The sequence below is a fragment of the Triticum aestivum genome, chromosome 4B, assembly GCF_018294505.1.
Source record: "Triticum aestivum cultivar Chinese Spring chromosome 4B, IWGSC CS RefSeq v2.1, whole genome shotgun sequence".
NCBI lineage: Eukaryota > Viridiplantae > Streptophyta > Magnoliopsida > Poales > Poaceae > Triticum > Triticum aestivum.
Window position 1 is genome coordinate 6,317,721 of NC_057804.1, and position 71,213 is coordinate 6,388,933.

Genomic DNA, 71,213 nt, shown 5'->3' on the forward strand with positions numbered 1-71,213 from the left:
GCCCGAAGTAGACGGCAACGCAGCTCTTTGCCGTCCCCTACTTTGCCGTCACCTTTTGCCGTCCGCGGCTGACGGCAAAGGTCTTTGCCGTCCGCCATCCATGCCTTTGTCGTCCGCCGTGGCAGATGGCAAAGTAGCAGATTCCTGTAGTGATGTTAGTTTCCCTGACTCCCGCTTAGCCCTCCCATTCCAGTCACATGTAACTGTTTAGCTCTGGTTAGCCATCGTTAGAGCATCTCCAACAGGCGCGCTAAAAGACGCGCCCGTGCGGTAAAATTGCTTTTTAGCGCACGCCAATCAATTTCGCGCGCTCCAGCAGGGCTCTTTGCCATCAGCATCAGCAGCGGACGGCAAAGGCCTGCCGTTAACCACCTAACTGAGTAACAACGCATTTATTACCGTTCGTCTTCTTTGCCGTCCGCTGCTGATGGCAAAGGCCCCATTGCCGTCAGCTGCCCGAAGCAGATGGCAACGCAGCTCTTTGCCGTCCCCTACTTTGTCATCACCTTTTGCCGTCCGCCATCCATGCCTTTGCCGTCCGCCGTGGCAGATGGCAAAGTAGCAGATTCCTGTAGTGATGTTAGTTTCCGTGACTCCCGCTTACCCCTCGCATTCCAGTCACACGTAACTGTTTAGCTCTGGTTAGCCATCGTTAGAGCATCTCCAACAGGCGCGCTAAAAGACGCGCCTGTGCGGTAAAATTGCTTTTTAGCGCACGCCGATCAATTTCGCGCGCTCCAGCAGGGCTCTTTGCCATCAGCATCAGCAGTGGACGGCAAAGGCCTGCCGTTAACCACCTAACGGAGTAACACCGCATTTATTACCGTCCGTCTTCTTTGCCGTCCGCTGCTGATGGCAAAGGCCCCTTTGCCGTCAGCTGCCCGAAGCAGACGGCAACGCAGCTCTTTGCGGTCCCCTACTTTGCCGTCACCTTTTGCCGTCCACGGCTGACGGCAAAGGTCTTTGCCGTCCGCCATCCATGCCTTTGCCGTCCGCCGTGGCAGATGGCAAAGTAGCAGATTCCTGTAGTGATGTTAGTTTCCCTGACTCCCGCTTAGCCCTCCCATTCCAGTCACACGTAACTGTTTAGCTCTGGTTATCCATCGTTAGAGCATCTCCAACAGGCGCGCTAAAAGACGCGCCCGTGCGGTAAAATTGCTTTTTAGCGCACGCTGATCAATTTCGCGCGCTCCAGCAGGGCTCTTTGCCATCAGCATCAGCAGCGGACGGCAAAGGCCTGCCGTTAACCACCTAACGGAGTAACAACGCATTTATTACCGTCCGTCTTCTTTGCCGTCCGCTGCTGATGGCAAAGGCCCCTTTGCCGTCAGCTGCCCGAAGCAGACGGCAACGCAGCTCTTTGCCGTCCCCTACTTTGCCGTCACCTTTTGTTGTCTGCGCCTGACGGCAAAGGTCTTTACCGTCCGCCATCCATGCCTTTGCCGTCCGCCGTGGCAGATGGCAAAGTAGCAGATTCCTGTAGTGATGTTAGTTTCCCTGACTCCCGCTTAGCCCTCCCATTCCAGTCACACGTAACTGTTTAGCTCTGGTTATCCATCGTTAGAGCATCTCCAACAGGCGCGCTAAAATACGCGCCCGTGCGGTAAAATTGCTTTTTAGCGCACGCCGATCAATTTCGCGCGCTCCAGCAGGGCTCTTTGCCATCAGCATCAGCAGCGGACGGCAAAGGCCTGCCGTTAACCACCTAACGGAGTAACAACGCATTTATTACCGTCCGTCTTCTTTGCCGTCCGCTGCTGATGGCAAAGGCCCCTTTGCCGTCAGCTGCCCGAAGCAGACGGCAACGCAGCTCTTTGCCGTCCCCTACTTTGCCGTCACCTTTTGCCGTCCGCGGCTGACGGCAAAGGTCTTTGCCGTCCGCCATCCATGCCTTTGCCGTCCGCCGTGGCAGATGGCAAAGTAGCAGATTCCTGTAGTGATGTTAGTTTCCCTGACTCCCGCTTAGCCCTCCCATTCCAGTCACACGTAACTGTTTAGCTCTGGTTAGCCATCGTTAGAGCATCTCCAACAGGCGCGCTAAAAGACGCGCTCGTGCGGTAAAATTGCTTTTTAGCGCACGCCAATCAATTTCGCGCGCTCCAGCAGGGCTCTTTGTCATCAGCATCAGCAGCGGACGGCAAAGGCCTGCCGTTAACCACCTAACGGAGTAACAACGCATTTATTACCGTCCGTCTTCTTTGCCGTCCGCTGCTGATGGCAAAGGCCCCTTTGCCGTCAGCTGCCCGAAGCAGATGGCAACGCAGCTCTTTGCCGTCCCCTACTTTGTCGTCACCTTTTGCCGTCCGCGGCTGACGGCAAAGGTCTTTGCCGTCCGCCATCCATGCCTTTGCCGTCCGCCGTGGCAGATGGCAAAGTAGCAGATTCCTGTAGTGATGTTAGTTTCCCTGACTCCCGCTTAGCCCTCCCATTCCAGTCACACGTAACTGTTTAGCTCTGGTTAGCCATCGTTAGAGCATCTCCAACAGGCGCGCTAAAAGACGTGCCCGTGCGGTAAAATTGCTTTTTAGCGCACGCCGATCAATTTCGCGCGCTCCAGCAGGGCTCTTTGCCATCAGCATCAGCAGCGGACGGCAAAGGCCTGCCGTTAACCACCTAACGGAGTAACAACGCATTTATTACCGTCCGTCTTCTTTGCCGTCCGCTGCTGATGGCAAAGGCCCCTTTGCCGTCAGCTGCCCGAAGCAGACGGCAACGCAGCTCTTTGCCGTCCCCTACTTTGTCGTCACCTTTTGCCGTCCGCGGCTGACGGCAAAGGTCTTTGCCGTCCGACATCCATGCCTTTGCCGTCCGCCGTGGCAGATGGCAAAGTAGCAGATTCCTGTAGTGATGTTAGTTTCCCTGACTCCCGCTTAGCCCTCCCATTCCAGTCACACGTAATTGTTTAGCTCTGGTTAGCCATCGTTAGAGCATCTCCAACAGGCGCGCTAAAAGACGCGCCCGCGCGGTAAATTGCTTTTTAGCGCACGCCGATTGATTTCGCGCGCTCCAGCGGTGTCGAGAAACAAGCGCGCGCGGGAAAAGGCGGCAGCTCGCGCGCTAGATTTGGCGCGCCGCTTCGCGCGCGTCTATAAAATTGCAGTGCCCTCTGCCGCTCTCGCTCGCTCTCTCCACTACTTTCTCTCCTCATCGGCGACACGCCACCATGCCGCCTCGCCGCCGGGGAGGTTTGGGCTACCGCGGCGCCCGTCCGGCACCTACTCCGCCTCGATTCAGTCGGGCGGAAGCGTGCGCCTCGGCCTCGGAACCTTTGACACCGCCCAGGATGGCGCCCGCGCGTACGACGCTGCGGCGTGGCGCCTCCGGCGGTCCCGTTGGGACATGAACTTCACCGACGTGTCGACGCGGGAGCAGGCACAGGAGTTGGCGTCTTTCCCGCGGCTTAACACTAACGAGGATCATCGCAAACACCGGAGGCGGGAGCGCCGTCTTAGCCTGGCCGAGATGGACGAGGAAGCCATGGCGCTGTGGAGGCAACGCTTCCCGCAAGACATCATCAATGAAGAACAGTTCTTCGCCGAGAGGAGGGCGGAAAGGGAGGAGAGGAGTAAGGAGCGAGCCGCCTATCGCGAGGACAAGCGAACGCGGAAGGCGGTCGCTAAATACAACATGGCGCTAGGAGATGCGTCGTCCTGTGACTCCCGTGATGAGCGGTTCCTTGACGCCTATGCTCAGACGTCGGAGGAGGACATCACTGAGGCAGAGTCCGAGTCGAAGAACGAGTAGTAGTAGTTTTGTTTTTATTTTGTATCGCAGAAGCAGGCTATGTGGACGTAGTAGAACTATATATCGTTGGAGAAGCCTAGATGTACGCATTTTGTATTGTAGAAGCAGGCTATGTAGACGCAATTTATATGTCATGTTCATTGCATTTTGAATGTTTGAAATCCATTTGTGTCCAAAATGCAATATATGCAATACCCCAGCGAGTCGCGCGTGCTGCATTTGTTGCGCGCTGCTGGAACGGCGCGCGCTGCATTTTAGCGCGGTTGTTTGAGCCAGCGCTGCAGGCCGCGCAAAACCAGGCGAAGCGCGCGCTGTTGGGAAACGTAGTAATTTCAAAAAAATTCCTACGCACACGCAAGATCATGGTGATGGCATAGCAACGAGAGGGGAGAGTGTTGTCCACGTACCCTCGTAGACCGTAAGCGGAAGCGTTAGCACAACGCGGTTGATGTAGTCGTACGTCTTCACGATCCGACCGATCCAAGCACCGAACGTACGGCACCTCCGAGTTCAGCACACGTTCAGCTCGATGACGATCCCCGGGCTCCGATCCAGCAAAGCTTCAGGGATGAGTTCCGTCAGCACGACGGTATGGTGACGATGATGATGTTCTACCGGCGCAGGGCTTCGCCTAAACTCCGCGACGATATGACCGAGGTGGAATATGGTGGAGGGGGCACCGCACACGGCTAAGGAACGATCCGTAGATCAACTTGTGTGTCTATGGGGTGCCCCCTTGCCCCCGTATATAAAGGAGCCAGGGGGGAGGAGGCGGCCGGCCAAGGAGGGCGCGCCAAGGGGGGAGTCCTACTCCCACCGGGAGTAGGACTCCCTTCTTTCCTAGTTGGAATAGGAGAAGGGGGGAAAGAGGAGGAAGAGGGGAAGGAAAGGGGGGGCGCCGCCCCCCTTCCCTTGTCCTATTCGGACTAGGAAGGGGAGGGCCGTGCGGCCCCCTCCTGCCTCCTTCCCTCTTCTCCCTCGAGGCCCATGTAGGCCCAATAACCCCTCGGGGGGGTTCCGGTAACCTCCCGGTGCTCCGGTAAAATGCCGATTTCACCCGGAACGATTCCGATGTCCAAATATAGGCTTCTAATATATCAATCTTTATGTCTCGACCATTTTGAGACTCCTTGTTACGTCCGTGATCACATCCGGGACTCCGAACAAACTTTGGTACATCAAAACTTATAAACTCATAATAAAACTGTCATCGTAACGTTAAGCGTGCGGACCCTACGGGTTCGAGAACTATGTAGACATGACCTAGAACTATTCTCGGTCAATAACCAATAGCGGAACCTGAATGCTCATATTGGTTCCTACATATTCTACGAAGATCTTTATCGGTCAAACCGCATAACAACATACGTTGTTCCCTTTGTCATCGGTATGTTACTTGCCCGAGATTTGATCGTCGGTATCCAATACCTAGTTCAATCGCATTACCGGCAAGTCTCTTTACTCGTTCCGTAATGCATCATCCCGTAACCAACTCATTTGGTCACATTGCTTGCAAGGCTTATAATGATGTGCATTACCGAGAGGGCCCAGAGATACCTCTCCGACAATCGGAGTGACAAAACCTAATCTCGAAATATGCCAACTCAACATGTACCTTCGGAGACACCTGTAGTACTCCTTTATAATCACCCAGTTACGTTGTGACATTTGGTAGTACCCAAAGTGTTCCTCCGGTAAACGGGAGTTGCATAATTCTCATAGTTACAGGAACATGTATAAGTCATGAAGAAAGCAATAGCAATATACTAAACGATCAAGTGCTAGGCTAATGGAATGGGTCATGTCAATCACATCATTCTCCTAATGATGTGATCCCATTAATCAAATGACAACACATGTCTATGGTTAGGAAACATAACCATCTTTGATTAACGAGCTATTCTAGTAGAGGCATACTAGTGACTATATGTTTGTCTATGTATTCACACATGTATCATGTTTTCGGTTAATACAATTCTAGCATGAATAATAAACATTTATCATGATATGAGGAAATAAATAATAACTTTATTATTGCCTCTAGGGCATATTTCCTTCAGTCTCCCACTTGCACTAGAGTCAATAATCTAGATTACATAGTAATGATTCTAACATCCATGGAGTCTTGGTGTTGATCATATTTTGCTCGTGAGAGTGGCTTAGTCAACGGGTCTGCAACATTCAGATCCGTATGTATCTTACAAATCTCTATGTCTCCCACTTGGACTTGGTCCCGAATGGAATTGAAGCGTCTCTTGATGTGCTTGGTCCTCTTGTGAAATCTGGATTCCTTTGCCAAGTTAATTGCACCAGTATTGTCACAGAAGATTTTCATTGGTCCCGATGCACTAGGTATGACACCTAGATCGGAAATGAACTCCTTCATCCAGACTCCTTCATTTGCTGCTTCCGAAGCAGCTATGTACTCTGCTTCACATGTAGATCCCGCCACGACGCTTTGTTTAGAACTGCACCAACTTACAGCTCCACCGTTTAATAAAAACACGTATCCGGTTTGCGATTTAGAATTTTCCGGATCAGTGTCAAAGCTTGCATCGACGTAACCATTTACAACTAGCTCTTTGTTACCTCCATATACGAGAAACATATCCTTAGTCCTTTTCAGGTATTTCAGGATGTTCTTGACCGCTGTCCAGTGATCCACTCCTGGATTACTTTGGTACCTTCCTGCCAAGCTTATTGCTAAGCATACCTCAGGTCTGGTACACAGCATTGCATACATGATAGAGCCTATGGCTGAAGCATAGGGAACATCTTTCATTTTCTCTCTATCTTCTGTTGTGGTCGGGCATTGAGTTTGACTCAACTTCACACCTTGTAGTACGGGCAAGAACCCTTTCTTTGCCTGATCCATTTTGAACTTTTTCAAAATTTTATCAAGGTATGTGCTTTGTGAAAGTCCTATTAAGCGTCTTGATCTATCTCTATAGATCTTGATGCCCAATATGTAGGCAGCTTCACCGAGGTCTTTCATTGAAAAACTTTTATTCAAGTATCCCTTTATGCTATCCAGAAATTCTATATCATTTCCAATTAATAATATGCCATCTACATATAATATCAGAAATGCTACAGAGCTCCCACTCACTTTCTTGTAAGTACAGGCTTCTCCAAAAGTATGTATAAAACCATATGCTTTGATCACACTATCAAAGTGTTTATTCCAACTCCGAGATGCTTGCACCAGTCCATAAATGGAACGCTGGAGCTTGCACGCTTTGTTAGCACCTTTTGGATCTACAAAACCTTCTGGCTGCATCATATACAACTCTTCTTCCAGAAATCCATTCAAGAATGCAGTTTTGACATCCATTTGCCAAATTTCATAATTATGAAATGCAGCAATAGCTAACATGATTCGGACAGACTTAAGCATCGCTACGGGTGAGAAAGTCTCATCATAGTCAACCCCTTGAACTTGTCGAAAACCTTTCGCAACAAGTCGAGCTTTATAGACAGTTATATTACCATCAACGTCAGTCTTCTTCTTAAAAATCCATTTATTCTCAATGGCTTGCCGATCATCGGGCAAGTCAACCAAAGTCCATACTTTGTTTTCATACATGGATCCCATCTCAGATTTCATGGCCTCTAGCCATTTTGCGGAATCTGGGCTCATCATCGCTTCCTCATAGTTCGTAGGTTCATCATGGTCAAGCAACATGACTTCCAGAATTGGATTACCGTACCATTCTGGTGCGGATCTTATTCTGGTAGACCTACGAGGTTCAGTAGAAACTTGATCTGAAGTTTCATGATCAATATCATTAGCTTCCTCACTAATTGGAGTAGTTGTCACAGGAACTAGTTCTTGTGATGAACTACTTTCCAATAAGGGAGTAGATACAGTTATCTCATCAAGTTCTATTTTCTTCCCACTCACTTCTTTCGAGAGAAACTCCTTCTCTAGAAAGGATCCGATTTTAGCAACGAAAATCTTGCCCTCAGATCTGTGATAGAAGGTGTACCCAATAGTCTCTTTTGGGTATCCTATGAAGACACATTTCTCCGATTTGGGTTCGAGCTTATCTGGTTGAAGTTTCTTCACATAAGCATCACAGCCCCAAACTTTAAGAAACGACAACTTTGGTTTCTTGCCAAACCATAGTTCATAAGGCGTCGTCTTAACGGATTTTGATGGTGCCCTATTTAACGTGAATGCGGCCGTCTCTAGAGCATAACCCCAAAACGATAGCGGTAAATCAGTAAGAGACATCATAGATCGCACCATATCTAGTAAAGTACGATTACGACGTTCGGACACACCATTTCGTTGTGGTGTTCCAGGTGGCGTGAGTTGCGAAACTATTCCGTGTTGTTTCAAGTGTAGACCAAACTCGTAACTCAAATATTCTCCTCCATGATCAGATCGTAGAAATTTTATTTTCCTGTTACGATGATTTTCTACTTCACTCTGAAATTCTTTGAACTTTTCAAATGTTTCAGACTTGTGTTTCATCAAGTAGATATACCCATATCTGCTCAAATCATCTGTGAAGGTGAGAAAATAACGATATCCGCCGCGAGCCTCAACATTCATTGGACCACAAACATCAGTATGTATGATTTCCAACAAGTCAGTTGCTCGCTCCATAGTTCCGGAGAACGGCGTTTTAGTCATCTTGCCCATGAGGCACGGTTCGCAAGTACCAAGTGATTCATAATCAAGTGATTCCAAAATCCCATCAGTATGGAGTTTCTTCATGCGCTTTACACCGATATGACCTAAACGGCAGTGCCACAAATAAGTTGCACTATCATTATTAACTCTGCATCTTTTGGTTTCAACACTATGAATATGTGTATCACTACTATCGAGATTTGATAAAAATAGACCACTCTTCAAGGGTGCATGACCATAAAAGATATTACTCATATAAATAGAACAACCATTATTCTCTGATTTAAATGAATAACTGTCTCGCATCAAACAAGATCCAGATATAATGTTCATGCTTAACGCTGGCACCAAATAACAATTATTTAGGTCTAAAACTAATCCTAATGGTAGATGTAGAGGTAGCGTGCCGATCGCGATCACATGGACTTTGGAACCATTTCCCACGCGCATCGTCACCTCGTCCTTAGCCAATCTTCGCTTAATCCGTAGCCCCTGTTTCGAGTTGCAAATATTAGCAACAGAACCAGTATCAAATACCCAGGTGCTACTGCGAGCATTAGTAAGGTACACATCAATAACATGTATATCACATATACCTTTGTTCACTTTGTCATCCTTCTTGTCTGCCAAATACTTGGGGCAGTTCCGCTTCCAGTGTCCAGTCTGCTTGCAGTAGAAGCACTCAGTTTCAGGCTTAGGTCCAGACTTGGGTTTCTTCTCTTGAGTAGCAACTTGCTTGATGTTCTTTTTGAAGTTCCCCTTCTTCTTCCCTTTGCCCTTTTTCTTGAAACTGGTGGTTTTGTTAACCATCAACACTTAATGCTCCTTCTTGATTTCTACCTCCACGGCTTTTAGCATTGCGAAGAGCTCGGGAATAGTCTTGTTCATCCCTTGCATATTATAGTTCATCACGAAGTTCTTGTAGCTTGGTGGCAGTGATTGAAGAATTCTGTCAATGACACTATCATCAGGAAGATTAACTCCCAGTTGAATCAAGTGATTATTATACCGAGACATTTTGAGTATGTGTTCACTGACAGAACTATTCTCCTCCATCTTGCAGCTGTAGAACTTATTGGAGACTTCATATCTCTCAATCCGGGCATTTGCTTGAAATATTAACTTCAACTCCTGGAACATCTCATATGCCCCATGACGTTCAAAATGTTGTTGAAGACCCGGTTCTAAGCCGTAAAGCATGGCACACTGAACTATCGAGTAGTCATCAGCTTTGCTCTGCCAGACGTTCTTAACGTCGTCAGTTGCATCAGCAGCAGGCCTGGCACCTAGCGGTGCTTCCAGGACGTAACTTTTTTGTGCAGCAATGAGGATAATCCTCAGGTTACGGACCCAGTCCGTGTAATTGCTACCATCATCTTTCAACTTTGCTTTCTCAAGGAACACATTAAAATTTAACGGAACAACAACACGAGTCATCTATCTACAAACAAACATAGACAAGCAAAATACTATCAAGTACTAAGTTTCATGATAAATTTAAGTTCAATTAATCATATTACTTAAGAACTCCCACTTAGACAGACATTTCTCTAGTCATCTAAGTGATCACGTGATCCAAATCAACTAAACTATGTCCGATCATCACGTGAGATGGAGTAGTTTCAATGGTGAACATCACTATGTTGATCATATCTACTATATGATTCACGCTCGACCTTTCGGTCTCCGTGTTCCGAGGCCATATATGTATATGCTAGGCTCGTCAAGTATGACCTGAGTATTCTGCGTGTGCAACTGTTTTGCACCCGTTGTATTTTAACGTAGAGCCTATCACACCCGATCATCACGTGGTGTCTCAGCACGAAGAACTTTCGCAACGGTGCATACTCAGGGAGAACACTTCTTGATTATTAGTGAGAGATCATCTTAAAATGCTACTGTCAATCAAAGCAAGATAAGATGCATAAAGGATAAACATCACATGCAATCAATATAAGTGATATGATATGGCCATCATCATCTTGTGCTTGTGATCTCCATCTTCGAAGCACCGTCGTGATCACCATCTTCACCGGCGCGACACCTTGATCTTCATCGTAGCATCGTTGTCGTTACGCCATCTATTGCTTCTACGACTATCACTACCGCTTAGAGATAAAGTAAAGCAATTACAGGGCGTTTGCATTTCATACAATAAAGCGACAACCATATGGCTCCTGCCAGTTGCCAATAACTTCGGTTACAAAACATGATCATCTCATACAATAAAATATAGCATCACGTCTTGACCATATCACATCACAACATGCCCTGCAAAAACAAGTTAGACGTCCTCTACTTTGTTGTTGCAAATTTTACGTGGCTGCTATGGGCTTTAGCAAGAACCGTTCTTACCTACGCATAAAAACCACAACGATAGTTCGTCAAGTTGGTGTTGTTTTAACCTTCGCAAGGACTGGGCGTAGCCACACTCGATTCAGCTAAAGTGAGAGAGACAGACACCCGCCAGCCACCTTTAAGCACGAGTGCTCGCAACGGTGAAACCAGTCTCGCGTAAGCGTACGCGTAATGTCGGTCCGGGCCGCTTCATCTCACAATACCGCTGAACCAAAGTATGACATGCTGGTAAGCAGTATGACTTGTATCGCCCACAACTCACTTGTGTTCTACTCGTGCATATAACATCAACGCATAAAACCTAGGCTCGGATGCCACTGTTGGGAAACGTAGTAATTTCAAAAAAATTCCTATGCACACGCAAGATCATGGTGATGGCATAGCAACGAGAGGGGAGAGTGTTGTCCACGTACCCTCGTAGACCGTAAGCGGAAGCGTTAGCACAACGCGGTTGATGTAGTCGTACGTCTTCACGATCCGACCGATCCAAGCACCGAACGTACGGCACCTCCGAGTTCAGCACACGTTCAGCTCGATGACGATCCCCGGGCTCCGATCCAGCAAAGCTTCGGGGATGAGTTCCGTCAGCACGACGGCGTGGTGACAATGATGATGTTCTACCGGTGCAGGGCTTCGCCTAAACTCCGCGACGATATGACCGAGGTGGAATATGGTGGAGGGGGGCACCGCACACGGCTAAGGAACGATCCGTAGATCAACTTGTGTGTCTATGGGGTGCCCCCTTGCCCCCGTATATAAAGGAGCCAGGGGGGAGGAGGCGGCCGGCCAAGGAGGGCGCGCCAAGGGGGGAGTCCTACTCCCACCGGGAGTAGGACTCCCTTCTTTCCTAGTTGGAATAGGTGAAGGGGGGAAAGAGGAGGAAGAGGGGAAGGAAAGGGGGGGCGCCGCCCCCCTTCCCTTGTCCTATTCGGACTAGGAAGGGGAGGGGCACGCGGCTCCCTCCTGCCTCCTTCCCTCTTCTCCCTCGAGGCCCATGTAGGCCCAATAACCCCCGGGGGGGTTCCGGTAACCTCCCGGTGCTCCGGTAAAATGCCTATTTCACCCGGAATGATTCCGATGTCCAAATATAGGCTTCCAATATATCAATCTTTATGTCTCGACCATTTCGAGACTCCTCGTTACGTTCGTGATCACATCCTGGACTCCGAACAAACTTCGGTACATCAAAACTTATAAACTCATAATAAAACTGTCATCGTAACGTTAAGCGTGCGGACCCTACGGGTTCGAGAAGTATGTAGACATGACCTAGAACTATTCTCGGTCAATAACCAATAGCGGAACCTAGATGCTCATATTGGTTCCTACATATTCTACGAAGATCTTTATCGGTCAAACCGCATAACAACATACGTTGTTCCCTTTGTCATCGACTGGACTCCTCCGGTGTCGGTTCAATTCTGAGCGGCATGTGTCGGTCTTCGATTCCTCTCCCCATCATTCGGGCTCTACCTTCGTCGAAGGGCTGGCCTGCTCCCAGCTGCGGTCCATTGCTCATCTCGCGCCCAATGCTGCAGGACCGAGCTCGCCACGCGCCGGTGGTAGGACCGAGGTTGTCTCGCGCCCGGCAGCAAGACCAAGCTCGTCTCGCACCCGGTGCAGCAGGACGGGTCGATGGAGGCCAATTTTGGCTGATCTTTTGGGTCTCGGTGTTGGGGGGCGCCCAGGGGTGCGAAAGGCGAGGCCTTTCCGCTCGTCTCTTTGATTGGGGTAGCGACGGGTCTCAGGTGAGGTGGTGTCAAGGTCTTGGACGTTGAGGCAGTGGCATTGATGGTGGTAGTGTGGTGCTCATGGGCAGAGCCCGTGGCTTGGTGCTGCCCGGTGACCATGGCCATGTGGGAGGCATGGTAGCTGGGGTGTGGCGTTCGGTGGCAAGGAGTGTTGGCCGAGATGAAAACTTGCTCTATCTTCGGACGGACCGACGGCAGCGAAGCTTGTTCCCTTCTTGAAGGCATCGTCGTGTCTCTCTCTGCCCATCGTCCGGCTCCATGGTGAACTCCGATCCTCGGATCTGGTGGTGGCGGCGCTCCCGTGCCGTATTCTTCCTGAAGGCGCCTCCTTGGAGCCCACGGTTCGTCGTATGCGGCTTCATCTCTTCATAGTGCTAGGGGTGGTGTTGCTACGCTCAACGTCTATGTATCCTGCCTTAGGTGTGTGCATGTGTGGTGATGACGTGCGTTTGTACCGGGTGATGTTGATATTTGCTTTATATATAAAGCGTGACGGAAGCCTTATTGGTAACATAGTGGTAAAAATCCTGTAGTGATCTTATTAACTTTGTTCTTGACAACTTGTGTAATTAGTGAAGTTTTTGACACATGTTCTCAATGTCGCCAAGCCTTCAATTTGGTGGGGAATTTAACAAAAAAAACGATGAGTGCATGAGCTATGATGCAGAGGTCGGGGGTTGTATTCTCCTTTTCTAGAGAAACAACTATGTAAGAGGGATTTGTTGTGATATCAGAATGCCACTTCTAGGCGACAATCGGCGTCAACCACTTGCAATATCATCGCTTGGGTTTGCAGCATTGCCACCACCCGGCCGTAGCATTGCTGGTTGCCACTTGCATCTCGTCATGTATGGCGTCGCTATTGGTTGATGCACCGACAGTTGTCGATTCAAGCACCCAGCACTCATCACGCCTAGCCTAACAGCTAGCATCACCTGGCACCGCTAATCGCCAAACCAACGACTGTCGTTCCATCACCCAACGTTGTCGGTCGTAGCACCAGCCTCTCGTCACGCCGGGCATTGGCACTGTCTGTTTGTGCTTGCATTGTTTCATTTTGTCAGAGTTGGCGAGTGGCTTTCTTTTGTAGCAAGGTTGTTTATTTAAGAGATTGAGCTAGCCGTCACTCATATAGTATCTTTTTGTCGTGTAGCAAGTATCTTAGAGGATCTTCATCCTTTTGTTGTGTCCGGTTGAAACTTTGAATCCATAAAAATATTATTGTTGACATTACCTTGAGCTAAAAGGTTGGCAGGCGAAACCATAAGCCCTTATCTTTCTTTGTCTCCGATTGGAACTTTGAATCCATAAGTATGCGTGAGTATTAGCAACTGTGAAAGACTACAAGTTGAGTATGTGAGATTTGCTAAAGCAGAAGCTCTTACATAGACCCTTCCTGAAAATAAGATGAATTACAATTGTTTGATGACTAAGAGCATAGTTTGTTAGTTTCCAAGAAAGTTTATGATCTATACTTTAACATGTGAATAGATTGTTACTTGATCATGAGAAGTTTTATGAGTTAAGCTATTGTTATGAGATATAATGATGCTAGAAAAAGTGATTGAAATTATCATTGATCAAACTTGTGCACTTGCCAGCATTCACACTTCATAAATTATTATTTTTATCATTTACCTACTCGAGGACGAGCATGAATTAAGATTGGGGATGTTGATACGTCTCCATCATATCTATAATTTATTAAGTATTCATGCCATGTTTATAATATTTTTACATGATTTTGGTATGATTTGATTAGAACTAACCCGGATTGACGATGTTTTCAGCAAAACTACCATGGTGTTGTTTTTGTGTAGAAATAAAAGTTCTCGGAACGCGCTGAAAATCAACGGAGAATATTTTTGGAAAATATAAAAAATACTGGAACGAGAAGCTACCAGAGGGGAGTCCCGAGGGGAGGGCGCGCCCCCCTATCTTGTGGACTCCCCTTGGGCCCCCTTGACTTGTCCCCGACGCCAAACACTCCTATAAATTGAGTAAACTCCAAAATGAGACCTAGATCGGGAGTTCCACCGCCGCAAGCCTCTAGAACCACGAGAAATCAATCTAGGCCCTCTCCAGCACCTTGCCGGAGGGGGCGATTATCACCGGAGGCCACGGGGGAGGATCTTGGAGGGGCCATCATCGCCATGAAGGCCAAGGACCAGAGAGAGAACATCTCCCCACCTATGGGGGAGGCCATGGAGGAGGAAGCACAAGGGGGAGAACCTCTCCTCCTCTCTCTCGGTGGCGCCGGAGTGCCATCGGGAGGGGAATCATCGCCGCGGTGATCGTCTTCATCAACATTACCATCATCGTTACCATCCTCATCTCTTTTTCAGCGGTCCAATCTCCCGTACCCTGTTGTAATCACCTACTTGAACATGGTGCTTTATGCCACATATTATGATCCAATGATGTGTTGCCATCCTATGATGTTTTGAGTATATTTCCTTTGTCTTTGGGTTGATTGATGATCTAGATTGGTTTGAGTTGTATGTTTTATTGATGTTGTCCTATGGTGCCTTTCGTGTCGCGCACATGTGAAGGTTCCCACTGTAGGGTGTTGCAATACGTTCATGATTCGCTTATAGTGGGTTGCTAGAGTGACAGAAGCTTAAACCCGAGTAATGGGGTATGGGATAAAGGGGACTTGGTACTTTAATGCTATGGTTGGGTTTTACCTTAATGATCTTTAGTAGTTGTGGATGCTTCCTTGAGTTCCAACAATAAGTGCATATGATCCAAGAAGAGAAAGTATGTTAGTTTATGCCTCTCCCTCATATAAAATTGCAATAATGACTACCGATCTTGTTAACAATTGCCTAGGACACTTCCGCACACCGACCCATCATTATTCCACACTCGTTATTTATAATATATAGTAATTTATTCTAACTTTATGAGAACAACATCTACTTTTATATTTTAGTTCTTCGATACCATGCAAAGTTATCCTCTTCATACCCACAACGTAGCTTTATTTCTTGTTTCTAGATGGAAGCAAATGTTCGGTGTACGTAGAGTCGTATTAGTGGCAGATAGGACTTGAGAGAATATTTATCTTACCTTTAGCTCCTTGTGGGTTCAACACTCCATACTTATCACTTCCACCTTTGAAAATTGCTACGATGATTCCTTGCACTTGGGGATTATCACATGTCATCTTATTTAATGCGTTACTCCGTTCTTTATGAACTTAATACTCTAGATGCATGCTGGATAGCGGTCGGTGTGTGGAGTAATAGTAGTAGATGCAGGCAGGAGTCGGTCTACTTGACACGGACGTGATGCCTATGTTCATGACCATTGCCTTAGATATCGTCATAATTATGCATTTTTCTATCAATTGCTCGGCAGTAATCTGTTCACCCACCGTATTATTTTCTATCTTAAGAGGAGCCATTAGTGAAATTTATGGCCCCCGGGTCTATTTTCCATCATAAAAGTTTCCGATCTATAATATTAGTTTCCGATTTACTATTCTTGCAATCTTTTACTTTCCGATCTATAAACCAAATACCAAAAATATTTACTTTACCCTTTATCTATCTCTATCAGATCTCCCTTTTTCAAAGAATCGTGAAGGGATTGAAAACCCCTTTATCGCATTGGGTGCAAGTTTGTTTGATTGTTTGTGCACGTATTCGGTGACTTGTGCATTGTCTCCTACTGGATTGATACCTTCGTTCTCAAACTAAGGGAAATACTTACTCTACTTTGCTGCATCACCCTTTCCTCTTCAAGGGAAAAAACCAACGCAAGCTCAAGAGGTAGCACTTCTCCACCTTGGCCAGCTCATATGGGGGCGTACCAGGCCCTTGTGGCTGGTGTGTTTCCCCTCTTGGCCCATAAGGCCCATATCTTTTGTCGGGGGTGCCCGGAACCCTTTCGATGATCTGATATGTACCTGGTACCCTCCGGAACACTTCCGGTATCTGAATACCATCATCATATATATCAATCTTTACCTCTCAACAATTTCGAGACTCATAGTCATGTCCATGGTCTCATTCGGGACTCCAAACAACATTCGGTTAGCAAATCACATGACTCATATAATACTATATCGTCATCGAACATTAAGCGTGCGGACCCTACGGGTTCGAGAATTATGTAGACATGACCGAGACACTTCTCCGGTCAATAACCAATAGCGGAACCTGGATGCTCATATTGGCTCCGACATATTCTACGAAGATCTTTATAGGTCGAACCGTTATGACAACATACGTTATTCCCTTTGTCCATCAGTATGTTACTTGCCCGAGATTCGATCGTCAGTATCTTCATACCTAGTTCAATCTCGTTACTGGCAAGTCTCTTTACTCGTTCCGTAATACATCACCTTGTGACTAACACCTTAGTCGCTTGCTTGCAAGCTTGTGATGTGTATTACATAGAGGGCCCAGAGATACCTCTCCAATACTCGGAGTGACAAATCCTAATCTCGATCTATGCCAACTCAACAAATACCTTCGGAGATACCTGTAGAGCATCTTTATAATCACCAAGTTACGTTGTGACGTTTGATAGCACATAAGGCATTCCTCCGGTATCCGGGAGTTGCATAATCTCATAGTTGAAGGAATAAGTATTTGACATGAAGAAAGCAATAGCAATAAAACTGAACGATCATTATGCTAAGCTAATGAATGTCTCTTTATAATCACCCAGTTACCTTGTGACGTTTGATAGCACACAAGGTGTTCCTCTGGTATTTGGGAGTTGCATAATCTCATAATCTGAGGAACATGTATAAGTCATGAAGAAAGCAGTAGCAATAAAATTGTAACGATCATAATCCTATGCTAACAGATGGGTGTTATCCATCACATCATTCTCCTAATGATGTGATCCCGTTCATCAAATGACAACACATGTAAATGGTTAGGAAACTTAACCATCTTTGATTAAAGAGATAGTCTGGTAGAGGATTACTAGGGAAATGGTGTTTTGTCTATGTATCCACACATGTATCAAGTTTCTGGTTAACACAATTCTAGCATGAATAATAAACATTTATCATGAAATAAGGAAATATAAAATAACAAATTTATTATTGCTCTAGGGCATATTTCCTTCATAAATGCCATGACCATAATAAGTAAATATCCTGTGCCAGTGATAGAGGACATCCTGGATGAACTAGCAGGAGCTCGCTGGTTCTCTATGATGGATTTGTGGTTGGGGTACCATCAAATTCGTCTAGCCGAGGGCGAAGAGTTCAAGACTGCTTTTCAAACCCATTTCGGTCATTTTGAGTACAAGGTGGTTCCATTTGGCCTCAGAGGAGCACCTGCAACGTTCTTGGGAGGATTGAATGTCACCTTGAAGCCATTTCATCGCGTATGTGCTATGTCGTTCTTTGACGACATCCTCATCTTCAGTCGCACATTCGCACTCCACATCCAACACTTGCGTCAAGTCCTGTCACTTCTCCGAAAAGACCAGTGGTATGTGAAGAAGTCCAAGTGCGCATTTGCATAGCAAGAGGTCAATTACCTTGGCCACACTATCTCTGGCAAGGGAGTGGCAACCGATCACAGCAAGATCAAACAGGTTGTCGAGTGGCCAATACCAGTTTGTGTCAAGGACGTCTGCGCTTTCCTCGGTCTAGCGAGGTACTATAGGTGTTTCGTCCGGCAGTTTGGTATGCTCGCGTGGCCCCTGACAAATCTCCTACGCAAACATACACAGTTCCAGTGGACAACAGCAACACAATCTGCGTTTGAGGCCCTCAAGATAGCTCTAACCTCTGCCCCTACACTAGCCCTGCCTGATTTCACCAAGCCCTTCGTGATCGAGACGGATGCATGTGAATATGGTGTTGGCGCGGTGCTCTAGCAGGAAGGCCACCCAATTGCCTACCTCAGCAAGGCATTGGGGCCGCGAACCAAAGGTTTATCTACATATGAAAAGGAATATTTGGCAATTATTCTGGTAGTCGAGCAGTGGTGACCGTACCTACAGTTCGAGGAATTTGTGATCAAAATTGACCAGCGTAGCCTGGTACACTTAGAAGAACAGCGCCTCCACACCCCTGGCAACAGATAGCCTTCACCAAGCTTTTGGGGCTGCAGTACCGCATCTGTTATCGCAAGGGGTCAGAAAACGGTGTTGCTGATGTGCTCTCTAGGCGGCCGGTACCTACTACTGAACAAATTTAGGCCATCTCAGTTTGCCAACTAGCCTGGTTGCAGGAGATAGTAAAAGGCTATGCTGCCGACCCCCAGACACAGCAGCTGATCACACAATTGGCAGTAGCACCCGTGGAGGGTGGCAAATTTACACTCAACAAGGGCATTGTTCGCTTTAAGGGGTGTGTCTGGCTGGGCAACAACTCACATCTACAGCAGCAGATCATGTGTGCCTTGCACGACAGTGCTGTCGGCGGCCACTTAGGGTTCCCAGCTACCTACAGGAGGATCAAACACATGTTTGCTTGGCCAGGAATGAAGCAACACATTAAGGATCACGTCCAGTCCGGACCGAGCACAATACCCAGGGCTGCTTCATCCGTTGCCTGTCGCCAAGCATTGTTGGGACTTGGTCTCCATGGATTTCATTGGAGGATTGCCCCCCTCTCGACAGTACAACTGCATATTGGTGGTAGTGGATAGTTTCTCCAAGTTTGCTCACTTCTTTCCGGTCAAGCACCCCTATACGGCACAGACAATTGCTTAGCTCTACATCGACCAGGTGTACATACTACATGACATGCCAGAAGCCATTACCTCTGACAGGGATGCCATCTTTACCAGCAAAGTGTGGCAAGAGATCTTCAAACTCCAAGGGGTGGAACTGAAAATGAGTTCATCTCATCATCCTCAGACAGACGGACAGACCGAAAGGGTCAATCAGTGTCTTCAATCCTATTTGCCTTGTTTCGTCCACAGCTCTCCCAACAACTAGAGCAAATGGTTGGCGTTGGCTGAGTTCTGGTACAACTCAACGTATCACTCCACGCTCGACAAGACACCGTTCGCAGTGGTTTATGGTCAAGAACCGCAGCATCTTGGGATGGTCCCTGAGCAAGCAACACCAATTCCTGAGCTTAATGAATGGCTATACATTCAGACATCTGTAGCACGCCGGGCCAATCACAAACCGAGTTTCAAGTTCTCCGGGCCCTATACGGTGACCCGCCGGGTGAATGATGTTACATACGAGCTGCAGTTGCCTGAGGGATCATCGATTTTCCCGGTCTTCCACGTCTCACAACTGCGCAAGGAGTTGACCCCAGGTGCGAGCGCCTCATCTTCCCTTCCATCACTTACTGATATGGTTAATGTTCCAGTGGATATTTTGGACACGAGATGGCATCGCAGCTCGAAAAAAATGTGCGAGCAAGGGCTCGTACTTTGGCAAGACCCCAAGGCTACACCGGACACCTGGGAAGACATTGAAGATCTTCGGCGACGATCCCAAACTCCTAAGACTTGGGGACAAATCGTGTCTGAAGAAAGGGGGGTGTTAGCATCCCTCCAACACCAGGCCGGCCCAGGAGGGAAAGGAGACCGTGCCACGAGTTCACTCGGCCTCAGTGGGTCTCTTACATGTTTGGCAGAGGAAAGCAGGCATCACCCCACGAGATCTAAAAATCATTTGAAGATAAACTGTCGGCAAACAGGTTGGATTGCAGGCTACAATCTAAATGCTCAAGTCCCCTCACAAGCTGATTTCCAAAATTTGACAAAAGCTCTAATTTCCAAATTTTGACAAAAGCTTGAAGCGACCCAGACATCTGCTTTGGATAGGAAACCCAAATTTCGGTATGTTGGTCCTATTTTTCGAAATTCTCCAACAAGCTAACGCAACGTGGTGCTACACGCAAGGAGAGCAGAATCAACGCAGGTTATGGGTGACGGTAGCGTTCGCTTCACACAAGCATACACAAGTAACCATGAACATGAACAGGCACACGAATTGCAAGGTTCACTTCAGTTCTGAAGTTCAAACGAGGCCAAGAACTCACAGCTAAGTTTAACCAATGTTCAACATCCTGACATGAGGGGCAGCAAAACGATAACCGGAAACCATTTTTATGTCTACTGATGATTTATCCAGACAACGAAATTTACGAACGAGCTCTAGTTCTTGATCTTCTTCTTGGGCCTCAGCTGGTTGCTGTGGCCACACTTCTTCTTGCGGCAGTTGACGGCCCTTGGATGCAGCCTGGCGTAGCACCTGGAGAAACATGGGAAAGGAAATTTTAGGATACATGATTGATAAGATCACACAGGGCGCAGGCTATTATGCCAAATGGTAAATGTTTACAGGTGACACAAACCCATGGTAAGAACTGACAGAGAAATAGCACAAGAATATCCAATCAGATCAAGTTGCAAAAAGATTGGCTGGTCAGACATAATTTATGCCTCAAATGGTTGTAGCTCATAAGGTGACCCCTCGTACATCTAATTGGATCATCATTCCAGCCAACCCAACAATTGTTTCAGAAACATGCACACACACGAAACAACTACTTGCAAACAAGATAAAACAATCCATGATCAGCCAAGGGCAGTTGCTTAAATGTGTCACATGAAAAGAAACCAACACTCAATTTAAGCATATATTTGTGGATTGATGATTCATGGTGTAGCAGATTGTTCGAGGCCGTCATAGCACAGAAAATCTAAGCGGCACGGAGAACTGCACTTGTTATCGCCAACCTTCAATGCAAAGGTTCGCCACTATATCAGGCCCCTTTGCTCTGCAAATTGGCTAAACTATTTCCAAAATTTCCAGACTAACAAGTATGAATAACTACATATTTTTAGAGAGGCTCAACATGTAGCAGATTGTTCGAGGCCGTCATAGCATAGAAAATCTGAGCGGCACGGAGAACTGCATTCTGTGTCGCCAACCTTCAATGCAAAGATTCGCCACCAAATCAGGCCCCTTTGCTCTGCAAATTGGCTATCTATCTACAAAATATTCCGACAAACATTGAAATGACTACCAATTTCATTTTAGATTGGTTGGAGATGTAGCAGATTGTTCGAGGCCGTCACAGCATAGAAAATTTGAGCGGCACGGAGAACCGCATTCTGTATAGCCAACCTTCAATGCAAAGATTCACCACTCATCAGGCCCCTTTGCTCTGCAAATTGGCTATCTATTTCCAGAATACTCCTACCAACATTGAAATGACTACTAATTTTTTTGGACTGGTTTGTTATGTAGCACCATGCTAAAATTTGATTGACTACAAATGTTTTAGATTAATTTGTTATGTAGCAGATTGTTCGAGGCCGTCACAGCAGAGCAAGTCTGAGCGGCACGGAGAACTGCACTCGCTATCGCCAACCTTCAATGCAAAGATTCACCACTTATCAGGCCCCTTTGCTCTGCAAATTGGCTATGCAATTCCAAAATATTCCAAACTACATTGAAATGACTAAGAGATTCTTTAGATTGAATTTCTATGTAGCAGATTGTTCGAGGCCATCACAGCAGAGCAAGTCTGAGCGGCACGGAGAACTGCATTCGCTATCGCCAACCTTCAATGCAAAGATTCACCACTATATCAGGTCCCTTTGCTCTGCAAATTGGCTACTAGATGTTCCAAAATTATTCCAAACTAAGTTTGAACGGCTCAACTCCAAACACCAGACATACGGCGAGATTGGCACATCCAACAAAATCACCATCCTAACCAATCTACTCGCGCAAGCATAACACAGATGCAAACAAATTTTACAACCCTGCTCAGGGGGCCCAAAAACTAGACAATTTACCAATCAGAAACCAGAGAATGAATTTCCCCGCCGTTGAAAATCAGCTGCCGAAACGTGCGAGGCAGGAGACAAAGTATAGGCGGGCGGTGTCTAATCTCCCCGCCATTGAAAATCAACTGCTGAATTGGTACTACGCAGATGACAAAGTATGGGCGGGTGAGCATCCAATCAACCATACACGACCGAGCATGATCCGTAAGTGAAAGTAATCGGTGAAAACGTAAAGGTGGAATCGAGATACTCACTTGCGGCAGATCATCTTCTCCTGGTTGTACTTGCGGGCGAGGGCCTGGAGCGAGGGCTCGATGATGCCGCCGCGGAGGCGGAGCACGAGGTGCAGCGTCGACTCCTTCTGGATGTTGTAGTCGGCCAGCGTGCGCCCGTCCTCCAGCTGCTTCCCGGCGAAGATCAGCCGCTGCTGGTCCGGCGGGATCCCTGCGCGCACCCAGCCCACACAGCACCACGAGAATCAGAAAAGCTCGACGGCCGGCCGGCCGGCCATGGCCAAAGAAGGGATCTTTCTATGAGAAAAAGAGAGGAAAGAAAGAAGTGACTGACCCTCCTTGTCCTGGATCTTGGCCTTGACATTGTCGATGGTGTCGCTGCTCTCGACCTCGAGCGTGATGGTCTTGCCCGTCAGGGTCTTGACGAAGATCTGCATCCTGGCTGATGGCGGCGCGAATGGAGCGGCCGGCTGCGCCCGCTTATATAGCGCTGGCTCCCTGGCTGGCTTCGCTCTCCTATCTAGGGTTTCGTGTGGGCTGCTGGGCTTGTTTTTCTATGGGCTGGGACGACGGATGCACATGGCCGCATAACACAGCAGATGGCCTGGTAGCCGGCCCACTGATAGCCACTCTTCCTTGCAAAAAAAAAATCTCAGCGAAAAAAAAGAGAGTTCAACGCATTGGGCATGGCTTTGCTCGTCTGCGGCGATCCATGACGATTGGCCGATGGGGATCCATGACGATTGGCCGACGGGGATCCATGACGATTGGCCGACGGGGATCCGCACCGAGGCACGCCGCCATCGCCGAGCCAGATACAAAGAGGACGAGAGATTAGCATTGATCCTCGTGCACCGGTACGAAATCTATTCAAAAGCAACGAAGACGTCGGTGGTGTTCATCCACCCAGAACTGCCGAGAGGTACGGTGCACGCCGGCGGCGTTCATCCATCTAGGATCAGCGGGAGGTGCACACCACTCCCGGAAGCTACACCGAGGGTTAGTGTTAGATTCATCCACTTGAGCGACAAGTAATTCGGAACGGAGGGAGTACCTAGCATTGAATCGACAAAACACGATCGCAGTCTTGGTTTTTTCTAGAACGCGCAAGAGCTTTGCGTTATTGAGATTGGGGAGCAAATTACAACCTGTCAAGTTATATCGCAAGGAGTGCGCATATCTGCACTTCTTTGCAAAGAATCGGTTTTAGGTGTAAGGTGTTTGGTGATGACTCTAACATCGCTCTTTGGAAGTTGAAAAAAAAAAACATACTACTTCGATGAGATCTGGTCGAAGAAAAATGACGTTGCTTTCGACTTGAGCTAACTATTAGAGGGCCGTATCATCAATTGTACATGAACAGGGCGTTTGGTCTAGTGGTACGATTCTCGCTTCGGGTGCGAGAGGTCCCGAGTTCGATTCTCGGAACGCCCCTTTTTTCTAGTTTCGTGTCCTTTTTTTTACCTCATGGGCCTTTGCCCTTTCCCCTTTCCTCTCGAGCCCAACCACTTCCTACGTTTTGTTTGGTGTGGGCTGAGCCTTTTCAACAAGATGAACCGGATGGACAGCAGACAGGCTGTTGAGCTGTTACCATCAACCACTAATTCTCAAAAAAAAAAGGTTACTATCAACAACCACTGGTCTTTTTTTTGTAAAGGACGATTACTCCGGCCTCTGCATCAAAGTGACACATACACCCATACCCACTACTCGCCCCATGGTGTCTACAAAAAAAATACTCTCACTACAAACCGCTAAAAAAGCTAAAAGGGTCCCCTCATGAAAGAAGAACACAAATAAGCAATCACCTGACCTCCATAGAGAAAACATTGGGAGCGTATGTTACTGACTGTGTTTTAGGTCATTGTCTGGTGTTTTTGCTCATGTAAATAACGTAGGAACTTACATCGAGCGCCTAGTTCGTTCTAGGTGTGCGCCGCTGCCGAGCGGGGTGAGTCAACGTGTCTTCGGCACGGGAAAGAAAACCCGACGTAGAGGTACAAAGGAGACACCAGAAATTGGGTCCAGCTTTGAAGATATCGTGGCGAGAAAAACAAGGATGATAACAACTCGTTATAATTTGCTAGTAGTGCTACATGAATGCCCGTGCTCTTAGGGGACAATAACTTTACACATGGGACATTGGTAAGAACATCATTGTAATTCACAACATGTAACTCACATGCAAGTTATGATTGTGTTGTGCTAAATAACTCCTTATTGTTACAATTAAAACAATTTTTTGGTGACTCGTGTGAATACAGTTGTCATCATGGTTCAATCAAAAATAAGTTTATCTCGATGTCTCTGACCAAATGTTGCAGAGGAAAACTTCACATTCGCTGTCCTTATACGCTAGCAGATGTACCAACACCTGCTCATGTCACTTGTGTCCCTCTTATATACACATTGTATACCACATCATGGTTTACATATGTCACCAAGGCCACAAAAGACCTCTCATTTGATAGCACCACAAAAGTCCCCCAAAAATGGGTCTCGATGAGATGAATGCATTTTTTTGCCACCTACACTATGCAATAAATTAAAATGGCACAATAGTTTTTTTTTCAACAGTACACCTCATAATATTCCTCTTAGTAGTATGCTCCTATAAAACCAAATGTCATTAACAAAATAGGTTATGAAGCTAATGCACTGCTGATTGGTCTTAAGTGTTTAAGGGATTTAAACAAGGAACATGTGCAGGTGGAATCGGACTGTGCCGCAGTTGTCGCGGCTGTAAATGCAAAAGAAAGGAACAATGCAAAGTGGTGGACTGCTTATGAGGAAGCAAAGTTGTGTATGCGTGAATTCAGTTTGTGCAAGGTTAGTAAAGTTAGAAGAGAGTGCAACGTGGCCGCACATGAGTTGGCAGCCCATGCTAGAATGCATGGAGATTTTTTTATGCTGGACAACGTGCCACTGGAAATCTTTCATGTAATTCAGAATGATTGTAATTTTGCTATGAATGAATGAAAGAGCTCTCTTTACCCCTAAAAAAAGGTTATGAAGGCTTCATATAAAAGAATATAGTGATACAAAACAAAGAGAAGGAAAACCCAGTTAACCCGCCTATATTAAATATCTCTAAGAGCCTTTTAGATGCTCCCATGAGGCATTGTGTAATGGCTTTACAACAAATGTTGCATCTTGTCTGAATTTTCTGGGTCTTGTATCCTTGAATGATGTGATACAAGCTCATGAGTATCATGAACTTTAGTACACTCAAATGATGAAACAAATTTAATATTCTATTTCTATGTGCATGTGAATACAATTCACAACCACCGAAAAAATTATGGGCTTAAAATAGACTGACCACAACCAGACAAATGAAAAACAATGGGGCAATATTTTTTCCTTACCTTCGTACCTCGGGAACCGAATTCATATTCCATTGTTTCCATGCACCAAACACAACTTAGAGAACGAATCACATTAATGATATGATGATTTGTACCATGGAATTAAAGTTTCTTCATGATGCTGGTACAATTTAAATTGTCAAGCTTAGTGACAAAACAAAAAACACCAAAATGTATCATCCCTTCAGTTGGTGACCTCTTGGAGTTAAGTAAACAACATACTAAGGTAGCCTATATCGCATAACAACTGGAACAATGAAAATAATTAGTACCCAAGTTAATTGATCAAAAACTAATGATATGTGCTATTTTATAATCCACTCCATTCGCTAAAGTTGGAAAAGCAAAACATGGACTATATTGATAAATCTTGTAATAGCTATGTTAGGTGATAGCTTAGAACTACTTAAATTAGCACAATTAATCTAGATAAAATAATAAAATCACCAACTTACTAGTTCTATCTTTTGGTTGCCCATAGATCGCACTTAAATGTCAGAACTAAGCAACGGTTGCTTGCCCAAGTAGTATCGAAATCCTAAGTCTATTTGCGCAGGTGCTATCTGTTTCTCTATCTATCTATATATCTATATATATACTACTTAAAAACAACCTAAGGTTCCAGGTTTCACTCCGTTTTCTCCCCACCACCCCATTATCCAGCCTTGTGCCCGCCAACGATTTTTTTTCATGTTTTTCCAACCCCTTCTAATTTTCATCAAACCAACATTTGTTTACCCAATAAACCACTATTTAATGGTTCAAAAAATAGCTAGAAAATATAAACCCTATAACCAAAACATTATCTTATTTGGTCTTGCTTTGCATCAAGATTTTTCATGTATGACCCTCTTATTGTGTTTAGATATTTTGACCCTGTGGCAATTCATGGGCACATATCTAGTATGTTATATAAATTCATGTAGCTCCTAGATTCCAGTCACCGTTAGTTTAAGAAGTACAAACGACAAACACGTTACATATGCCAGTGTGCGTGTGTTTGTTGCTGGTCGATCAATCAGTCCACATGTTGCCTAGCCTCGATGAAACCATATTCAATTCATCTGAAGGCAAGCCAGGTTTGCTATATGTGTGTTTGCCATTGGACAAGCGGAATATTTGTTTCACGGGCACAAAGACATCAAAAGGATCAAGATCGACACACCTGTGAGAGTGTCCTTGACGGAGGCAAAGGGCATAACTCCAAATTGTTGGCCTTCCACGCGTCCTTGTACCCCATCTTCTCCGCCACACACGTCCTCACCGCAGCCGCCTGCAATGAAGGTGACTCGTCAAATTCTAACAGAGGACACGCCCTTCTCACCTAGTTCACGCCTTCCAGAGATCCAAATATTGAAAGCTGGCATGGTCACGTGGAGGACGACGATGACCGCGACATGAAGTGGGCGAGGTGGAGCTAGCCAACCTTATCCTATGGCCATCCTGTTCATGCATATGTTAAGCTACTGATGAATCCAAAACAAAAATTGATATCTAGCCGAGCCGCTTTAAGCGCACCGTACCATCGCGGGTTGGCGGGCTTGGTCCCCGGTTCCTGCTGATGGCTCCGATGAGAGAGGAAGTGGAGCCGAGTAGACCTCGATTAGGCTCCGTTGAGGGGTTGCTGACTTTGCTTTTCATTGTGGAAGCCGTCTTGGAGCAAATGGATGGAGGGCATAGGTGGAGCAAGGCTGAAAGGCGAGAAAGCGAGAGGGCGAGGTGTCGCCCCTCGCCGCCATGGCCAAGTCTAGCGAGTAAAGAAGAGGTTGGTTGTGTGCCTATAGTGTAGCGTGCAATCGGGTGGGTGGTGAAAGGGCGTGGGTGATTGGCCTCTGACCAATACAAACCTATCCATGTGTTACTGTGGACACTGAGATAGCCTATCCCGGTGTCTACCCACACATGCTTGGTTCAATTCGTTCAGCAACTCTTTCTAAGAGACGACAATGCCAATCGAAAACATCCCCTAGGAAAAGCCTCACCACCTAATGGTCGCCGTAACACTAATGACATCTGTCGACATTCCACCGCATGTTTGCTTAGACGATCATGTACAACTAATGCGTGTAGGGTTGTTGTTGTTGTTGTTGTTTATTACGGTAATCTCCTCTCAGCAATCTTCTTTTTCGATAAAACGAGATAGGATCGCATTCCTTTCCACGCATCGTTGGCAACGAATACATTTCCTCCCAACCGTTTCCACGTCCCCCATTACCTTAAGATCAGAAAATGTAGGGTTTTTCTCGGTGATCATCGACACCGGTAGGGAAAAATGGTTCTGTCACATGTAATGATAAGAGTGTTAGCATCGTTAATGATGAACAAATGAGGGTGTTTGGTCTAGTGGTATGATTCTCGCTTCGGGTGCGAGAGGTCCCGAGTTCGATTCTCGGAACACCCCAATTTTTTCCCCTTCCTCTGGGACTTTTTTTTCCGCTCCTGGGCCTGTCCCCTCCCCCCTCCCCAGCCCGGCCCACGAAGCCCAGCGAAACCTCGAGCTCCACCACATAAGCCAGCAGCCATGGCGGGAATGGGGAAAAGTGGAGCGCGCCAAGATTTTGCCGCCTAGGGTTTCCCCTCCTCCTCCCTCTTCTCCACTGCCGTTCGTCTCACTAGCAGCGGCGCGAGGGATCCATGGCGGGGGAGGCCAAGGAGCCGGAGGCGGCCGCCCAGGGCGAGGGGTCCAAGGCCAAGGCCAAGAAGCCCAAGGCTGCGGCGGCCGCGGCCGCCCAGGACGGGGAGGGGGCCAAGGCCAAGGCCAAGAAGCCCAAGGCGGCTGCTGCGGCTGAGGAGGGGGAGGGGGCCAAGGCCAAGGCCAAGAAGCCTAAGGCGGCTGCGGCCGCCGAGGAGGGGGAGGGGTCCAAGGCCAAGAAGCCTAAGGCGGCTGCGGCCGCCGAGGAGGGGGAGGGGGCCAAGGCCAAGAAGCCTAAGGCGGCGGGCGCGCCGGTGGCGGCGATGGCGGAGGCGGAGGTGGAGGAGCTGCCCAAGGCCATCGTGCGGCGGCTGGTCAAGGACAAGCTCGCCCGGGCCGCGTCCGGCGGCGAGGGGGCAGAGGGAGGGGCCGAGGTCATCGTCAACAAGGACGCCATGGCCGCCTTCGCCGAGGGCGCCCGCATCTTCATCCACTACCTCTCCGCCACGTCCGTCTGCTTCCCCCAACCTCCGTTTCTTCCTCCCCCTGATTCAATCTTGCTCTGGTTGATTCCTGCCAGCAATCCTGATTGGTTCGGTTTGTTGGGTTCAATTACTTGTCGATGGATTCAATTTAAGTATGTAGATCCAACTGATGAATCTGATGCTTGTCTGAAATGTTTTGGGTGTTTTGGGGGAAGACAGCGGTTGTAGTTAATTTCTTAGCATCAGGTTAGCACCGGTTCAGAATCTGCAGTGCTGACATAGCTCTTAAGCCAATTGCTCTGCTGTGTGGCCGAGGGGAGCCGATAGTTTCAGCATAGTATTAGGCTTCTCCCTGTGATGTGATGCTTTTGGGACGATGATACTAACATGAGTGTGATCTTATTTGCAGGGCGAATGATGTGTGCAAGGACGGAAAGAGGCAGACGATCAACGCCGAGGACGTCTTCAAGGCGCTTGATGAGATCGAGTTCCCCGAGTTTGTGGAGCCCCTGAGGACTGCACTGGAAGGTCAGTGTTGTTGTGTTCTCCACTCTGTTACATTCTGCTGTTGCTGCTTTTTGCTCCTCAGCTGTGTTCAGGGGCAACTCTATGTGATAATGCATATGAAGGGGCGCCGTGGCCCAGTGCTTTAGATTGTTGGTTTAAAGAATCTGAGCGCATAAATAGGGGTTGTTAACAACAATGGAATTTCTTTGACTGTTTGATATCCTTGTGAATGAGGAGTTGCATGAATCTGGGATCCGAGAGCATGAGTAGAAGTTGATAATAGCTAAGTATTGTATTTAGACGCAATGGTGTTCAAAATAACATTTGTGGTTATTGGATTAAATCCTTTCTGCATCTGGGTACAATTGATTTAGAAACAAACATGTTCCACCATCCTCTGCCTTTAGTAAGATTTCTCTTACCGTCCATCCTATACAAATTTTCTGTTGCAGTCTTATGTTCTTCAGCTGTGCCCATCAAGTATACATGCTTGGAGTTTATATGCTGCATGGCTAACTCTATGCAATAATGTAAATGAAGTGTGCAATGGCTCGGTGATTTAGATTGTTGGCTTAGAGAATCTGGGGGTGTAAACAGAAGTTGTTAATGACAATGGAATTTCTTTGACTGATGAATATCCTTATCAGTTATGAATTGGGAATTGCATGAATCTGGGATTCGAGAGCATAACTAGAAGTTGATTATAGCTATTGTATTTAGATGCAATGGTGTTCAAAAGAACATTTATGTTTATTGGATTGCACTCAATCCTTTCTGATTCCTCTTACAATCAATTTGGAAACAAACTAGTAAGATTTTTCTACCGTCCATCTTATACAAGCTCTCACCGCCGCCCTTTTGCCCTGTTTCTGTTTCAGAGTTCAGAAGCAGAAACGCAGCCCGGAAGCCAGCATCAGGCAAGAAGCAATCTGAAAAGAAGAGGAAATTGGATAAAGAGGCAGTGCCCGAAGAGCAAAACGGTGCAGCCGATGAAGCCAACGCGGACAAGGATGAGTTTTTCTGACCTTATGATAGGCTGAATCTGAGTCACATTAGCGGGTGTGCTTTCTTAGCAGTATGCCCCTTGTGCTCTGTTTCGCGGTGTCTCTAGATGCAGAACTGTCGTGTACTTGGTATCATGATGTATGGCTTTGTTTCTGTTCCAAACATTGTCAGCTATGCTAGCTAGGTCAAATTGTGAACCTCGTCTTCGTGCTATTTAAATTAACACCTGTGGTGAAATATGTTTTGGGGTTAATGGTAGACATGAATAAGTTGTGGAAGCTGCTGGTTTTCTATGCACAATCTCCAGTGGAATTGCTCACTGCACATCTTTGTTCTGATCTGTCAATGTGTAGTGTCACAAAGAAAGAAAAATATGTTTATAATTTGCCCTGTAAATGCTTGAAACCAAATATATGAACTATGATGCAGCACATAAATCAACATCATAACTGAAATTTGGGGTCTACTCATGATCAGTCTGAAACTTGACTCGATAGCCTGAATATGCAATATAACCTGCGGCTTTCAGTGAGTTTCTCAGATTGACACAGGAATCTCTCTAATGATATGCAATATAAGCTGTTGTTTCTCTATGTACAATCTCTAGTGGACCTGCTCATTGCACATCTTGTTCTTCTGATATGAAAATTAAGTACATGCTTAACCTGTCAATGTGTACTGCCGTAAACAAAGAAAAACATACTACTACCTCCATGTGTACTGCCGTAAACAAAGAAAAACATACTACTACCTCCGATAAAAAATAAAGATATGGCTGACACTTATTTTGGATCGGAAGGAGTATTTGATTTGCCATGAAACTGCCTGAAAACAAAGATATGGACGATGGTGCAGCACACACATATCAGCATCATAACTTAAAGTGAGGTCTATTTATGATCATCCTGAAACTCGGCCCGAATAGGCTGAATATGCACAACGAAACATAGGTTTCAGTGAGCTTCCCAGATTCACACAGGAAAGTTACTTCGAACATGAACTGAAAACAGGACCAAAGTTGAACATGAACTGAAAACATTCTCAGAGTTCAGACTTGGCAGGCCTAGTCTGCTGCTGTTGAAAGCTGCCTGTATAACCATATATATCGCCGATCAAGTCCAGAGCTCAAATCCAACCACCAGCTACAAGTAAATGTGGACTTTCCGAGGTATCTTGCACAGAAATAGTGCTTATAATTAACTCATTCAAATGTCTGCTTGTAAATAACTGTAGCACCATCTACTTCTAATATAAAGTTCGCTCCTGCCACTTACTCGAAAACAAGAAATAGAACTTGTACAGTCATGGTATGAAAACTATCTGACCAGCGGAAAAACAGTATAACTCGCAAGGCATTGAAATATCCTCTAATTCAGTCCGAACGCCATTTCGCAACAACTCTTTCTGCTGCAGACATTCTGGCTCTTTCTTTGACAGGCGCTGCAGCCACCACTTCGGCGTCGTCTACAGGAGTTGGTTTCGGCCTGGAAGCGGGCGCCGACATGGCCCGAGAAACACAATAAGCCGCAAAGGTGATTGCGCGCCGTATCTGCCGCAGCACGACCAGCAACGGATAGACGGCAGCTCCCAGAAGCACGTTGAAATTCGCGATGAGGAAGACCTGCAATGCAAAGTTGAGCAAGTGTTAGCACTACTATATAAGTATGTTTTACAGAAAGGACTAGATATAGTAACACAGGACATTCCCCGCTTACCGCCGCGATAATGCCGAGGATCGTCAGAACGGTCTGCTTCACCGCGTCCCAGAAGCCTCCGCTGCTAAACCACCTGAACCAACCACCACCTCCTCCTCCTCCTCCAGACCTTCCCCTGCCACCACCACCGCCAACGGCAGCAGGAGCAGGACCACCACGCCAGTCTCTTTGCCGCCTTGTATCGCCCCATGTCCCGAACCCCGTCTTTTTCTGGTCGTATGCACTCTCCAGCCCTATCCTAGCTTCATCCTGCAGGAAAGTACACAACTGGTTATGTTAATATTTTTGTTCCTCTTGATTGTCTAACCATGGAAGATACAAGTAACACTAGATTCTCGCAGGAATAAATGTCAATTTTATACTTATCGAGATTGTAGCCCAACAATGCCTATCATAGATCAAAGTGGGCAGTTTGATAGTACTTAACAGTGTACAGTTCAGAACAATCTCGGTTGTCTGCAACCATCAAATCTCAACCAACAAGGTCAAAACATGGTACTTGCAGGAACAGTATCATCCCAATTCGATTTGTCTATGTTCTTACACAAGATTAAAAACAAAACATCACACAGAAATCCAGCATCTGAATGTGTCCCAACGTTAGCCTCAACTGACAACTCAACGCAGGATTAAGAACTGAATTCTAGCTACAGTTTCAGCAGCATTTAGCAGGTTAACACCTTGCACTCGCCAGCCAAAGGCATCAGCCCAAAATCTGAACCCAGAGCAAATCTAAAACCCGGACAGATCTTGCTCGCGGAAGATGATTGGTCTAGTAAAGAGACGGGCGCCACGAGTACCTGCTTCCGGCGGCCGGCGCCGGTACCGGAGAAGAGGCAGTAGGCGCGGCCAGAGCCGGGACCCCGCCCGATGGCAAGGCATCCGGAGAGAGAGCGGGATGGGACGGCGGCGGAGAGGGCGGCGTCGCGGCGGGGCGCGCGGAGGCGGAGCAGAGGAGGCGGGCACGGAGGAGGCGCGAGGGACATGGCTAATCTGAAGCTCCGGGCTATGGCTTTCTTGGCTGGCTACTGAGCCTGCTCTCCAGTCTCTAGCACATGGGTCCCACACAAGATTAGGGCTTGTTGTTTTTCACTAATTTTTTTAGGGCAAAAACAAAATCTGTTCATGAAAAAAGAAACTCTGTTAGGACATGTACAACCGTCAGCTTCCAAAAAAACAGGCGGCAAAAAACTGGCTGATGGCAAAGATCACATTTACCATCAGCCACTTCTTTGCCGTCTGCTAGCAGACGTCAAAAAAGCTTTGCCGTCAGATAGCGGACGACAACCGACTTGGACTAGGAAACTTGTGATCTAAGGAACAATCTAACATCCCCCCGCAGTATCAACGGGAGGCTCGATGACGTTGCCATTGAAATGTATGTCTTGAAATGGCTTAGTAGCAAGTCCTTTGGTGAAGATGTCAGCAAATTGGAGCCATAGTAGCAACATGGAGCACCCGAACTTGTCCAAGAGCCATCTTCTCATGAACAAAGTGAATATCAATCTCAATATGTTTGGTCCGGCGATGCTGAACAGGATTCCCAGACATGTAAACAGTTGAAATATTATCACAATATATAATAGTAGCCTGCTCAACCGGTCGGTGCAGTTCTGAGAGCAACTGACAAACCCAAATAGTATCAGCGACAGCATGTGCCACAGCACGGTACTCAGCTTCAGCGGATGAGCGAGAGACCGTAACCTATCTTTTCGAGGACCAAGAAATCAAATTGTTACCGAAAAAAACACAAAATCCGGATGTGCATCGTCGAGTGTCTGGACAACCAATCCAGTCTGCATCAGAGTATGTGGTGAGAGAATGAAGAATGGACGTATTGATGTGAAGACCATGATCAAGAGTACCTTTCAAATACGTAAGAACACGATTTGACATGACTATAATGTGGAAGCCGTGGATCATGCATATGGAGACATGCTTGTTGAACATCAAAGGAAATTTTAGGATGAGTGATAGTGAGATATTGGAGAGCCCCGGTTAAACAACGATACATAGTAGGATCATGGAAAGGTTCACCGTCAGCTGATAGTTTGAAACTGGTATCAATAGGGGTGCGAGAGGACTGATAGTCAAGCATACCGGCATGATTAAGAAGATCAAGAGTATACTGACGTTGGGAAAGAAAAAGGCCAGAAGAATCACGAAGAACAACAATGCCCAAAAGTGATGAAGAATACCAAGATCAGTCATAGAGAATTCAGAACGAAGAAGGGTAATAATGTGATCTAAAAAGGTTTGAGAAGATGCTGAGAGAATGATGTCTTCTACATAAAGAAGGAGGTAGGCAGCTTCAGAGTTGTGGTGGTACACAAAGGGAGAAGTGTTAGAAAGTGAAGGAGTGAAACCTATCGTTTGGATGAAAGAAGAGAAACACTGAAACCAGGCTCGTGGAGCTTGTTTGGAGCCATAAAGGGATTTTGGAGAAGACATACATGATTTGGATAGGAGGGATTTTCAAAACCAAGAGGTTGCTGGCAATAAATGGTCTCTTGAAGAGAACCATGGAGAAAAGCAGTTTTTACATCTAGTTGATGGATGGGCCATGCGGAGGAAACATCGATGCTAAGAACGGTACGAATGGTGCTGTGCTTGACAACAAGAGAGAATGTCTCATCATAACTAATGCCATGTTGTTGAGAGTAACCACGATAGACCCAGCGGGCTTTATAGCGTGAGAGGCTCCAGTCAGAGTGGAATTTTTGGCGAAGGACCCATTTGCCAGAGATGACATTTGTATTGGAAGGATGAGGAACTAACTGCCAAGTATTGTTTTCAAGTAAAGCATCGTATTCTTCTTGCAAGGCAGTAGCCCAATTCAGATCAAGAAGAGCAGGGATTGAAGAGAGAGAAAGGTGGTAGCATGTAGGTTGAGGCGATCTTTTGGCTGACGAAAACCAGATTTGGCGCGAGTACGCATGCCATCATCATTGACAGGGGCGAAGGTGGGAACAACATGAGCTGGTAGCATGGAAACGGGGGTTTCCGATGTAGGAGAAGATGCAGACAGTGGGTTGGGTGGCGGCGGGTTGGGTGGTGTTGGGATGTTTGGTTGTGGGTTGGAGGGTGGCGAGTTGGGTGGTGTGTGTGGGTATTTGGTGGAGGGTTGGATAGTGGCGAGTTGGGTGGTGTCTGGATGTTTGGTGGCGGGTTGGGTAGTGGTGGGTTGTTTGAGGGCGGGTTGGGTGGTGCTGCCGCAACAGTAGGTGCGGCAGGTTGGGCTGCCGTGAAAGGAGTGTAGAGGTGGAAGGGACGGGGAGAAGAGGTGGCAGCGGAGGTAGGGATGATTGATGGTGTGTCAGTGCGTTGAGCAGAAGAAAAAATATGTTCGGCAAATGTAACGTGGCGAGACACGTGTACCCGTCCAATGTGTAAGTCAAGAGAGTGATACATTCATTTTGCATCATGTTTTTCTACTGTTATTTATAGTATTTTGATGCATAATAATGCTTTTGGGAGTAATTCTAATGCCTTTTCTCTCATAATATGCAAGGTTTGCACAAAGAGGGAGAATACCGGCAACTGTAATTCTGGACCTAAAAAAGCTACTTCAAGTCACCTATTCTGCACAACTCCAAATGAGCTGAAACTTTATGGAGTTTTTTTATGGAATATATGAAAAATAATGGAGAAAATAACTACCGGAGGGGGGCCACCTAGTGAGCATAATACACCAGGGTGCCCTGGGTCCCCAGGCGTGCCCTGGTGGGTTATGCTCAGCCCAACCAGCTCTAGTGCCCCTCTTTTGGTATATACGTCATTTTACCCTAAAAAAATAGGAGGAGGACTTTCGGGACGAAGCGCCGCCGTCTCGAGGCGGAACTTGGGCAGGAGCTTTTGCCCTCCGGTGGAGCGATTTCCGCCGGGGAAACTTCCCTCCCGTAGGCGGAAATCATCGTCATCGTCATCACCAACAACCCTCTCATCTCGGGGAGGCCAATCTTCATCAACATCTTCAACAATAGCATCTCCTCTCAAACCCTAGTTCATCTCTTGTGTTCAATCTTTGCACCGGAACCTTAGATTGGTACTTGTGAAGGGCTAGTAGTGTTGATTACATCTTGTAGTTGATTACTATATGGTTTATTTGGTGGAAGACAAAATGTTCAGATCCTTTATGCAAATTTAATACCCCTCTGATCTTGGGCATGTTTATCATTTTTGAGTAGTTACTTTTATCCTTGAGGCCATGGGATAAATCATGTTGCAAGTAATCATGTGAACTTGATATGTGTTTGATATTTGGATGATATGTATGTTGTGATTCCCTTAGTGGTGTCATGTGAACGTCAACTACATGACACTTCACCATATTTGGGCCTAAGGGAATGCATTGTGAAGTAGTTACTAGATGATGGGTTGCTAGAGTGACAGAAGCCTAAACCTTAGTTTATGCGCTACTTCGTAAGGTACCGATTTAGATCCAAAAGTTTAATACTATGGTTAGATATTTATCTTAATACTTTTCTCGTAGTTGCGGATGCTTGCGAGAGGGTTAATCATAAGTAGGAGGTTGTTCAAGTAAGAATAGCACGTAAGCACCGGTCCACCCACATATCAAAGTATCAAAGTATCGAACATGAATCAAGCTAGCATGGTGAAAGTGACTAGATGAAATTCCCGTGTGCCCTCAAGAATGCTTTGCCGATTATAAGAAACCACTTTGGCTTGTCCTTTGCCACAAAAGGATTGGGCTACCTTGCTTCACTTATTGTTACTTTTGCTACTTGTTACTTGTTACAACTATCTTGCTATCAAACAACTTGTTACCGCTATTTTAGTCACTACTAGGAAAAAGCCTAGTAGTAGCGCGGGTTAAAAGCTAGTAGTAGCGCGGGTGCCTGCGCTACTACTACGGTGCTACAACTAACTAGTAGTAGTAGCGCGGTGCATCCCGCGCTACTAGTACGTGTGTTAGTAGTAGCGCGGGTTCGACACACCCTACTACTAACTATCTGTAGTGTGTGTCTGTGACCCGCGCTACTACTATTAATTTCCAGCGATGACAAGGGTCGCCGGAGGTCCGGACGGGCAGCGGAGACCAGATCCAACAACGGCTGTTGTAGAGGTATTGACGGTGTGAGGGTCCTCTTCACGGCCAAGGCAGAGAGCTCCTTGTTGGCCATGTCGATGATGTCCGCAGGCATGGGCATGGGAGGTGATTAAAATCAGAGGGACATGGAGAGGGAAAAAGAGAAACAAGGAAGAAAGGAATGAGATGGAGGGCGCACCGGGGCTTGTTGCCGGTGGTGAGGTGGTCCGACGTGGTCGCATGGAGATGCGGGGAAGACCGGCGAGCTTCGGGACGCCGGCGGCGCGAGGCTACCTCCCTCTTTTGGTGCCATGAAGGAGGAGGCATGCGATGCGAGGAGGTGAACTCGTTGGGCGCCATGGAGGAGGAGGTGTGCAGCCCCATGGGAGAGCCTATGGAGAGAGGGGGGAGAGTGAGGGAGAAAGGAGGGATTCGGCCGAGGATATGGGGATTTCACCTATCTTGTACTTACTAGTAGCGAGGGGTATAAACCTGCGCTACTACCAAGTTCATAGTAGTAGCGCGGTTTTATAACCCTCGCTACTACAATGTCATGTCCCCGTGGGGCACGGTAAAGGCCACTTAGTAGTAGCGAGGGTTATAAACCCACACTACTACTATCAACTTAGTAGTAGCGGGGGGGAGGGAGGGGGGGGGGGTAAAAACCCACGCTACTAGTAAGTAGCAGTAGCGAGGGTTATCAACCCATGCTACTAGTAAGCGTCTGCCTATAAGCTTTTCCCTAGTAGTGAGTGCTTGCAGAAATTACCTTGTTGAAAACCACTTGTCATTTCCTTCTGCTCCTTGTTGGGTTCGATAGTCTTACTTATCGAAAGGACTACGATTGATCCCCTATACTTGTGGGTCATCAAGACTCTTTTCTGGCGCCATTGCCGGGGAGTGAACTGCTCTTGGTAAGTGGAAATTGGTAAGGAAAATTTATTGCTATGTGCTGGAATTTATTATCACTTGCTACTATGGAAAACAATCCTTTGAGGGGTTTGTTCGGGGTATCTTCACCTCGACCGGAACCACAATTAATTACCCCTCAACCTATTGCACCTACTAAAAATATTGGCTATGAAATTCCTTCGGGTATTATAGAACAACTGCTAGCTAACCCTTATGCAGTAGATGGAACTGCACATCCTGATATGCATTTGATATATGTGGATGAAGTTTGTGGATTGTTTAAGCCTGCAGGTTTACCCGAAGATGAAGTTAAAAAGAAGGTCATCCCTTTATCTTTGGAGGGAAAGGCATTGGTATGCTATAGGCTATGGGATGATATTGGATCTTGGAACTGGAATCGATTGAAATTGGAATTTCACCAAAAAAAATTATCCTATGCATCTAGTTCATCGTGATCGGAATTATATATATAATTTTTGGCCTCGTAAAGGATAAAGTATCGCTCTAGCTTGGGGGAAGCTTAAGTCAATGTTATATTCATGCCCCAATCATGAGCTCTCGAGAGAAATTATTATTCAGAACTTTTATGCTCGCTTTCTTGTAATGATCAAACCATGCTCGACACTTCTTGTACTAGTTCTTTTATGAGGAAGACTATTGAATTCGGGTGGGATCTCTTATAAAGAATTAAACGCAACTATGAAGATCAGGAACTCGACGAAGGTAAATAGTCAGGTATTAAGCTTGAGTATGATTGTGTTAAATCTTTTATGAATACCAATGCTTTTCAAAAGTTTAGCACTGAATATGGACTTGAATCTGAGATAGTAGCCTCTTTTTGTGAATCATTTGCTACTCATGTTGATCTCCCTAAGGAGAAGTGGTTTAAATATCATCCCCCTAGTAAAGAAGAAATTAAAGAACCAACAATAGCCAAGGAGGAAACTATCATTGATAATGTTGACCCAGTTGTTCCTACCACTTCCATTGAAAAACCTCCTTTCCCTGTTAGGATAAAGGAACATGCTAAGGTTTCAACTATGGTTCGCAAAAGTGATATTAAAGCACCTAAACCTTCTGAACAACTTAAGGCAGAACCTAGTGTTGCTATGGTTAAATATCTCTTGGAAGAAAATATTGATGGGAATGTTATTTACTTCTGTGGTGAAACTGCTAGAATTGCTAAACCTGTTGGAAAAGATAAACATAGACTAGTTGTTGACATGCCTGCCGTCTCAGTTAAAATAGGACACCATTGTTATCATGGTTTATGTGATATAGGTGCTAGCGTAAGTGCTATTCCTTTTACTTTATATCAAGAAATTATGGATGAAATATCACTCGCTGAAATAGAAGACATAAATGTTACTATTAAACTTGCTAATACGGACACCATCACACCACTTGGGATTGTTAGAGATGCTGAAGTCTTGTGTGGGGAAACAAAATATCCTATTGATTTTCTTATACTTGGTTCCCCACAAGATGACTTTTGTCCCAATATCTTTGGTAGACCTTTCTTGAACACCGTTAATGCTACTATAGATTGTCATAAACAAACTGTCAGTGTTAGTTTTGGTGGTGATTCTCATGAGTTTAATTTTTCCAAGTTTAATAGAAAACATCATAAGAAAGAATTGCCTAATAAAGATGAAATAATTGGTCTTGCTTGTATTGCCGTGCCTCCTACTGATCCTTTAGAACAATATTTGCTAAACCATGAAAATGATATGCATATGCATGAAAGAAACGAAGTAGATAACATCTTCTTTGAACAACAACCTCTGCTTAATCACAATTTGCCTATTTAAACTCTAGGAGGCCCTCCTCCACCTAAAGGTGATCCTGTGTTGAAACAATTGCCTGATACTTTGAAATATGCTTATCTTGATGAAAATAAGATATATCCTGTTATTATTAGTGCTAACCTTTCAGAACATGAAGAAGAAAGATTATTGAAAGTTCTAAAGAAGCACCGAGCTGCTATTGGATATACTCTTGATGATCTTAAGGGCATTAGTCCCACTCTATGTCAACACAAGATTAATATGGAACCTGATGCTAAACCCGTTGTTAATCACCAACGCGGGTTGAATCCTAAAGTGAAAGTAGTGGTAAGAACTGAAATATTAAAGCTTCTGGAAGCAGGTATAATCTATCCCATAGCTGATAGTAGATGGGTAAGCCCCGTTCATTGTGTCCCCAAGAAAGGAGGTATCACTATTGTTCCTAATGATAAGAATGAACTTATTCCACAAAGAATTGTCACTAGCTATAGAATGGTAATTTATTTCAGAAAATTAAACAAAGCAACTAGAAAAGATCATTACCCTCTACCTTTTATTGAGCAAATGCTAGAAACACTCTCTAAGCACACACATTTTTCCTTTCTAGATGGTTATTCTGGTTTCTCTCAAATACCTTTTTCACAACCTGATCAAGAGAAAACCACTTTTACTTGTCCTTTTGGAACTTATGCTTATAGACGTATGCCTTTTGGTTTATGCAATGCACATGCTACCTTTGAAAGATGTATGACTGCTATATTCTCTGATTTTTGTGAAAAGATTGTTGAGGTTTTCATGTATGATTTTTCTATTTATGGAACTTCTTTTGATGATTTCTTGAGCAAACCTTGATCAAGTTTTGCAGAGATGTGAGCAAACTAATCTTGTCTTGAATTGGGATGAGTGCCACTTTATGGTTAGTGAAGGTATTGTCTTGGGTCATAAAATTTCTGTACGAGGCATTGAGGTGAATAAAGCTAAAGTTGATGCAATTGAGAAAATGCTATGTCCTAAAGATATCAAAGTTATTCGTAGTTTCCTTGGTCATGCTGGTTTCTATAAGAGGTATATTAAAGACTTCTCTTAAATTTCTAGGCCTATTACAAATCTTTTTAAAAAGGATGTTCCATTTGTTTTTGATGATGATTGTGTAGAAGCCTTTGAAACACTTAAGAAAGCCTTAACCACTGCACCTATTGTTCAACCACCTGATTGGAACTTGTCTTTTGAAATTATGTGTGATGCTAGTGACTATGCTATTGGTGCTGTTCTAGGACAAAGAGTTGATTAAAAAAATTAAATGTCATCCATTATGCTAGCAAAACTCTAGACAGTGCTCAAAGAAATTATGCTACTACTGAAAAATATTTTTTAGCAGTTGTGTTTGCTTGTGATAAACTCAGATCTTATATTGTTGATTCCAAAGTAACTGATCACACCTATCACACTGCTATAAAATATCTTATGGAAAAGAAAGATGCTAAACCTAGACTCATTAGGTGGGTTCTCTCGCTACAAGAATTTGATTTACATATCACTAATAGGAAAGGAGTTGAGAACCCCGTTGCTGATAACTTGTCTAGGTTAGAAAATGTTCTTGATGACCCACTACCAATTGATGATAGTTTTCCTAATGAACAATTAGCTGCAATAAATGTTTCTCATAGCACACCTTGGTATGCTGACTATGCTAATTTTATTGTTGCCAAATACATACCACCTAGTTTCACCTACCAACAAAATAAAAATTCTTCTATGTTTTAAGACATTACTTTTTGGATGACCCACATCTTTATAAAGGAGGAGTAGATGGTATTATTAGACATTGTGTACCTAGGCATGAACATGAACAAATCCTATGGAAATGTCACTCCGAAGCTTATGGAGGACATTATGCGGGAGATAGAAGTGCTCATAAGGTATTGCAATCTAGTTTTTATTGGCCTACTCTCTTGAAGGATGCTCGTAAGTTTGTTTTATCTTGTGCTGATGTCAGAGAATTGGTAATACCGGTAAGTGTCAAGAAATGCCTATGAATTATTCACTTGCTATTGAACCATTTGACGTTTGGGGTTTTGATTATATGGGACCATTCCCTTCCTCTAATGGGTATACTCATATTTTGGTTGCTGTTCATTACATTACTAAGTGGGTAGAGGCTATTCCAACTAGCAGTGCTGATCACAACACTTCCATTAAAATGCTTAAAGAAGTTATTTTTCCCTAGTTTTGGAGTCCCTAGATATTTAATGACTGATGGTGGTTCACACTTTATTCATGGTGCCTTCCTAAAAATGCTTGCTAAGTATGATGTTAACCATAGAATTGCATCACCCTATGATCCTCAATCTAGTGGTCAAGTTGAACTTAGCAATAGAGAAATAAAATTGATATTACAAAAAACTGCCAATAGGTCTTGAAAGAATTAGTTTATGAAATTAGATGATGCACTTTGGGCCTACAAAACAACTTATAAAAATCCTATGGGTATGTCTCTCTATAAAATGGTCTATGGATAAGCTTGTCATTTGCCTCTTGAGTTAGAACATAAAGCATTTTGGGCAATCAAAGAACTCAATTATGATTTCAAAATTTCCGGTGAAAAGATGTTATTTGATATTAGCTCACTAGATGAATGGAGAACCCAAGCTTATAAAAATGCCAAACTATTTAAAGAAAAATTTAAAAGATGGCATGATAAAAGTATTTCAAAAGCGGGAATTTAAAGTGGGAGAATATGTTCTTTTGTACAACTCTCGTTTGAGATTCTTTGCAGGAAAACTTCTCTCTAAATGGGAAGGACCTTATATCATCGAAGAGGTTTATCGTTCTGGAGCCATCAAAATAAATAATGCCGAAGGTACTAACCCGAAGGTGGTCAATGGTCAAAGTATTAATACTATATCTCAGGTACACCCATTAAAGTTGAAAGCAATATTATTCAAACCATGACACCGGAGGAACACATAAGGGAAACCTTTCGGAACATCCCGGAATTGTTAAAAACCCTGTTCAAGAATTCATCCGATTAACCAGTTAACTTGCCAATTAATCCCTACTCGTAGGGTCACCGAGTAGCCAATAAACCGATAAATTGTCTGATTAACCGATTAAATGGCCGATTAACTTGCCGATTAGCCAATTAATCCCCTACTCACCAGCCAACCGAGCAGCTACCAGTTAACGATTTCCTCAACAATGGTTAAAAATAGGAGGTACATGATACGATAAGTAAACAGACTCCAAAAAATTTGCAAAAATATTTTTTATCAGTTTTGGAATATTACAGAAAATAGGAAAAATAAGAAACAACCAGTAAGGTGTCCGAGGAGGGCATAATACACCAGGGCGCGCCTAGGGGCCCAGACGCGCCCAGGTGGGTTATGCCCACCTCGAGAACCTTCCCGACTCCATTTTGCTTCCGTTCTGCTTGTTTCCCAAGAAAAAAAAAATCTATATATACTACTCAAACGTATTGACCACCGTACCGCAAAGAAATCTCCTGTTCTTCTTTCTCGCTATTTTTCTGTCAGATCCAACAAGGCCAGGCATCATGTCTTCCCCCTCTTCTAACAACAAGGAATGAGATGCTTGGTTGATGAAGATAGAACTCAAGAGGAAGGAACCCTAGGAAGTCATCTAGGAGATCAAGGACAAGGAGGCTGCAGTGGATCAAACTCAAAGGGAAGAGCAAGCTTCACCGTGGGAGGAAGAAGAAGATATCCTTAAACCCTACTATGATCATCTTACCCCTACTGAAATCGAAGCCTTTCGGATCATGAAAACGGTTCGTATGCAAAATAAATATCCCACTCTTGAAAATATTCAGCTACAAGAGCACATCATCGCCCTCAAGAGCGTCATCCGTAGACATGAGATTCTCCTAATTAAGCTGGAAGTGTGGAATTGCACCATCACCTTCATCATCTTCACCACCAAAGGAGGATTGAGTATTGGGTATGGGAACTCCCCTTGGCTTGAGCCAAGCTTGGGGGAGGTGCCCCGGTATCGTATCACACCACTATCTTTGCTTTTATCTGCTTTAGTTCGATCCTTAGTTTTCCTATGATTTAGTTGAATAAAAAGTTTAGTTCGATCCTTTCTGTTCGAGTGCTTTCCTAGTGATCTATCTTTGTAATCGTGTGTGAGAGATATAATAAAGTTAGTTCAAGTTTTCCTTTCTTTAATTTTTCTGTTGCAATCAAAATAAATGAAAAGAAATAAATGAATAAAGATCATATGCTAATGATTAATGACATCACATAAGGAAGAGTATAAGTAGTAAAATATGTTCACTACTAGGGAAAACCTTATACACAGAAACTTACCAGTAGCGCGGGCTAAAAAGAAGCGCTACTACAATTTACCACTAGGGCGTGTGAAATAAACGCGCTGCAGCTAAGTTTGTAGCAGTAGCGCGTCTCACGAAAGAAGCGCTACTACTACAATTCCCCTACTGTTCTCGACAGGCTAGAAATAGTAGTAGCGTGCTTAGGAAAAGCGTGCTGCTGCTAAGACTATTGTAGTAGCGTGTTTTACGCGGAAAACGCTACTGCTAAGGAAAGGAAAATAAAATGAATAGAAAATTAAATGAAAAATGAAAGAAATAGGAAAAGAGGAAGGAAAAAAAGAAAATGTGAATGAAAATAAATGAAAAATAAAAATAAAGGAGAAAGGCGTAGCAGCAGCGGGCTTTCAGGACACGCGCTATAGCTATCTTAGCAGTAGCGATTGTTGTCATCCAGTGCTATAGCTAATTTAGCTATTGCCAACGTAGCAGTAGCACTTTTCCTGGAACGTGCTACTGCTACTTTTGACTTAACCACGCGCGGTTCTTCTTCCCCATGGCCACTTCCCCCAAATCGAAGTTGCGCCTCTACTGTCGCCGCCGTCGTCGCCCGGGCACCGCGCACGCTCTCCCATCGCCCTCCGCACACCGTCGATGCAGCTCCGACCCCGACCTCGATGCCGCCACGACCCCGACCTCGACACCGCCCCAACCCCGACCTCGACGCCCCCTACATCACCGCCAGCCGCCGTGCGCCCGCCGCCCCGACCCTGACCCCGTCGCCGACCTCGACGCCGCGTGCCCCTCTCCCTAACTCTGTCGGCGCCCGAGGTGAGCACGCCCTCCTCCTCCTCCCCTGCCTCTGCCTAGCTAGGGTTCTTAGGGTTAAATTTTAGAATCCAACTAATTAGTTAGGGTTCATCAAATTAGATGCTAATTAGGGTAATAGTTGTTAAATAGAATTAGTTTTAGAGTTCATCAAATTAGTTAGGGTTGAATCTTAGAGTTCATCTAACTAGTTTTTTTTACTGTTTTTAGTAAGTATTTAATAGAATTAGTAAGAAAATTAATAGAACTAGTTGAACTAGTTTATTTTTAGTAAGAACTAGTTGAATTAATAGAACTAGTTTATTTTTAGTAAGAAAATTAATAGAATTAGTTGAACTAGTTTATTTTTAGTAAAAACTAGTTTATTTTTATTTATAGTAAGTGCTTAATTGAACTAGTTGAATTAATGCAACTATTTTATTTTTAGTATGAAAATTAATAGAACTAGTTTACTTTTTTAGTTAAAGCAATTATTCCCGCATCGACGTCGACGATGCCTATCCCGCATCCTCGTCGTCGACTCGGCGTAGGAGGCCTGCTTGATCAGAGGGGCCATGTCCGAGACTTGGCTCCGCCGGGTTGGTACTGGGATGTGTTACCTTACAGAAGGCGCAGCTTGGTGAGGAGCCAGCCCGTCGTTGACCCGAACCTTCTTTGGTGGCGGTCGCGTGGGCCACTGATGGTGCGGAGGCTTGAGGACCCCGTGGAGGTGGTATGTCACCGTGTCAGCGAAGAGGACGAGCACGTCCGTCGCTACATGGTTGCGTTGGAGGGTAGGTTCTCCAATACCTGGCAGGTTCTTCAAGGAACTCACTGGAGCTATGATCCTGTGATGGTTCCTTATCTTTGGGTGTCCACCGCCCGGGCCGATACCCGTCGTTCGCTAGGGTTTTAGCTGTATTAGTGAGGTTAAATGTATGAGACTATTCGAGATGTATTAGTGATAATATTCGACAATGTACGGACGGAAGAGATGATTTAGTTTTGCTTATTGAATGCATGCTTTTGAATACTAATTTATTTTATGATCTAGTTTGCTTATTGAATGCTCAAATTGGAGAACTACTCCTATTTTGAATGCTCAAATTGGAGAGCACTATTTTGAATACTTTTTTTTGCAGCCAAATCTCCATGTTGTCGCCGCCGTCATCCCCGTCATAGGCCCCCTCTGACTTCGAGGTGAGACTAGCCAAATCTCCATGTCAATATGAGTCCTATAAGATATTTTGAAATGTTTTTGTTCATATTTTCAACCATTGAAATGCAATGACCATCAAGTTTGAATGCAATGACCATCAAGTTTGAATGCAAATAGGATATGTGCTTGCTCAAGTGGCCATGTTTGCAGGTAACATGTCCGAGTGGCCTATGTTTTGCCAGAGTGTTGATTAATTTTTGTTCCGGCAAATTTCAGGCGCTCGATATGCCCTTTTTAGCAAAGGTCATGCCGGATTTTCCCGTGAATTTTGGCATGACTTGTGCTAGAATATGTAGGAAATAGCGAGTGGCTTGGATTTTCTAGAAAGATAATTAAACGACATTTCAGGTTGACTTTAAGTCTATCGAGGCTCCATACATGACAATCAAAAAATGAGTGAGGGAGAAAGTCTGCACCATATATGAGAGAGGAAGAAACCCGATTGTTGTTGTGGGGGTCGTTTCTCTTTCTTCTCCTTGTGCTAGACCTTTGTTAGGCACTAGGGGAAGGAGGAGTAACGACCATCACCGACGGTTGAAAAATCAGTGAGGGAGTGTGTCCACCATATATGAGAGAAGAAGAATGCCGACAGTTGTCATGGGGGTCGCTTCTCCTTCGTTCCCGTGTGCTAGACATTTTGGTTTAATGCACTCGGGGACGAAGGGAGGAGCGACCATCACCAACGGTCGAATATATACACCACTTGAGCTGAGAGTTTTCAAAAAAAAAAGACTCGACGGACCGATAGTCAACCCAGGCTGAATAATAATGATCTAATTTAGTTTTTGTAGTACATATATTGATTTTTCAAAGTTTAATCTTTGAATTATGAACATAGGAAATGTCATCGGACGAAAGTCTTGCTGAGTGCTCCTGGTGCGGCGACAACCGGGGTTCTGCGACACGCCTCACTTGGTAGAAGGTCGGTGCTTCAGCATTAAGCTCCAGGAGGCCTTCGATGTTGAAACGATATGCTACGACGCAAAGTGTTTTTTCGTAATTAAGCTCGACTTCTACTACTTCAACGTGTAATTTTCGTCTTTTACAATTCGACTAGCTTATCCCACATCATGCAAGATGCTATGTCTTGGAGAGGATGTATTTTGAAGATCATGAGAGTATGGAAACAAAGAAAATTAACCTAAGGACCCATCATGGTATGGATTTTGAGGTAAATCTATACAATTCCGAGAGTGTATCCCATTTTGGTTGCCCAGATTGGGAAACACTTCGCAAGATGTATGATTTTCAAGAGGGTATGCTTGTTACCATGGATCTTGGTGATCCTGGCATCAAGAAAGACAATTTGGACATTTGGGTCCTTGTTGATACGCTTCCAATTCTACCGCTATGTGAGTTTCTCAAACATAGTTATTAAGTAATTTATATTGTTTATTTCAAAATAGTTGACAACTTATTTCCATTGACAGAATGTGCGGAAGATGGTAGACAGAACCTACTACACCGATGGTTCTGAGTTAACTTATCAGGAGAAAAATCATCTAGTCGCATTTTGTACTGATCTTGAGAATTACAATATGTATTATCAAACTCCTCCACATTATGGTCAATATGTGCCACTAGTGCACGTGTTGAACTATGCTAACATCCATGGAGATGTCATGGTAAGATTTTTAGTATTATGACATTTGTGCATCTTTTGCATAAATTCTTCTAAAACTGAACTACATTGCTAACTACGAAGTTATTACTATGTTTTCAATAGATAATCCCAGAGGAGTGTGTGCCTCATATGATGTTTCAGAAACGCCGCCTTGATGTTTTGAATATACAACCAGGTCATCCTATGAATCACTCCTGTTCATATCGGATTTCTAAAACCAATGAAGACATGACATCAAAGATTGGAAAAAAATGTATGATCACTCGTAGGGAGGTACTTGGAAGCAACATTAGGCGAAGGGCAAGAATTGGAGACAGGATGATCTCCATTCTCCATATTGGAGAGTCAGGTCCTGTCTTGTTTTATGCTATTTTACCTAAGAGAACCTAGTAGGTCCTATGAGAGAGAATTAGGTCATAGGTACAATGTGTTATTATGTGGTACAACGTGTTAGAGTTGATGATGATGAGGAGTTGTGATTATGACTACTGACCAACTTGCTATATGATGTCTCATTGATAAAAATGATGGTCATGAGGAGGTGTTATATGACAACGATGTATTATGATGATAAGTTGTTAATGATATGATGATGATGATGAGTTATTATGTCATTGGGTGAAAGAACCGTGGATTAGTTTCAAGTGCATGGATCCAAAGTGACCATAGTTTCAAGTGGATGGATCCAAAGTGACCATTGGTCACTTTGGATCCATGCACTTGAAACTAATCCACGTTTCTTTCACCCAATGATATAATAAATCATTCTAATGTAAAAACAATCTCTAAATTGCTAATGCATGAAAACTTGTATAATGGCGTATGAATACAAAATAAAACAAAAAAGAAATACCCAACAATAGTAGTAGCGCGGGTAGGAAGGTGCGCTACTAGTAAATACTAGTAGTGTTGTGCACCAAAAGCGCTACTGCTAAGCACGTATAGCAGTAGCACGGGCAAGCACACGCTACTGAGAAACTTTAGCTGTAGCACCGTATTTGTAGTGCGCCACACCGCGCTACTGATATACCTAAAACCGACGCTACTGCTAGCCTTTTCCCTAGTAGTGGTTGGATTTGACAAACATAGCATTGGTCAATGATGGAACTCATGAAAAAGTTAATAAGGGAAGAAAATATTCACATGCAAATATACTATCTTGGACATCTTTTATGATTGTGAGCCCCCATCAAAATATTATATGCCAAAATGGTTGATGTTGGACAAGGAAGACAACAAAATGATTTATGCTTGTTTATATTCACATAGAAGTCATATTGTCATAGATCCTTTAACATGCGGTGCTTGCTCAATATATTTTCTAGCCAAAATTTCCGCACTAAGTAGAAATACTACTTGTGCATCCATAAACTTCAAACCCAAATCTTTTTCGAGAGTCCACCATACCTACATATGGATTGAGTAAGATCCTTCAAGTAAATTGTCATCGGTGCAATAAGGCAATAAAAATTGTTACTAAATGTGTTGGATGAATTAGAGTAAGAGAAAATTGAGCGTTGTACGAACTTGTGATGGCAAAATATTAAAGGCGACAGACTGCATAATAAAGGTTGCTATCATAAGGGGCAATATAACGTGACGTTCTTTTGCACTAAGGGATTTAGCATACAAACAAAAAGCGCATGGCAACCTCTGCTTCCCTCTGTGAAGGGCCTATCTTTTATTTTTATGCAAAGAGTCAAAGTATTTTCTCCTATTCCTTTTTATTTTCTCTTTTTGCAAGCATCATGTGGTGAGGAAAGATCTGAGCACATATATCAGGTTGAATATGGGTGAGCTTGAGTTATTATTGTTGACATCACCCTTGAGGTGAATACGTTGGGAGGCGAAACTAAAAGCCCCTATCTTTCTATGTGTCCGGTTGAAACTTTTTGCTCATGTGTACGCGGTGAGTGTGAGAAATCATAGAATATTAGTTTCACCTCCCAACGTATTCTATTGAATTGTAGTTGCAAAGTTGATGAATTGTAGTTGCAAAGATGACTGAGAACATAGTTTGTTGGTTTTCGATAAAGTTTATGCTTCTACTTTGATATTGTGATGAATTGTTACTTGTTCATGAGAAGTCATATGATAAAGTTCTGTTTTGTAGTGTTATGAATAAGTGTGTTGCTGTTACAATAATATGCATGATGCTTCTATGTCCGTATTTTGTTTTTGTCGACACCTCTCTCTCTAAGCATGTGGACATGTTTTTCGATTTCGGTTTTCGCTTGAGGACAAGCGAGTTTTAAGTTTGGGGGAGTTGATACGTCCATTTTGCATCATGTTTTCCTACTGTTATTTATAATGTTTTTATGTATAATAATGCTTTTGACAGTAATTCTAATGCCTTTTCTCTCATAATATGCAAGATTTGCACAAAGGAGGAGAATATCGACAGCTGGAATTCTGGACCTGAAAAAGCTACATCAAGTCACCTATTTTGCACAACTCCAAATGAGCTGAAACTTCATGGAGATTTTTATGGAATATATGAAAAATACTTGAGCAAATAACTACCGGAGGGGGTGATACGTCTCCAACGTATCTATAATTTTTGATTGTTCCATGCTATTATATTATTTGTTTTGGATGTTTTATATGCATTTATATGCTATTTTATATTATTTTTGGGACTAGCCTATTAACCTAGATCCCAGTGCCAGTTTCTATTTTTTTTGCCTATTTTAGAGTTTCACAGAAAAGGTATATCAAACTGAGTCCAAACGGAGTAAAACTTTCGCGATGATCTTTCTTGGACCAGAAGCAAACCAGGAGACTTGGAGATGAAGTCAGAGGAGCCACGAGGCAGCCACAAGGGTGGAGGGTGCGCCCAAGGGGGGGAGGGGGTAGGGCGCGCCCCCTATCTTGTGGGCCCCTCGTGGGTCTCCTAACCTAATTCTTTCGCCCATATATACTCTTATAACCCAAAACCATCAGGGGGAGCCACGAAAACACTTTTCCACCGCCGCAACCTTCTATATCCGTGAGATACCGTCTAGGGGCCTTTTCCGGCATCCTGCTAGAGGGGGATTCGATCACGGAGGGCTTCTACATCAACACCATTGCCCTTTCGATGAAGCGTGAGTAGTTTACCATAGACCTACGAGTCCATAGCTAGTAGCTAGATGGCTTCTTCTCTCTCTTTGATTCTCAATACCATGTTCTCCTCGATGTTCTTGGAGATCTATTCGATGTAATACTCTCTTGCGGTGTGTTTGCCGAGATCCGATGAATTGTGGATTTATGATCAGATTATCTATGAATATTATTTGAATCTTATCTGAATTCTTATATGCATGATTTGATATCTTTGCAAGTCTCTTCGAATTATCGGTTTAATTTGGCCTACTAGATTGGTTTTTCTTGCAATGGAAGAAGTGCTAAGCTCTGGGTTCAATCTTGCGGCCTTTCCCAGTGACAGTAGGGGCAGCAAGGCATATATTTTATTGTTGCCATCGAGGATAAAAAGATGGGGTTTTCATCATATTGCTTGAGTTAATTCCTCTACATCATGTCATCTTACTTAATGCGTTACTCCATTCTTTATGAACTTAATACTCTAGATGCATGCTGGATAGCGGTCGATGTGTGGAGTAATAGTAGTAGTAGATGCAGACTCGTTTCGATCTACTTGACACGGACGTGGTGCCTATGTTCATGATCATTGCCTTAGATATCGTCATAATTATGCGCTCTTCTATCAATTGCTCGGCAGTAATTTGTTCACCCACCGTATTATTTGCTATCTTGAGAGAAGCCACTAGTGAAACCTATGGCCCCCGGGTCTCTTTTCCAACATATTAAGTCTCTTTTCCATCATATTAGTTTCCAATCTACTATTTTGCAATCTTTTACTTTCCGATCTATAAACCAAAAATACCAAAAATATTTACTTTACCGTTTATCCATCTCTATCAGATCTCACTTTTGCAAGTAATCATGAAGGGATTAACAACCCCTTTATCGCGTTGGGTGCAAGTTTGTTTGATTGTTTGTGTAGGTATTTGGTGACTTGTGTGTTGTCTCCTACTGGATTGATACCTTGGTTCTCAAACCGAGGGAAATACTTACTCTACTTTGCTGCATTATCCTTTTCTCTTCAAGGGAAAAACCAACACAAGTTGAAGAGGTAGCAGGAAGAATTTCTGCTGCCGTTGTCGGGGAGATCTATGCCAAGTCAAGCCATACCAAGTACCCATCATAAACTCTCATCTCTTGCATTGCATTATTCACCATTCGCCTCTCATTTTCCTCTCCCCCACCTCTAAAACAATTTTCGAAAAGATTTGCCTTTTCTTTGCCACTCTTGCGTTCATCTTCTTCCCTTGCTTCTTGTGTGCTCGTGTGTTGGATTGCTTGCTTTGTCACGATGGCTCAAGATAATACCAAATTGTGTGACTTTTGATGGCTCCAGATAATACCAAATTGTGTGACTTTTCCAACACCAATAACAAAGATTTTATTAGTACTCTGATTTCTCCCGCTACTAATGCAGAATCTTGTGAAATTAATGCTGCTTTGCTGAATCTTGTTATGAAAGATCAATTTTCCGGCCTTCCTAGTGAAGATGCCACATCCCATCTAAACAATTTCGTTGATTTGTATGCTATGCAAAAGAAGAAAGATGTGGATAATGATATTGTTAAATTGAAGCTATTCCTGTTTTCGCTTAGAGATCATGCTAAAACTTGGTTTTCATCTTTGCTTAAAAATAGTATTGATTCGTGGAACAAGTGTAAAGATGCTTTCATCTCTAAGTATTTTCCTCCCGCTAAGATCATCTCCCTTAGGAACGATATTATGAATTTTAAGCAACTTGATCACGAACATGTTGGACAATCTTGGGATAGGATGAAATTGATGATACGAAATTGTCCTACACATGGTTTGAATTTGTGGATGATTATACAAAAAAATTTATGCCGGATTGAATTTTGCTTCTAAAAATCTTTTAGATTCGGCCGCGGGAGGAACTTCTATGGAAATTACCTTAGGAGAGGCTATTAAACTCCTAGATAATATTATGGCTAATTATTCTCAATGGCACACCGAAAGATCCACTAGTAGAAAAGTGCATGCGACTGAAGAGATTAATGTTTTGAGTGGAAAGATGGATGAACTTATGAAATTATTTGCTAGAAGAGTGCTTCTTTTGATCCTAATGATATGCCTTTGTCCACTTTGATTGAGAATAATAATGAATCTATCACTACAGGAATCAGGCACTTTGCCGTCAGCCATGGATGACGGCAAAGACCTTTGTCGTCAGCTAGCAGATGGCAACAGGTCCGGCTGAATAGGCTACGACAAAGGACTCTTTGCCGTCTGCTGGTGGACGACACAGATGAAAAGGTCTTTTCTTGGATGGCACACATGGCAGCTTAGGGCCGTTAAGGGGTTAGCGGTGTGTTTTTGCCGTCTGTTGGCTGACGGCAAAGATGCAAAGTTCTTTGCCATCAGCAAGCGGACGACAAATAAACCATATAGGCCAGCCAAGTGCCCCAGGTTGCAAAGGTACGTGCCATGTGGCAGGTTTGCCGTCAGCTGGCTGACGACAAAGTGCCTGTATGTGCCCTTTTGAAGTTGTGTATGGTTTCCTACCTCGTGCACCTATTGATTTGTTGCCTCTTCCATCTTCGGAGAAGGTTAATTTTGATGCTAAACAACATGCTGAATTGATTTTAAAAATGCATGAGTTAACTAAGGAAAACATTGAGCGTATGAATGCTAAATATAAACTTGCTGGAGATAAGGGTAGAAAACGTGTTGTGTTTGCACCTGGAGATCTTGTTTTGTTACATTTGCGTAAGGATAGATTTCCTGATTTGCGCAAATCAAAGCTAATGCCACGTGCTGATGGCCCTTTTAAGGTGTTAGAGAAAATAAATGATAATGCATATAAACTTGAGCTACCTGCAGATTTTGGGGTTAGTCCCACTTTTAACATTGCAGATTTGAAGCCTTATTTGGGTGAGGAAGATGAACTTCCGTCGAGGACGACTTCATTTCAAGAAGGGGAGGATGATGAGGACATCAATACCATTGTTACACCCACAACCCCTGCTGCTATACATACTGGACCAATTACTAGAGCTCGCGCACGCCAATTGAAGTACCAGGTACTTCCGTTTCTTGGTAATGATTCTAATGTTCATGAGAATATGATGCTGCCTAAATTGGATACATTTGTTTTGCTTACAAATGAAGGGCCTAGCTTGGAGAAGGATGAACATTGGAGCAAGAACAAGCATGGAGATGATGGCATGCGCCAGGGAAACAAGAACAGCGTTACAAGTGATGATTTCAGGACGTTGAAGCCACCATAATGAGTGCCTGAAGCCTTGGGCGAAATATACAAGATGCTACTTCATAATTTTTCGTCCACAGGCTATTCTAGGTGCTACGTCACCTTTTTATTGGGCCAGGCCCATGTAATTTCGAAATACATAAGTATAGGCTATTTTTAGAGTCCGTATGTGTGGGGATACAAGAGTTAGGGTTGGTTTCGGACCCCTCCCTCAGGGGCCACGAAATTCCCCCCCCCTCTTTCTCCATATATACAGCCCTTAGGGCGTCGTTTAGACTTTGGGTTTTGTTTAGATTAAAGTTCGCCATAGCTGCAACTTCGCGTACCTCGTTTGTGTTCAACGACCAGACAAAGACGTCACAATACCCCACCTTGATCAATAAAGCTTTCATCTTATATCCGCAATATCCAGATTGCAATCTCAGTTTCTTGCTTGTTCTTCGTTTGCTCACAGGAAATAGACCCTCGTGGTCAGGTTGATCGTGCTCCAGCATGGTCAATAACCTCTCGGAGTTGGTTTAGCGATTGCTAAGGCGCGACGTCCTCACACGTTCGTAGTCGGATCGTCAAAGTCGACTTCCACCGAAGCGATATCCATCATCTCATCGAAAGACGGGACACCTTTGCCTCCAAGACAAAAACTTTCAAATATGTGTGTGTGTGTCTATATATATATATAGACACACACACACACATTTGAAAGTAATTTCCACAAGCATACCAACAATAATTTTCCAACAACATAAGAAACATACAAGTTTGCAACAACATATCCAACATACAATGATTTCCAACAAGAAGTTTCCAACAACATATCCATATATACATACATATCGAAAACAAGTTTCCAACAACATATCCATATGGACATACATATTCAAAAGAAGTTTCCAACAAGTTTCCATAAAAAAAAGGAAGCATAAGGAGAAGAGGGTACTCCATCAATGCAAGCTTCCTCATCTAAAGCAAATCTGCAAATTGGGAAAGATGAAAGTTAGAAGAAGAAGAAGAAGACTAGCTAGAAGAAAAATAAGAAAAGGAGGAAGAAAAAGAAGAAGAAGAATTTAGCTTCTCTTTCTTTTTATCGTCTCCTCTTCTTTATGTTTTTCTTCTTCTAACTAAGGTAGGTAAAATACCATTTTTTAGCTAAGCTAGGTAAAATGCTAAGTGTGTAGGTAAATTTAGAGCTAAGCTAGGTAAATAGGTCATTTTGGAGCTAACGTAGGTAAAATGGATCATATTGGAGCTAACCTAGGTAAACTTGGTCATTTTGGAGCTAACCTGGGTAAAATGGATCATATTGGAGCTTACGTAGGTAAAATAGATCATTTTGGAGCTAACCTAGCATTTTATGAGTTAACTAAGCATATTCGAGCTAATTTACCATTTAGAGCTAACTTAGAGCTAACTTAGGTCATTTTGGAGCTAACTTTGGTAAAATTGATCATTTTGGAGCTAATTAGGCTTATTATGTCATTCTCTAGGAAAGTAAGCTAACTATATGACATATATGAGGTTACCAAGATTGTTATGCCATTTCAAACCTAAGTAAGCTAATTATGCTATTTTTTACATAACTAAGCTAAGTGTATGTAATTATTGAGCAAACCTAGGTAACAAAGCATATTAGAGATAACTTAGCATATTAGAGCTAACTTAGGTCATTATGGAGGAAACAAAGCTAAGTCTAGCTAGATCATTTTGGATATCTGACATACCTGACATACTTCACTCCTCCTTCTTCTCCTTCTCCTTCATCATCCTGATGCGCATAGAGCGGCGAGGCAGTGGGATGTAGTCTTCCACCACAATTGGCATGGTTACATCACCCAGCTATAGGATCGCGAGGGCATTGTCAGGCACTACCACCATCACGAGGCCATCTTCAGGAAGCACCATCGCTAGGTCATCGTCAGCCACCACCATCTCTTGCCCATCGTCAGCCACCATGATCGCTTGCCCATCGTCAGCCAACACCATACCTTGGCCATCGTCAGCCACCACCATCGCGAGGTCATCGTCAGATAGATTAGGCTGCACCTCCTCATCCCGACTCTACTCCTCTTCTTCCCCACTCCATTCCTGATCATCCTTGCTGCCGCTTTTGCTGTAGCCACAGTTGGTGCTGCTTTGGCTGTAGCCAGAGTCATTGCTGTTGCTCCCATTGCCTGACCAAATGCAACAACGACCGTTAACAATCGATGTGAGACAAAGCCAAATGTAGAGGAAGAAGAGGCAAAATGTACTGGCATCATCGTCGTCCTAGTAGCGCATGCGACACATAGTCGTGTTGAACACCTTCACGGTGAGCATGGCGTCGCCGTCGTACCTGAAGAGAAGGAAGTACCCATGCCGCAGGTCGTAGGCACAGTTGAACTGCTCCTAGCCACGACACAGGTACATGTGGCCGTACCTGATCACCAGCTAGACGTCCCAATGCCTGCGAAGCCTGCTGCCGGCCTGTCGCAGCTTCACATTCTTTGGCCGATGGCCGTCCAACATCTTCATGAAAGTGACAGGCAGCCTCTACAACATGGGACAAGGAGTGATGTAGCAAATAGCAGAGTTATCATAAAGAGATGGGTGAAGGGAAGATCTCTCCTTTTGCATACTGCCTCCTGGATGAATTCTCAAGTATGATACAGAAGAACTCGAAAGCATCCAACTGGTACTCCGGTGTGGCAGAGCACAGCCTGCGGTGGCGGCCTACCCCCATCTCTGATAAGCAGCAGAAGAGACCAATTTGTATCCTTACAACATTATCATACAACATTACAGCTGCACAAGTTTTGAGCATAAGATAATCAACTACACTTAATTAATTTGGTAGGTTAGTTGGCAATAGTTGGAATAGAGCCAAGTTTTTAGACATGAAAGAAAACTGAGAAAAAAGCAATGCACTTGTGCTCAACAACATCAATAGAGCATAGTAATCTGAAAAACAAAGCATATTTTATGTGGCTCTAGGTTGACATAGTAGAGATGAGCACAAGATTTATTAGTAGCACTAGTCGTCAACCCGTGCCTTCGCGCGGACTAGACACAAAAATGTTGACTTTTGTTGAATTTCATATAATAACTATTTTAACTTCTTTCAGTCAGGAACCTAGGCAACTAGCACTTGACTGTAATAATAAAGCATGGTTTCTTGAGGGCCATGAAAATAAGAACAACATATACACGACTAATGCCCGGTGTACTGTATTCACCCTCAACGAGACCATAACTCTTAACAGCTAAAAAATCTTGACATGGAAATATATTCTGAAATTTTGAAACAAGTCTGAAGCTACTCTGAAATTGTTAATTTCTGAACCTATATGACAGCCACCAGATCTTCTGTGTTTCTCACAGTTATTACTACCGATGCAGATCTTCAACTACAATCAAGAGGGAGCATTCAATCTGAACCAAAAATAAAAACTAACTAGAACTTGTGCAGTGATAAAAAACTAACATATTCTTCTACTGCCCTTGCTTTGAAAACTAGAACCGGTGGCTGTCAAAAACTAACAAAAACTAACTAGAACTAACATATACTAACTAGAACCAAAAACAAAAACTAACCAAAAACTAACTAGAACCAAAAACAAAAACTAACAAAAACTAACCAAAAACTAACATATACACGACTATTGCCCTTGCTTTGAAAAATAGAAACTTGACTAGCATTTTAGCAATGTTCAACTTCTGCTTGATCTAAAATTAGGACCAGCGGGTTGTTAGCACTGTATCATATGTCAAAATGAGTGGTGTATAATTGCACACCACCCTTGATCTGCCAACATGTTTAGGTATTGCGTTGTAGAGATAACTGGTCCTTAGAACAACTGGATGCAAAATAGGTCCTTGTTGCTGAACTCTAGTCCATCAACTTAGCGCTGAAGCTCCAATGCCGTCCCATATTCTTCTAAGATATGGAGATAACCTAGGGAAGGCCTTTTGATTGTGCTATCATTTTCGCATCATGGGCAGACAGTACCAGGCAAATCAAAACTAACTAGAACTGTACATATAGCACAAAGATCATAACAGATTTTGAACTCTAGGCGGAGACAGTGACCAAATCAATGCATCAAAAGTGCAATTGCGGCAACATGAAGATCGGGCACACTTACTTGAGGGCGAGGAGCGGTTGAGGTCGAGGTGGCGCGGGGTGGAGGAGGGGGTCGCCGGGGCGGCGGGGGCGGCGCAGCGACGGGGTTGGTGCGGAGCGGAGAGGGGGTCGCCGGGGCAGCGTGACGATGTGGGTAGCGTGGGGCGGGGGCGACACGGGTGCGGGGAGGCTGGCGACGATGGTGGCGCGGGGCAGCAGCGGCTCGGGCTCAGGGAGGAGAAAGGGGACAGAGAGAGAGTGGTCGGGCACGGGCGTGTTTGATTTTTAGTTAGGGCACGGTTATTTTCCGTCTACTAGCAGACGACAAAGAGCCTACCTAATGGACGTCAGTTTAAGCACTTTCTTTGCCGTCTGCTAGCTGACAGCAAAGAAAGTGATCGTTAGGTGGTTCTAACTAGTGGGCCACCCTCCCTCTTTGCCGTCCGCTGGCTGACGGCAAAGCTTCTATGCCGCCCGCTAGCTGATGGCAAAGATCTGGCACTACCATGATGTTGTTTTTGTGCAGAAATAAAAGTTCTCGGAATGGAACGGAACTTTGCGAGGATTTTTATGTCAATAAAGAGAATTTCTAGAGCCAAGAGCCACCTAAGGGGGGCACCTGGGTGGGCACAACCCACCAGGGCGCGCCTCCCCCCAGGCGTCCCCTGGTGGGTTGTCCCCACCTGGTGGCCACGCTGACGCTGAAACTGACGCTATAAAATCACATTATTCCAGAAAAAAATTAGGGAGAAAGAATTATCACGTTTCATGAGACAGAGCCACCGCGGTGTTTTGTTCTTCATCGGGAGGCCAGCTCTGGAGTCTGTTTGGGGCTCCGGAGAGGGGGATCTTCGATCTTCGTCATCACCAACACATCTCCATCGCCAATTCCATGATGCTCCCCACCGGGAGTGAGTAATTCCTTCGTAGGCTCGCTGGTCGGTGAGGAGTTGGATGAGATTCCTCATGTAATCGAGTTAGTTTTGTTAGGGCCTGATCCCTAGTATCCACTATGTTCTGAGATTGATGTTGCTATGACTTTGCAATGCTTAATGCTTGTCACTTTGGGCCTGGGTGCCAAGATTTCAGATCTGAACCGTTTATGTTATCACCTTTATATCCATGTTCTAGATTCGATCTTGCAAGTTATAGTCACCTACTACGTGTTATGATCCGGCAATCCGGAGTGACAACAGTCGGGACCACTCCCGGTGATAACCGTAGTTTGAGGAGTTCATGTATTCACCGTGTGTTAATGCTTTGTTCGGGTTCTCTATTAAAAGGAGGCCTTAATATCCCTTAGTTTCCAATAGGACCCCGCTGCCATGGGAGGTTAGGACAAAAGATGTCATGCAAGTTCTTTCCATAAGCGCGCATGACTATTTATAGAATACATGCCTACATTATATATATGAACTGGAGCTAGTGCTGTATCGCCCTAGGTTATAACTGTCTCATGATGAATATCATCCAACGAGTCACCAATCCAATGCCTATGAATTTATCTTATATAGTTTCTACCAAGTTGCTATTACCACTGCTATTGTTACTGCTACAAAATAACTGTTGCCGTTACTGTTGCTACTACTACCATTATCAAAACTATCATATTACTGTTCTACTAATCACTTTGCTGCAGATAATTAATCTTGAGGTGTGGTTGAACTGATAACTCAGCTGCTAATACCTTCAAATATTATTTGGCTCTCCTTGTGTCGAATCTATAAATTTGGGTTGAATACTCTACCCTCAAAAACTGTTGCGATCCCCTATACTTGTGAGTTATGAAGACCTTTTTCTGGCGCCATTGCCAGGGAGCATAACTATATTTGTTGAGTCACTTGGGATTATTATAATATTATCAATATGAAGAATCTGAAGGATGCTAAGACTAAGATTTTCCCCTCAAAGACGAGGGGAGGTAAGGAACTGCCATCCAGCTCCGCTTTAGATTCACCTTCTGTTATAAGTAAACTTGCAACACCACAACATGCTATTAATTCTGATATTCACAAGTTATTGATGATGCTACTTCTGCTATGAATGCTACTCATGATGCCACTAGTACCTTGCTTGATGATGATGTGCCACTAGGTTAATTTCTTGATGAACAAATTGCTAGAGAAAGACAACATGATATTGTTAAATCTCATGATGAACTTGAAACTGAAAATCTTGAAACACCTACTAGAACTAGTCCTCCTAGATATGAATTGCCAAAGGTATCAGAAGGTTATATTATGAGTGAGGAGGCAACTAGAGATATTCTTGCTTGTAGGGATAGAGATGATCTAGAGAAATTATTATGCAAGTATAAGGAAAGATCTCTGAATGCTAAAATGAAATGTGATCCTGAGTTTGCTACTTCACCTATATTTATTGATGATAAGGATTATGAATTCTCTATCAACCCAGAGTTAATCACTTTGGTTGAATCTGATCCTTTCCATGGTTATGAAACTAAAACTGCTGTGTCACATCTTACTAAGTTGAATGACATAGCCACCCTTTTTGCTCATGATAAGAAGATTCGCTATTACTATATTCTCAAGTTATTTCCGTTCTCATTAAAAGCTGATGCTAAAGCTTGGTACAATACTCTTGCTCCTAGTTGTGTGCGTAGTCCCCAGGATATGATTTATTACTTCTCTGAAAAATATTTCCTTACTCATAAGAAACAAGCTGCCTTGCAGGAAATATTTAACTTTGTGCTAATCGAAGAAGAGAGTCTCCCACAAGCTTGGGGGAGACTTCTCCAATTGCTCAATGCTTTGCCTGATCATCCTCTTAAGAAAAATGAAATACTTGATATCTTGTATAATAGACTAACCAATGCTTCTAGGGATTTCCTAGATAGTTGTGCTGGTTGTGTTTTCAGGGAATGAACTATTGGGAAAGCTGAAGAATTATTGAATAATATATAGAAAACTTATGATGATTGGACTCCTCTTGAAACACCTATTAAACCCACTCCGAAGAAGAGGGTATCTTATATCTCAGTCCAGAAGATATGCAAGAGGCAAAAAAATCTATGAAGGAAAAAGGTATTAAGGCCGAGGATGTTAAAAATTTACCACCTATCGAAGAAATACATGGGCTTGAAGAACCACCACCACCTAAGGTGGTAGAGGTAAAATCTTCAATGAAATTCAATGATAGTGATGATCCTCGTAATAAACATCCTAGTCAATGCCTTTACGAGTTCGATAATTACATTAGAAAGCAAGATCACTTCAATGCAAATGTTATGAAACAATTGAAATACAACTCTGATATGATTGCTCGCTTAAGTGACTTATTATTTAGAATCTCAAATGATGTTAGAGGTGTAGGAAAACATGCCTCTATGGTTCAAACTCAATTAGAACAAGTTGCTAAATCTCAAAGGGAGTTACTTGATGAAATGAACAATAATATAAGTGACTTTGCTATTAGAGTAGCTACCAGAGGAGGTAAAATGACTCAGGAACCACTTTATCATGAGGGACACCCAAAGAGAATTGAGCAAGACTCTCAAAGAATTAACACTGGTGCACCTAGTCCTTCTAAAAACAAAAAGAAGAAGAAAAATGATAGGACTTTGCATGCCTCTAGTGAGTCTGAAATATAAAAATCTCCTGATAAAGATAATGAAGTTTCTATCTTTGATGCTGAAACTCAATCTGGTAATGAACACTCACCTTCTGATAATGAAAAAGATAATGATGAGGTTCATGAAGACACTCAACCAAATAATAAAGAACCATATAATAATGTTGAGATAGAACTAGCTGTTGATCTTGATAACCCATAAGCTAAGAATAAAAGATATGATAAAAGAGACTTTGTTGCTAGAAAACATGGAAAGGAAAGAGAACCATAGGTTCAAAAGCTTATGCCCTTTCCACCTAAGTCAACTAAAAAGAAAGACGATGAAGAATTTGAACGCTTTGCTGAAATGCTAAGGCCAGTCTTTTTGCGAACTCACCTAAATGATATCTTGAAAATGCCTCCTTATGCAAAGTATATGAAAGACATCATCACCAATAAGAGAAAAATACCGGAAGCTGAAATCTCCACTATGCTTTCTAATTACACTTCTAAAGATGGAGTGCCTAAAAAACTTGGAGATCCGGGAATACCAAATATATGTTGCTCCATTAAAAGAAATTATGTGAAAGCTGCTTTATGTGATTTGGGAGCCGGTGTTAGCGTTATGCCTTTCTCTTTATATAAAGGACTTTATTTGAATAAACTCACACCTACTAAAATATATTTGCAAATGGCTGATAAATCAACTGCCATACCTATTGGTATTTGTGAGGATGTGCCCATTGTTGTTGCTAATGTTACTATTTTGACTGACTTTGTTATACTTGAGATGCCCGAGGATGACAACATGTCAATTATCCTTGGTAGACCCTTCTTGAATACTGAAGGAGCTGTTATTGATTGCAACAAAAGCAAGGTCACTTTTCATATCAATGGTAATGAGCATACGGTGCACTTTCCGAAGAAACAATTCCAAGTGAATGGTATTAATGTTATTTAAAAATCTCCGACAATCACTACTGGAAGTTTTCAACTACCTCTACCTACTGTTAAAAAGAAATATGAAATGCTTATTGTTGGGGACATTCATATCCCCATTGAGGTAACTTGGTGACTTACGAAAGTTCTTCGGTTTCATGCTAATCGAAAGTGGTTGTTAATAAGACTTGATCAACCTTATTAAGGGATCATTTTTTAGGGGTATGAAGTTGATGAATTTAGTGAGCACTACCTTATGTTCCTACCTTTTTTTTTCTTAGTTAAGTGAAATAAAATGCCATGCTTTGTCTATTTTCTAAGTTTTCCATTAGTAAAAAATGACCTAAAATAAAAGTTCTCAGAATGCTCTGAAAATTTGATACGATTTTTTTTGAATATTTCTGAATTTCTGGTGCAAATAATATCAAAGGGAGGTGCACCATGTGGGCACAGGCCACCTGAGCGCGCCAGGACCCCCAGGCGCGCCCTGGTGGGTTGTGGTCGCCATGCGGGCCCCCTCACGTACTTCTTCCCACATCACTCCATTCACTCCAAAAAATCACTATCTCTCTCTCTCTCTATTTTTCTTGCTCCCGAAACCGCGGATTTCGATCTCTTTGCTCGAAGCTCCGTTTCCGAAACTGTTTCAGGGATTTGTTGCTTGGTATGTGACTCCTCCATGTGTCCAATTAATTTTTTAGTGGTTTACATTTAGAATAATTAGCTACTCTTGCTGCTGCTGTAGATGAGCTTGCATGTTGAATTCTTAGAGTTCTATGTAGCTTGAATGCTTGCTATGGCCTCTATACATCCCTATGAGTAGTTGCTACCAATTTTGTGAAGTTTTGTTAATAAATTTTTGTGACCAAAAAATTCCAGAAATTGCACGCGAACATGATGAATCTTTTTGGAAGGAGTTTTTCGAGGAGGAGGTCCTCAGAGGCATCATCCAGCAGCAGCTCCATTCGTCGGTCTTATGTTGAACCAAGTGAAAGTTCCATTCATAGTGCGAGCTCCAAAACATGCTTATGGCTATGCAATGATTATATGGTGAGTGTGGGTATTAAGGAGGAATTTGAGCAATATGTTCACAATGCCGACCTCGGTCCCTACATTTCAGATAAGTGTGACCAACACCTCATCCTCACTGAATCATTTGTCAAAGAATTTAAATTTTTCCCCATGAGTCTAGGGTGTCATTTAAACTGTATGAAAATCCATTTACCATTTCTAGAAAGGTTTGCTCACCTCTGCAAAATCCCATCCTGGGGTTCGCTTGATGAGCCACCTAGGTCCGAGTTTGAATTATTTTTGACTAGTCTTTGCTTGGTGAAACCAGGGGAGTGCATAAGGTAGAATAAAGAGCATACATTTTCCTGCAATTCAGTACCTCGCATTATTTGATGGAAAATGTATTGTAGGCAAACAAGATTGTAGTATACTTTGTGCTCCCGGTCTGAGTCTCATTCACATCGCTCTCTACGGTGATAGAGGATATAATCTTGGGGCAATTGTTGCACGAAGGTTACAGCACAACGCAGGTAGTGGATATTTTTAAGGTGGAATTTATGCCACACGCTTAGCCGGAGGGCTGGGTGTTTCACTTTTGCCCTATGATGCCATTTTACCCACGCAGTACCTAGACTTTGATGGTATGAAATATCATAAGATTCTTAGGGGGACCCTCATAATTTCACTTATAATTTGACATTTAACAAGGACTCCGTGGTAGACACATATTTGCCTGCACCTGCTCTCTTTGATGTTCATAACAGGGGAAGATATTATGTTCTTGAGAGCGAGGCCTGAGCTCATAACGCAGCAGTTGTAGCTGCATGGCGGGCTGGGGCATCCGCACCGAGAGCCTCCGTGAGCTACAACTCCAACCATTACACAGGCTACTGGCCGATTACCAAGTTAGGCCAAAAGCCTAATCTTGGGGGAGTACGTATTCCCATCGACATTACATTCATGTTCACACATTTCATTCCAGTTGTCGGTGTCCACACTTTTTCATTGTATCATCCATGTATAATTTATTTTCTCACTTTCTTCTTGTGTGTTTGAAAAACTTTGAGAAAATCCAAAAATATGTTTCTTGCTTCTTTTTGATTTTTCTTCTTAGTTTAAATTGTTGTAGTACTAAAAGAAACCCCAAAAGATATCCTTGTTCTTCTTTTACTTGTTGGGAGCTTTCCCGTCTAAATAGTTTTTCTCGTTTTTTCTTTTCCCTTTTCATTTGCTTGTTTATGAAAAACCAAAAACTCCAAAAATATTTTAGTATGTTTCTCTGAATTTCTTTTCCTTTTATTGAGTCATACCAAGGAGAAGACCACGATAAAAATGTTGAGTGGATCTCATTTGCATTATTGTTAATCTGACAAAGAGCCCATATTACCTTGTCTTCTCCTTTTGAATAAAATGTTTGCAGATTCCAGCTTAGTCCACGACACTCTTGCACTATTATTACTAGTATACGACACGTGCTAAGCATGTGGTGTCTTCGTCAAACTACAAATAACATCTCTTTCCTTGCACCATGGATACTTCAGAAACCATCCATAGAAGATCTTTGATTCTCTGAGAACTTTTCTCATAAGCATCACGTGACGCTGCAAGGTGTGCAACTGCAGGTGCAGCTCTTCGGTGCCTCGGTGACTCTAGGAAAAACCCGTCGGCCTCATTTTGGCACGCGACTACATAAGCGAATCCTGAAGACTACATCCGTTGGATCAATTGAGTTTGCTGTGATAAACGATAGCGATTCAATCCATCGAAAAGATCAACGGCTAATAATTTCCTCTAAGTCATGACGGGTGGCTAAAACAAGTTCAAAATTTCTTGTACTATAGTAGTAGAAGATTTTCAAATCGTTCAGTTGTGCAAGTGAAAGGCAATAATGACGATATTAGATGAACTGGCCGTGGCAGAGAGAAATGGGTGTGAACTCGACTTGTTCTGTTTTTGTAAATATGTCTAACCTAGTATCCATGATTCAGCCTATTATGATTAAACATGTTTGCAATGACAATTAGAGATTATAGTTTCTCATGCCATGCATAAGTAGCTATGAGTGAATAATGACTTATCTTGGATATCAACATTGTGTTAAAATGATTGTGATGTAGTATGATGATATGGTATCCTCCTCTAAATGTTCGAGTGGCTTGACTTGGCACATGTTCATGCATGTAGTTGAATCAAAACCAACATAGCCTCTATGATATTTATGTTCATGGTGTTTATATCCTACTCATGCTAGTATCCAATGTTACTTATGCATAATGCATGTTCATGACCATTATTGCTCTCGAGCTGGCCGCTTCTCAACCTATTTGCTAGCCTTCGCCTGTACTAAGTGGGAACTCTTCTTGTACATCAAAAACCTGAAACTCGAGTTATTCCAAATGAGTCCACCATACCTACCTATATGCAGTATTACCCTGTCGTCCTAAGTAAATTTGCATGTGCCATCTCTAAAAACTTCAAATAAATATCCTTTTTGTGTGCCTGGATCGTTCATGGAACGACAGGAGGTAGTTGGTATCTTCCATGCTAAGCGGGTTATTCTTAGGTCGAGTGTTTATTCACTCGCCATCGCACGAGAAAAGGGTGGTAATAGGGATGCCCAGTCCCGAACTACAAAAAGAAAAGAGCTTACAAATAATCAAACAAAAACTCCCAATGGAGTCATAACCTTTACATTTCTGCTTGGGAACCGCCACTAGCGTGTTTAGCATGGAAGATACTGATAACCGATAGTCGTGAAGTAAATGAGAAGGGTGCATGTCTCAAAATTTCATTTACCTCTGTTTTAAAAACTTGAGCTCTGGCACCTCTGCAGATCACTGCTTCCCTCTGCGAAGGGACTATCTATTTACTTTTATGTTGTGTCATCACCTTCTCAAATAAGTGCGAGAACCTGAGAGCACTGCTGTCATGCTGATGCATTGTGTGTAGCTAATTTTGGGTGCATCATGACTGGATCTTTTCTACCATGAATTACAATGTTTAGTCGCTGCTTGAACTTTGGGAGTGCTCTGCATTTATGTTTTGCGGTCTAAGAAAGGGCTAGCGAGATAGCACTGTTGTTATATTGTATCATGGTTGTTTTGACAACATGTTGCTGTTTGAGATATTTTATCATTGCTCTCTAGTTGATTATGTCATTGGGATGAGTTAATATAATTTTTAAGAGTTATTGTCGACATGGTTAGTTATAATCTTTGCTGAAAACCTGGGTGTTGTTTAAGCTTATTTATGAAACAAGAGCAAAAGAGCTCGTAAAAGTTTTTCTTTTTCACTTTCAGTTTGTCAACTGAATTGCTTGAGGACAAGCAAAGGTTTAAGCTTGGGGGAGTTGATATGTCTCCAATGTATCTAGTTTACGCTTTTCCTCTTGTTCTGGACTCTAATTTGCATGATTTGAATGAAACTAACCCCGGACTAACGCTGTTTTCAGCAGAACTACCATGGTGTTGTTTTTGTGCAGAAATAAAAGTTCTCGGAATGGAATGAAACTTTGCAAGGATTTTTTATATCAATAAAGAGAATTTCTGGAGCCAAGAGCCACCCAAGGGGAGCACCTGGGTGGGCACAACCCACCTGGTGGCCCCGCTGTCCCTAAAACCGATGCTATAAAATCACATTATTCCAGAAAAAATTAGGGTGAGAGAATTATCACATTTCACGAGACGGAGCCGCCGTCGTCTCCTGTTCTTCATCGGGAGGCCAAATCTGGAGTCCGTTTGGGGCTCCGGAGAGGGGGATCTTTGATCTTCGTCATCACCAACACATCTCCATCGCCAATTGCATGATGCTCTCCACCGGGAGTGAGTAATTCCTTTGTAGGCTCACTGGTCGGTGAGGAGTTGGATGAGATTCATCATGTAATCGAGTTAGTTTGTTTAGGGCTGATCCCTAGTATCCACTATGTTCTGAGATTGATATTTCTATGACTTTGCCATGCTTAATGCTTGTCACTTTGGGCCCGGGTGCCATGATTTCAGATCTGAACTGTTTATGTTATCACCTTTATATCCATGTTCTAGACCCGATCTTGCAAGTTATAGTCACCTACTACGTGTTATGATCCGTCAACCCCGGAGTGACAATAGTCAGGACCACTCCCGGTGATGACCGTAGTTTGAGGAGTTCATGTATTCGCCGTGTGTTAATGCTTTGTTTCGGTTCTATGTTAAAAGGAGGCCTTAATATCCCTTAGTTTCCATTAGGACCTCGCTGCCATGGGAGGGTAGGAAAAAAGATGTCATGGAAGTTCTTTCCATAAGCACGTATGACTATTTACGAAATACATGCCTACATTATATTTATGAACTGGAGCTAGTGTCGTATCGCCCTAGGTTATAACTGTCTCATGATGAATATCATCCAACGAGTCACCGATCCAATGCCTACAAATTTATCTTATATAGTTTCTACCAAGTTACTATTGCCACTGCTATTGTTACTGCTACAAAATCACTGCTATCACTGTTGCCGTTACTGTTGTTACTGCTACCATTATCAAAACTATCATATTACTATGCTAGTAATCACTTTGCTGCAGATAATTAATCTCCAGGTGTGGTTGAATTGACAACTCAGCTGCTAATACCTTCAAATATTCTTTGGCTCCCCTTGTGTCGAATCTATAAATTTGGGTTGAATACTCTACCCTCGAAAACTATTGTGAACCCCTATACTTGTGGGTTATCAATGCCCTTTGATTTTGAGATTAGTGTTAAAGAATTTATGAGTTCGCAGAAGAATTTCAATACTTTGATTGAAGAAATATTTCTCAAGATCGATGATTTGGCCAGGAACATGGATAGAATTTCTCTTGATGTTGATTCTTTGAAACTTAGATCTACTCCACCTAAGCATGATATCAATGAGTCTCTCAAAGCTATGAGAATTTCCATTGATGAGTGCAAAGAAAGAACCGCTAAGATGCGTGCTAAAAGGATCAGTTTATAAAAGCGTGTTTTTCTAGTTTTCATGGAAATAACGATGAAGATCTTAAAGAGATTGATGTGACTCCTATTGAATATTTGTTTTGCAATATAAATCTTGATAAAGATGGGTCCGGAGATGATTCAACTTTAGTTAAAAGGCATCCCAACAATTCAGAGTTTTTAGATCTAGATGCAAAAAATTGATAAAAGTGGGATTGGAGAGGTCAAGACTTTAAGTAGCAATGAACCCACTCTTTTGGATTTCAAGGAATTTAATTATGATAATTGTTCTTTAATATATTATATTCCCTTGTTGCAATCCATGTTGAGTTCTCCTCATGCTTATAATCAAAACAAAGCTTTTACTAGACATATCATTCCTGCTATGATGCAATCTTTTGAAGAAAAGCTTGAATTGGAAGTTTCTATCCTTAGAAAACTTTATGATGAGTGGGAACCTACTATTAAAATTAATATTAAAGATTATGAGTGCCATGCTTTGTGTGATTTGGGTGCTAGCATTTTCACAATTCCAAAAACTTTATGTGATGCATTAGGTTTCCATGAAAATTATGATTGTTCTTTAAATTTGCATCTTGCGGATTCCACTATTAAGAAATCTATGGGAAGGATTAATGATGTTCTCATTGTTGCATATAGGAATTATGTGCCCATAGATTTCATTGTTCTTGATATAGATTGCAATCCTACATGTCCTATTATTCTTGGTAGACCTTTCCTTAGAATGATTGGTGCAATTATTGATATGAAAGAAGGAAACATTAGATTTCAATTTCCATTAAGGAAGGGCATGGAACACTTTCCTAGAAAGAAAATTAAATTGCCATATGAATCTATTATGAGAGACACTTATGGATTGCATACCAAAGATGACAATACCTAGATCTATTTGTGTTTTATGCCTAGCTAAGGGCGTTAGACAATAGCACTTGTTGGGAGGCAACCCAACTTTATTTTTATTCTTTGCTTTTTGTTCCTGTTTAGTAATAAATAATTCATCTAGCCTCTTGTTAGATGTGGTTTTGTGTTTTAATTAGTTTTTGTGCCAAGTTAAACCTTTAGGATAGCTTATGGTGATAGTTGTGTTGATCCTGCTAAAAAATAGAAATTTTTGTGCCCAGTAAATAATTTCCAGGATTTCATTGAAAGGTTCTTTTGATTTGATTCTTTTTGCTCTGGATTGGTGCACAAATTTCTCAGGTTGTCCTAATTTTTCAGAATTTTTGGAGTTATAGAAGTATTCGAGAGTTACATATTACTAGAGACTAATCTGGTTTTGACAGATTCTGTTTTCTATGTGTTGTTTGCTTATTTTGATGAATCTATGGGTAGTATCGGGGGGGGGGGGGTATGAACCATGGAAAAGTTGGAATGCAGTAGATATTACAACAATATAAATAAAGAATGAGTTTGAAACAAAGTGGTGATTTATTTTCTTATACTAACGAAGCTTATAAGATTTTCTGTTGAGTTTTGTGTTGTGAAGTTTTCAAGTTTTGGGTAAGGATTTGATGGACTATGGAATAAGGAGTGGTAAGAGCCTAATCTTGGGGATGCCCAAGGCACCCCAAGGTAATATTCAAGGACAACCAAGAGCCTATGCTTGGGGATGCCCCGGAAGGCATCCCCTCTTTTGTCTTCGTCTATCGGTAACTTTACTTGAGGCTATATTTTTATTCACCACATGATATGTGTTTTGCTTGGAGCATCTTGTATGATTCGAGTCTTTGCTTTTTAGTTTGCCACAATCATCCTTGCTGTACACACCTTTTGAGAGAGACACGCATGAATTGTGATTTATTAGAATACTTTATGTGCTTCACTTATATCTTTTGAGCTAGGCACTTTTGGTCTATTGCTTCATTTATATCTTTTGAGCTAGGCACTTTTGGTCTATTGCTTCACTTATATCTTTTTAGAGCACATCGGTGGTTTTATTTTATAGAAATTGGTGAACTCTCATGCTTCACTTATATTATTTTGAGAGTCTTCAGAACAACATGGTAATTGCGTTGGTTATAAATTTAGTCCTAATATGATAGGCATCCAAGACGGATGTAATAGAAACTTTCATATAAAGTGCATTGAATACTATGAGAAGTTTGATTCTTTATGATTGTTTTGAGATATGAAGATAGTGATATTAGAGTCATGCTAGTGAGTAGTTGTGAATTTGAGAGATACTTATGTTAAAGTTTGTGATTCCCGTAGCATGCACGTATGGTCAACCGTTATGTGATGAAGTTGGAGCATGATTTATTTTTTGATTGCCATCCTTGAAGGAAATATGCCCTAGAGGCAATAATAAAGTTATTATTTATTTCCTTATATCATGATAAATGTTTATTATTCATGCTAGAATTGTATTAACTGGAAACATGATACATGTGTGAATACATAGACAAACATATAGTCACTAGTATGCCTCTACTTGACTAGCTCATTAATCA

General features: G+C 43.4%; 3 protein-coding genes and 8 non-coding genes across 11 annotated transcripts; 3 read left to right on the top strand and 8 right to left on the bottom strand.

The window, feature by feature from the left end:
- Positions 1 to 20,427: 20,427 nt before the first annotated feature.
- Positions 20,428 to 22,994, bottom strand: LOC123090518 (ubiquitin-60S ribosomal protein L40-1). Its single transcript, XM_044511824.1, has 3 exons — positions 22,803 to 22,994; positions 22,490 to 22,679; positions 20,428 to 20,688 (listed from the first exon to the last, which is right to left on the bottom strand). The coding sequence occupies exons 1-3, from the start codon at positions 22,903 to 22,905 to the stop codon at positions 20,592 to 20,594; spliced, it is 390 nt and encodes a 129-aa protein (XP_044367759.1). The 5' UTR covers positions 22,906 to 22,994; the 3' UTR covers positions 20,428 to 20,591.
- LOC123095344 (small nucleolar RNA Z266) lies at positions 20,853 to 20,945 on the bottom strand. Its single transcript, XR_006446204.1, has one exon. It is a non-coding gene; the product is annotated as a small nucleolar RNA Z266 (small nucleolar RNA).
- On the bottom strand, positions 21,100 to 21,218 carry LOC123095312 (small nucleolar RNA snoR86). Its single transcript, XR_006446194.1, has one exon. It is a non-coding gene; the product is annotated as a small nucleolar RNA snoR86 (small nucleolar RNA).
- On the bottom strand, positions 21,295 to 21,413 carry LOC123095313 (small nucleolar RNA snoR86). The gene has a single exon (XR_006446195.1). It is a non-coding gene; the product is annotated as a small nucleolar RNA snoR86 (small nucleolar RNA).
- On the bottom strand, positions 21,491 to 21,608 carry LOC123095315 (small nucleolar RNA snoR86). Its single transcript, XR_006446197.1, has one exon. It is a non-coding gene; the product is annotated as a small nucleolar RNA snoR86 (small nucleolar RNA).
- On the bottom strand, positions 21,738 to 21,855 carry LOC123095316 (small nucleolar RNA snoR86). The gene has a single exon (XR_006446198.1). It is a non-coding gene; the product is annotated as a small nucleolar RNA snoR86 (small nucleolar RNA).
- Positions 21,931 to 22,049, bottom strand: LOC123095314 (small nucleolar RNA snoR86). Its single transcript, XR_006446196.1, has one exon. It is a non-coding gene; the product is annotated as a small nucleolar RNA snoR86 (small nucleolar RNA).
- An 836-nt stretch (positions 22,995 to 23,830) lies between the features above and the next one.
- TRNAP-CGG (transfer RNA proline (anticodon CGG)) lies at positions 23,831 to 23,902 on the top strand. Its single transcript has one exon. It is a non-coding gene; the product is annotated as a tRNA-Pro (tRNA).
- Positions 23,903 to 28,165: 4,263 nt separating this feature from the next.
- Positions 28,166 to 28,237, top strand: TRNAP-CGG (transfer RNA proline (anticodon CGG)). Its single transcript has one exon. It is a non-coding gene; the product is annotated as a tRNA-Pro (tRNA).
- A 124-nt stretch (positions 28,238 to 28,361) lies between these two features.
- On the top strand, positions 28,362 to 30,765 carry LOC123090519 (DNA polymerase epsilon subunit D). Its single transcript, XM_044511825.1, has 3 exons — positions 28,362 to 28,976; positions 29,363 to 29,481; positions 30,339 to 30,765. Exons 1-3 carry the CDS (start codon positions 28,471 to 28,473, stop codon positions 30,482 to 30,484), a joined length of 771 nt encoding a protein of 256 aa, XP_044367760.1. The 5' UTR covers positions 28,362 to 28,470; the 3' UTR covers positions 30,485 to 30,765.
- An 855-nt stretch (positions 30,766 to 31,620) lies between these two features.
- On the bottom strand, positions 31,621 to 33,224 carry LOC123094167 (uncharacterized). The gene is made up of 3 exons (XM_044516224.1): positions 32,981 to 33,224; positions 32,181 to 32,429; positions 31,621 to 32,086 (listed from the first exon to the last, which is right to left on the bottom strand). Exons 1-3 carry the CDS (start codon positions 33,164 to 33,166, stop codon positions 31,838 to 31,840), a joined length of 684 nt encoding a protein of 227 aa, XP_044372159.1. The 5' UTR covers positions 33,167 to 33,224; the 3' UTR covers positions 31,621 to 31,837.
- Positions 33,225 to 71,213: the final 37,989 nt, after the last annotated feature.

Excerpts from the sequence above, each read along its gene's own strand:
- LOC123090519 (XM_044511825.1), top strand. The coding sequence starts at position 28,471 with ATGGCGGGGGAGGCCAAGGAGCCGGAGGCGGCCGCCCAGGGCGAGGGG. Across the intron at positions 28,977-29,362 it reads ATCCACTACCTCTCCGCCAC|GGCGAATGATGTGTGCAAGG; the intron begins GTCCGTCTGCTT and ends TCTTATTTGCAG. Across the intron at positions 29,482-30,338 it reads CCTGAGGACTGCACTGGAAG|AGTTCAGAAGCAGAAACGCA; the intron begins GTCAGTGTTGTT and ends TTTCTGTTTCAG.
- LOC123090518 (XM_044511824.1), bottom strand. The coding sequence starts at position 22,905 with ATGCAGATCTTCGTCAAGACCCTGACGGGCAAGACCATCACGCTCGAG. Across the intron at positions 22,680-22,802 it reads CAAGATCCAGGACAAGGAGG|GGATCCCGCCGGACCAGCAG; the intron begins GTCAGTCACTTC and ends GGGTGCGCGCAG. Across the intron at positions 20,689-22,489 it reads GAGAAGATGATCTGCCGCAA|GTGCTACGCCAGGCTGCATC; the intron begins GTGAGTATCTCG and ends ATGTTTCTCCAG.
- LOC123094167 (XM_044516224.1), bottom strand. The coding sequence starts at position 33,166 with ATGTCCCTCGCGCCTCCTCCGTGCCCGCCTCCTCTGCTCCGCCTCCGC. Across the intron at positions 32,430-32,980 it reads GCGCCGGCCGCCGGAAGCAG|GATGAAGCTAGGATAGGGCT; the intron begins GTACTCGTGGCG and ends ACTTTCCTGCAG. Across the intron at positions 32,087-32,180 it reads TCCTCGGCATTATCGCGGCG|GTCTTCCTCATCGCGAATTT; the intron begins GTAAGCGGGGAA and ends TTTGCATTGCAG.